Source organism: Pseudorca crassidens, chromosome 9 (assembly GCF_039906515.1).
Source record: "Pseudorca crassidens isolate mPseCra1 chromosome 9, mPseCra1.hap1, whole genome shotgun sequence".
Taxonomy (NCBI): Eukaryota; Metazoa; Chordata; class Mammalia; order Artiodactyla; family Delphinidae; genus Pseudorca; species Pseudorca crassidens.
The window spans coordinates 91,473,584-91,545,672 of NC_090304.1; the positions used below are offsets into that span (position 1 = coordinate 91,473,584).

General features: G+C 43.4%; 2 protein-coding genes and 1 non-coding gene across 4 annotated transcripts in view; all 3 read left to right on the plus strand.

The window, feature by feature from the left end:
- The first annotated feature begins 3,185 nt into the window (after window positions 1-3,185).
- HTR3B (5-hydroxytryptamine receptor 3B) lies at window positions 3,186-41,382 on the plus strand. Its single transcript, XM_067751700.1, has 10 exons — window positions 3,186-3,223; window positions 6,324-6,388; window positions 11,628-11,788; window positions 28,059-28,103; window positions 28,424-28,533; window positions 29,496-29,665; window positions 30,179-30,336; window positions 39,630-39,840; window positions 39,974-40,156; window positions 41,147-41,382. Exons 1-10 carry the CDS (start codon window positions 3,186-3,188, stop codon window positions 41,380-41,382), a joined length of 1,377 nt encoding a protein of 458 aa, XP_067607801.1.
- Window positions 40,543-40,646, plus strand: LOC137231399 (U6 spliceosomal RNA). Its single transcript, XR_010946521.1, has one exon. It is a non-coding gene; the product is annotated as a U6 spliceosomal RNA (small nuclear RNA).
- Window positions 41,383-67,595: 26,213 nt separating the features above from the next.
- Window positions 67,596-72,089, plus strand: part of HTR3A (5-hydroxytryptamine receptor 3A) — a 13,358-nt gene continuing 8,864 nt past the window's right edge. Inside the window, exons 1-3 of one of the 2 annotated variants that reach the window (XM_067747672.1) lie at window positions 67,596-67,673; window positions 70,005-70,148; window positions 71,149-71,193. In XM_067747672.1, coding sequence (XP_067603773.1) covers window positions 67,599-67,673; window positions 70,005-70,148; window positions 71,149-71,193 — 264 coding nt within the window. In that variant the 5' untranslated portion in view covers window positions 67,596-67,598. Of the gene's footprint in view, window positions 67,674-69,981; window positions 70,149-71,148; window positions 71,194-72,089 lie in introns of both variants that reach the window. The other variant, XM_067747671.1, reaches the window with a different exon arrangement.

The window sequence follows — 72,089 nt, forward strand, 5'->3', positions numbered from 1 at the left end:
TTCATCTCACCGTCCAGCCTTTTCACATGCTATTCCTTCCGCTCTCCTAGTTCTCTCCTCACCTACCTATCTTTACCCAGCACAAATGTCACTTGTGAAAAGCCTCTCCTTACCTCACCCCAAATCTGGGCTCCATTTTTTTTTTTTACTTCTATTTTCCCCCACTTCATTCATCTTTTGGCATTTATCTCATTGTATTCTAGGTGTTTCTTACCTATTACCTCCACCCCAATTTCCTTGAACTCCCTTATCTTTATATCCCCAGTGTCTACCACAATTCTCCACAGAGTGAATGAATGAATGAATAAAGCAAGCTCTAAAAGATCAAAGCCCTTGCCCATCTTGAGTCCACGGCAGAGATAGAAATATCCAGAAATTTAGACCAAACCAGAATCTTTCTTACTGGTTTCTGTGATTGACCGTATCCTGGCCTCTCCACAGAAGACTCCTAAATGAACCTAAATGGAAAAGTCCTGGGCTCTGCGGTGAGCCACAGGTCACGAGAGATTCCCCAGTGCTGGCACAGCAAGACTTGAAGGCTCATGATCTGTGCAGAAGGCCTGACCAGCATGGCATCGTGAGTCAGACTCTTTGCTTTACACTGCAGTCTAAGCAGCTTCCTGGAACTGCTGTCATTGAAGGAATACACAGAAGCAACAAGCCCCCAGGTGTACATTCCTCTGGCTTCTGGGGGGACATCTCACTCCTGGGGATCACAAGACCCCCGAATTTTAGGTACCCTCTGAGAGACTCAAAGAGAGGCATGAACTTCCTGCATTTGTGTCCCATGTTTATCCTTTTCACGGCTTGCTGGCCTGTTCTGGAGCAAACTAAATAAAAGCAATCTTGATCTGAACCCAAGCCATTATTCTCACCATCCTTTGTGAGATGGGTAGTGAAGGGTTAGCATATTATATGTGGTTGTGAAAAAGCTAGGCCCTTCCTGGTGCCATCTTTCCTGCATAAACCAAAATTCTTTTCTGCCTATTTGTTAATTCCTTCCTTCCTCTCCTCTTTCCATCCTTCTCAAACATTTAATGAGTACTCGCTAGGTACCAAGCTCCATGCTGGAGATAGAAGGATGAATAAGATACAGTGCTCTGCCTTCAAGGAATCCACAGAATTCTGGAAGAGATAGGAAAGTAAACAAATAGTCATAATACACTCAAGTGCCCAATGGAGGTGTCTATGAAGCCCTGTAAGTTCAAGGGAGTGGGCCCTGGGGTGCTAGTGGGTGTTTGGTAACCAGCTGGTCGGAGGAGACCTGATTTTTAGTGTTTGCTCGTTCCCGTGTGGCAGATACTTCCGTCATGGCTGATTTCAAGCTACTAACCTGAACACAGAGTTGGGAAGGGATGTACACAGTTGCCCCCCCCCCTTTTTTTTTTGGCTGTGCAGGGCTACCTTCGGGATCTTAGTTCCCTGATCAGGAATCGAACCTGTGCCCCCTGCAGTGGAAGCACAGAGTCCTAACCACTGTACCACCAGGGAAGTCCCCACAGTTGGCCTTTCTGATGTAGTAAGAGCCAGCTCCAGCATACCACCATGATTTCTGCCTTGTGAGATCCTGAGCAGAGAATTTATCCCTGCTGTGCCTGGGCTTCTGACCTACAGAACTTTGAGCTCACCAATGAGTTTGTTTTAAGCTGCTAAGTGTGTGGTAATTTGTTATGCAACCATAGAAAACTAAACAGAGTCTATTATACCCTTTTTACAGTTGTGAAAACTGAGGCTTAGAAACAGTAAGCAATTTGACCAAGCCCATGAGCAGCTAGCAAGTGATGGAGCTGGGAGGCAAAATGAGGTGTGTCTGACTCCAAAGCCTAGAACCTTAGCTCCTATGTTCTCATGGAAAACAATGTCACATAACCACGAAAGGCCGGGGTCACGGCGGACCATATTTTTTTTGTTTATTTTTAGGGACCAGAAAATGTGCATTATTACTAAAAAATGAAATCCTGTGCCAGAAAAAAAAGCAAATGTTCAATGTAGCTTTGGACTTGAAGTTGTACCCAAGTGGTTACCTTGATATTTATTTCAGAAGGCACTGCTATGGAATAAAAGAAATTTCATATGGGACTCTACTCATTAAATAAAATAAATTTCATATGGGACTCTACTCATTAAATATTTGAGTTTGGCTAGCGTGTCCATTTCTGCTTTTCTCCTCCAGCCTGACCAGATGTGCTCAGAAAATTTGGTTCTCCCTGAATATGTACATCTGTCAAAATTCCTGTCAATTTTAGCACTACTGCCAAGGGAGTGAACAAAGAGAGTTAGCGATTAACTTCAAAGAACTTTGTTGGAGAGGAATAAAGATATTTAAGGCCTATTTTGTCAACTAATTGCATTTGCATATTTATGGGATTTACTGATATAGCAGTAATTAAAAACTATTTAGTAGTCTTAAAGGACACATAACTCAGTTGCTGTTTGCATAATAAACACTTCCTTATTATGTTTGCATAATAAACACTCTCCCCCTGCTTCTTCCAAAAAACTGGTCCAAGAGGTGTCATATCTTACTCGGAAATAATGGAAAAACAAAGTGCAAGGGCTCATGGGAATGTGGAGAAGGGACTTCTGAAATAAATATATATCTAGGTACTCTCTTAATGTTAGGCCTGGCCTGAACTGCTCTCAGAGAATGGCAGATTCAAACTTCAGATTAATAAGTCTTTTTTTTCCCAGGTGATATTTAAGAAGCCTGAATGCTTATCCCCTGACAATTCCATTTTCTTTACTTTAATACCCTGACCTGTTTCAAGGGTCTGAACAGGGTTCACCCTGTTCTTCCTAAAGAAATATCTAAGGGGGATGAAATCTTTGACTAATGGATTGCAAAAAATAATGTGAGTAAACAGTATTGAATTTAAGGAGTTGAGAAGAGATGGTTTTCATGGAAAATTAAAAGTTGAGCAAGGGACAGACACCGAATGTAAAGGCACTGAGTATATAAACTAAACCTAGACAGGACAGTAAGTTTGGGAAAAGAAAGCTCTGAGCCATCTGGTCGTGCAGAGCAGGGCAATCAAGGGAAGATCAGGAAATATCTGTATATAAACTACTTTGAAGACAAGTCACTCACACAAACCTTTCTTGTCTTTGCAAAATTCATCAGCCAATAAAGAGCTGTAATGGGCAGGATCACCAGACTGTTGTTAAATTAGCTAATGAAGGTCGTAATGTACCTGTATTACACGTCATTAGCAGTGGCCTTCCAGTAACAGATGGGTATATGAGAAAGTGAGCCAGAAGGGAGGGCAAGCGTGTCCCAGGACGTTTGACCTAGAGTCATGGCTTACTAACATGTGTGGCAAGAAGATAATGTTGATTACCATCTCAATTAAAGCTTTGCATAAAGGCAAGCTTCTGTGCTCCCTGCCCATAAAAAAAAAATGGTCTGCTGCCTACAGCTTGCCTTTCTCCTGTCCTAATTCATCTCATAGGTAGAAGCCAACAATTCAAAGCATTGATGGGAAGTGATGGGATTTTGATGGCCAGATCAGTCCTTCATGATCTTACCTCTTGATGAAGCCCCAATTATTTTTCTACCCTATCTCAAGGATATTTCTCAAACTTTCCATAACTTTGTATCCAATTTCCTCTACCAGGTTATATTTCTTTTTTTACTTTTTCTTCTGGAAAAGTAAAAGTATTTTCAAATGCCCAGCAAAACTGGAAGCACAGGAAGTAGAAAGAACTCTCCACCCCCACCAGCCATGTGAGAGTTTGTTGCCAACATGATGACCCTTCACCTGTGATTACTTAGAGCATTACTCTTACAAACAAGGACATTATTTTACATAATCTCAATACAATCAAAATTAGGAATTCAACATTGCTATATCACTGCCATCTAATCCACAGACCGCATTTGAGTTTCACCAGTTCTCTCCAAAATATTCTTATGACAAAAGGATCCACTGCAGAATCACACATTGCACTGAGTTGTCATGCCTCTTTAATCTCCTTTTGTTTGATACAGTTTCTCAGTCTTTCTTTAACTTTCATATCCTTGACACTTTTGAAGATTACATGCCTGCTGTTTTGTAGAATGTCCCACAATACGGGGTTTCCTACTGGATAGATTCAAGTTATGAATTTTTGGCAGGATGATAACAGAAGGGCTGTTGCATCTTCTCAAATCTCGTGGTGCACAACTCCCATAACTGGTGATGCTAATTTTCATCATTTGATAAAGGTGTTGTCTGCCAGACTTCTCTACTGAAATATTTTTATAATTAATTAATTAATTAATTTTGGGCTGCGTTGGGTCTTCTCTAGTTGCAGCGAGCAGGGGCTACTCTTTGTTGCGGTGCGCGGGCTTCTCATTGTGGTGGCTTCTCTTGTTGCGAAGCATGGGCTCTAGGCGCGCGGGCTTTAGTAATTGTGGCGTGCGGGCTCAGTAGTTGTGGCACATGAGCTTAGTTGCTCTGCGGCATGTGGGATCTTCCTGGACCAGGGTTTGAACCTGTGTCCTCTGCCTTGACAGGCGGATTCTTAACCACTGCACCACCAGGGAAGTCCTGAAAGATTTTTTTAAATCTTTGTATTTAGTAAGTATTTTGTGTTAATGTCCTGTTCCTCATCAAACTTTTGCCAACTAGTTTTTATCACCCATTGATGTTTCTTTTGTGAATTAATTATCACTATAAAGATTCCATTATTTCTTCTACATTTATTAGTTGGCAATTGTAATTTAAGGGAAAAGTTTTCTCTCCTTCCCATCCATCTCTTTATTTAAATCAGGATGGACTCATGGATTGTTATTCTACTTCATGAGTTATAAATCTTTGCCATCATTATTGATTTTGATGCTTGAATCGTCACAGATTTGGCCAGTGGGAGCCCCTTCAAGCTGACTCTGTCCTTTTATCCTGTCCCCATGATTCTTTTAGCACTTCTTTACTTTGTGATACAAGGAGGCATTCTAGGCTCTTTTTCTACTTTCCTGCCCTGGCCCTGGCATCACGCATTTCTCCATTTCTTCCTTGTAGGTATGTATGCTATTTAGAGACCAAGATCTGGGTGTTAGGTGTACTCATTTTTGTTGGGCTGTTCCTGCTCTCAGGCGCTCTAGTGGACAGAGCTAGGAACATATGCATGTATGAACACATGTACACACATGCTTACATTTGTATGTATTTCTATATTTAGCTACATGTATCGAAAACCAAGAGTTCACTCTGATACTTCCAAAACCAACTCAACACTACAGGGTTCATCCTAGTTTTCTCCCTTTCCTTATTCGTAACTGCTTTCACCAACATCTATATTTTACTGGTAGATGAAAATTAAAAAGAGAGCTTCATGGATTCTAAACAAAGGGACCAAATGATTAGGAGCACAGGGATCAGGTATATGCTTCCCCTCCCTCAGTTTGTTGTGTGAAAACTTATCTCAAACCTGTTCCTCTACATTCCATCTATAGTAAAAAGCGGGCATATGTTGGAAATGGTATGAAATTTAATTTTTGTCTCTAGAGCATCTAGGGGTCTACCAATGCAAGATAGAGTTATGTGGAATGATGCATCTTTTTCCTTAATAATGAAAAGTGAATGGGGCTCAATCAAAAAGTGAAAAAAAAAAACCCAGTTTTTATTGAGTGATGTTAAACTTTAGTAGTTTTCATCTTCAGTAAGCCTAGACGCATTCTCTCTTATGTAGTTACTTTCTGAATTGTGGGCAGTGAGAATTTAAGAAGCATTTCTATTTATCAAAAATCGATGTTTCTTTTAATGAAAGGGGCTTAGGAGAAACAAAAGACACTCTTCCCACTGTACTGTTAGCAGTTGCTCTTCATTTGACAATACCAGGTTTCCATTAGCTTAGTGTAATTCAAGAGTCCAATAATCATAGTCAAATGCTGAAGATGTTACTGCATAAGTCTGATTTAGATCAGCTATTTGGATCTCAATTATTAATGAAATTAGTGTCCTAAATGTCAGCAAGAGGACTGCCTTAGGTAAAGGCTGTAAAGGAAATCACATTAGTGTGGAATTTCCCCTGCTTAGGGGCTCCTCTTAGATTACATTATTCACTTAGCTATCTCCTGTCAGGGAAATTGAAATGTTGGCCAAGATCTGATCCTGGGGCAGAACCAAATGGAGAAGTTAAGAAGTATTGCAATGGTATCAATTCCAAAACATTTGTGTGGTGCTGGTACTGCCTTTGGTCCCATTTAGTGTTTACAAAATAGCACCAGCAAGGACAGCATAAACTGGCAAACAGAGAAGAACGGAATGGAAAGGAGGTCTTTTAGGAAAGATTGAGCGGCGTTCCATCCAATAGGCAAGTTTGTGTTTCTCATCTTCTGGAAGTGCCTGGGGAACACTGGCAAGTTCAATGGCTCCTCTGTGGCCCTTGGTCCTGGTGGCCGCCTCAGGTGAGTCCTTTAATGATATTACTAGGCTTTGAATATTAACGCCTAGAAGCTAGAGACGTGGTTTTCTACGTTGTGCTGTATAACTCGTCACAAGTGTTTGTTTTTATTTACGATCTGTAAAATGTCAGTCCTGTGAAGCTACACAGAGACCAACAATTTGTTACGACTTTGCTCCTAAAATTATAGATGTATATACACATAGGGTCACACAGTGGGGCTTTACACATGGCTGAAAATATGCTCTGAAATGTTATAATTGTCTGATAAATTTCTGCTTCCTTAGAAATCAAGCTTTCTTTACAACAATTGACATTGAGAGTTTGGGGTATTCTCTTTCAGATTTACTTTTATGTCTGAATAGTATATTTTTATTATCCAAAGTAGTCTTGGCTTTTAGTAGCCCAGAGAGAGAGTTCCTTGGATCCATCATAGCTACAGAAACCTGGATGTCATTTTGGTATTAGGGGCTTTACATCCAGCCGTACAAAGTCTGTGTAGGTGATGAGTGTTTCTCTAAAGACGAGCTCTATAAACTTGCATGTTTTGAGTGTACAATTCCCCTTAAAAATATTTTAGAAACTAATATATATATATATATGTTTTCTTTCCCTAAATTTCTGAAACTAAAATTCCATAGTGCCAGTATTAACTCTACTGAATTGAGCCATTTGAATAGGATACGATTGGTTCTTAGAAAATATACACAAATCAAAAATTTATGTTTATGCTGGTGTTTCCCAACACCCCACTTTCTTGAGGGTTCTCCTAGAGCTCGTATCTGAATTTCCATGTTTTAAAATATAACTGAAAGTGGAATGAGTCAATTACGGAGATGAGGAAGGAATTTGGTAGCCAAGCAGCTGGCAATGATTTTTTTATTGGGTAGAGAAGAAAAATAGCCACTTATCATTGAAGAATAAAAATGCTGGGTGTTGAAATTAAAGGATAAAAGCATATCTTAATTATAAAAATGAAAACAAGGAATTTCATTAAATGTCAAATGGGTTTCTTAGCAGAAAATAATTGTGAACATTAAACTAAGTAAGATAAAATAGAAAAATGAAGGTTTGAAAACAGAAGAAATTCTTCTTCATGATTTCTCTTTCTAATGTTTTGCCTTATGCTTGATTTTTGCTCTAACTGTGGCAGAGAAAGCGTTTTAATAGTGTCTCGTAATCAGTGCTTGACCATAAATCATACTGAGAACATTTGTTGCAGAAAAATTCATCCTTTGGAATTTTTACTGGTTTAATATCAAGATGATTTGTAAACATTAAAGCCCTGAACCAACCGCCAATTCACCGCTGCACCCGGGAGACAGTGTGCTAGGGTAGGAGGCCTGGATTAGAACCATCTAGGTCCTGCCACTCTACTCACCAGCCACGTGACCCCGGGCAAGTCAATTAACCTCTTAGAGACTCTGTTTCCCTGTAAGTTAACTATTTATTTTGTATATTCATGAAGACCGAATAAGATAGCATTATATAATTGTAAGCTGCAATGCAAATGTAACATATCACTGACCTGAAAACACACAAATGGCAGTCCAGCGGCTAAGACTCCATGCTCCCAATGCAGGGGACCCAGGTTCGATCCCTGGTCAGGCAACAAATCCCCCAGGCAGCAACTAAGGGTTCACATGATGAAACTCAAAGATCCCGAGGGCCGCAACTAAGCTCCGGCACAGCCAAATAAATAAATATTTTAAAAAACCCCACAAACACAGAAAATAACAATGCGCTGTTTCTGTCCAAAAATGTACAACATGCAGCTCTTCCTTTTGAAGGGTTACTCACCTAGTATTCTCAGGGAGCCAGTTCAGGGTAGTGCCAGAGTAAGAGCTTGACCTTTGCATCCAGATCAGTCTTGTTTAAATTCCGGCCTCCTCACTTACAAGCTGTGTGATCTTCAGTGGTACTAACCTTCCTAGGCCTAGAGTCCCTCACCTGTAAGTGACCCTTCACGGGACTGTAGAGTACCTATTCTTGTAGAAGTTAAATGAGATAATTCATGTAAAGGGCTCTTAGCCCAGTGCCTGGCACACAGCTAATTATTTAATCAGTATTAGGTATTCAGTAGTACCATGCCCTCAAACCTCTGTTTCCTTGTAACATCTCAGATATATGTATTGTTACCAACCAGGTTTCTTGGTCTTCCTTAATCAATAGAAATTGATAAGAGGCCAGACAAAAGTTCAGGCAAGGCTCTATTGGGACTCCTACTATATAGCAGGGAGGAGTAAAAACAAGTAACAGGTTCCCTTGCTCGCTCCCTGAGGTGGGAGGAGCTGGTTCCTTAAATGGCGTGAGGGTAGGGGTGTGTCCAGGGGTCCAGCCAGAGGGGAGGCTTAGGTGGTCTGCCCACCCCCTTGGTGGTGCTGTGTGCAGGGGCATGTGCAGTACCCTGCTTTTGCTCCCTGCTCTTCAGAAGTGGAAGTTGGGTTTTTTTGGTCTTTTTGTATCTTGTTGTCCATAATTTGCCCTAACTGCACATGCACGCAGTTATTTTTAGTCCCTTTTAGTTTCTTTGTATTTTGCTTATTAAGGGGACATTTGTCCAGGTGTAAGCAGTGCAGCAAAGGGTCCTAGGTCCCAGGTCCCAGTCTGTCTCAGTATCATTCTCTTATAATCCTAAAGGTGGTATACTCACTAAAGCAAAAGAGCTCTTTTCATCAAAGTGCCCAGAACATTCTAAGATAGGCGTGTGTGTAACTCATTGAAATAAGGAAAACAAAGGAATAATTCTATTGTATTCTTATCTTTTTTAAATCTCTCTTCACCAAAAGTGCTTCACAGCTCAGTTCCTAACACATTCTACTTTCCAGAAATTTACAAGTGAATTATTTGAAGCTGATTATTATCATTCAAGGAGGCAGAGCTAGTGAGGAATCTTTCCTGGGTCTGTTGATAGTTTCCATCAGTGTCTGTTGAAACATCACTGAACTGTGAGTCATTTAGTGCTTGTGTGAATGTCACATTAGCTTTCAAGGGGCATAATTTACTGTTAATTAATGGTCACTTAAATCCTTAATCTCTCTCCTCTAATTGATCTTTCTCCTCAGGCAAATTTGCACTCATAGTAGAAATGTAATTTATTATTTCTTCCCATTTTAAACAAAGAACTCTTTCCCTCTGTAGTTTATTTAAGCATACTTCCCTTTGCTTCTGATTTTTCTCCAATCATTGCCTGCTTCTCTTTTGTTCTTATTTCCAGCTTCCAGAACATTCTCTTTTTACCCAAAGACTATGACACATTCTAGAAAGTATGTGTTTATCCATAGGGGACCTATGGATTGTTTCCTAGAAAAGGTATCAGAGGGAAATTTGACTCTCCATGAACAGAGGGTATAGGGAGCACACATTCACTTCTCAGAATTATGTCTTAACTCTGTCTCAAGTGGTTTCCTGTATTGAAACAGGCACATTTCAGTGGTTCCCCAGCTGGGACTTGAATTGGGAGCTTCCAAGGGAGGTAAGAGTGAACTTGCCCAAAGCGAAGTTCTCAGGAAAAGCACCAGATCAGCTTTGCTTTGGGCTCCAGAAATCCCTACCCCCAGCGTCCGCCAGCAAGAAACAGTCTCAGGTAGAGAGATTCACAGCACACTTTTTGACAATCACAGTTCACAAAAACTAAAGATGATGCCTGATGCAAGTCACCCACCTTAGTCCCGCATGCCAGAATCGCTGTTGCCACTTCTGGCGTCTTGTCGGGTGAATAGTTAGGGAGTTAAAACGCTAATTAGATTCCCAGTTCAGATGATAATGAAAGTGAATATTCCACTGCCCACAATGAGTCTGGAATTGCACCTCCAGCACCGTTGTTAGCATTTTGGTCACACTGACATTGATAAACATAGAAATTGCTGCCTGCGGCGGCAAGTGACACAGCATCATTCATAAAGAGATGGGTATAAACAGGATTGTCGCACGGGGAGAGGATATCTCATTTACAGTTTCCTGCTGGATCCCGCGTACCTTCAGCAGCTCATCAAAATAACCATCAAAACCGCTGAGAGCCGAGGTGAATTCACACGCAGGACACTACAGATAGATTTCACTCAGGCGCTGTTGGCGGGAGGTGTGCAATTTGCTTCAGTCCAATGACTTAGCGAAGCTTTGAATCCCCCAGGGGCCGGCAAAGCTGGTGAACAAAATATCTTTTTGCGATTCTGAGAAAGCCTTCACAGATTTGTCACTTCCAATTGCTGGTGCTCATTTCTCCTGCTTGCTTTCCCCTGGCTTTCCCGGCCTCAACACCAATCACGGCTCCTCTACAAATCAAGGTTCCTGGGTCATAGGAAATGGCTGTTCCCTGGAGCCACAGAGAATTTTCCCAAAATGAAGATCTCATTTTCTGACAAGTGCATTTTAAGGCAGAGTGAGAGAACAGATTTTTGAGGAGTAAAATATGAATTGGAATCTCACTAATCCCATTACTCAGAAATCCACACAAATCTTTGTGTTCAACTGGTTTGTCCATGTTTCTGCTTTGGGCTTTCTATGTGATTTTGAATTACGAACAGAAAATCAAAAGAAAAATCCAAAGAGGAAGTTAAATGTTGGCTAAGTGCATAGGAAGTTTTCTCCTATGTACTGGGAGGGGGTGATACGGAAAAAAGAAAGGATGTTGTCTCCAATATGCAAGATTGTTGTAAAAATGGAACTGTAAGTGAAAGTATGCATCCTCAGAAATGGGGTTGATTTATTTATCTTTACAATGAGATTTCTCCATTGGGCACTTAGACCGTCAGCTTACTTTGCTTTTTTTTTTTTTTTTTTTTGCTTTTTAATTGAAGTATAGTTCATTTACAATGTTTCAGGTGTACAGCAAAGTGATTCAGTTATAGACACACACACACACACACATATTTTTTTTCAGATTCTTTTTCATTGTAGGTTATTATAAGATATTGAATATAGTTCTCTGTTCTATGCAGTAGGTCCTTGTTGTTTATTTTATATACAGTAGTGTGTATCTGTTAATCCCAAATTCCTAATTTATCCCTTCCCCCTCTTTCCAGTTTGGTAACCATAAGTTTATTTTCTATGTCATCAGCTTACTTTAAACAAGTGTCTGCCAATAAGCCCGCTAGTTGGCTGTGAACTTAAGCAGTTCGGATGAGCTGAAAACTATATGCTGCTAGGAGCCACTGAGTCCTGAGCAGTCTGAAGTGTCCTAAAGATGCTAAGTTCCTTTTATTTTCATAAACGGTGAAAACGATGATAGTTTTCTTTTTCAGGAATCCTGGCCATAGATACCCCTCATCCCAGGAGCTCTGCTCTGCATCATCTCACCAAGCAGCTATTACAAAAATATCGCAAGGAAGTGAGGCCAGTTCACAACTGGACCCAGGCCACCACAGTATACCTGGATGTGTTTGTCCGCGCTGTGTTGGATGTGGTAAGGACCATCTTACCATCTCTTAGTCCCATCATTCTTTTGTAAAACTACCTGCTGTTTATGCAGGGGTCTAGGAGAAGTTTTATTCTTGAGACTCTCGTTGAGCTGATAGAGAAGTTGTGCTAGACTCAGCAGTGAGCCTGGGGTAAATATTTATTAGGCAAATCATGCTTTCTAGCCCCCGACTTGCATTGTGAGGGCAGATATAGAAATAGGAATTTCTATATCTAGAAAATATTCCTAGAAATAGGAATTTCACAGAAATAAGATGTTTTAAGAATTGTGGTCATAGGTCACAGAACATATTTTATGAGCATTGCTGAAACCAAAATTGGTAATAGGTATTATTTTCTATGGTTCACATTTCTTAGTGATAGTAGCAGGTTTATGAAACAACTTCTACAACTTACTGCCTGAAATTTTAAAAGGGGAAAAAAATGCCTTGCTATCCTGAGTTTTTAAGGGAATTTATACCTAAGGTATTTGCTAAGGGTAGTGGGAAGATTTGTTTATTAAAGCATATCTTTCCTACTGTGTCTGAAAAATGGGTTGTTGTGGGTATTAAATGAGAAAGTGCATGTAAAGCAGTTAGCAGAGGTCTTAGGAAGCCCTCAGTGATGGCCCGTATAATTATCTCTGCTTCTTCTTTCTCCTTTTTCTTAATTACAAAGTCTTCAGTATCAATAGATCCCAAATTTCTTTTGATTTCTTTTAAAAGCAGACTTTACTGAGCTTGTTTGTTAAAGTAGTTTAATAACTGTTTTTCAATTTACTTCTCAAAATTTTTTTTCCAATTGAGGTATAATATACAGATATTGAAATGCACAGTATGAGTTTTGATAATTGCATGCACCCACATAATCCGTATCCCTATCAATATATCAAACATTTCCATCACCCCAGAAAGATCCCCCATTTCCTTCCCAGTCAATCATCATCCCCTCCATCCACAAGGACAACCACTGTTCTGATTTCTTTCATCATAGATTATTTTTGCCAGTTCTAGAACTTCTTAAGAATGAAAATTTACTGTATGTACCCTACTGTGCCTGGATTTTTCACTCAGCATGTTTTTGAGCTCCATTCATGTTGTTGTGCATATCAGTAGTTTTTCTTTTTTATTGATGAGTAGTATTTGGTTATGGCTATACCATGATTTGTTTATCCATTCTCCTGTTGATAGGCATATGGGTTGTTTCCAGTTTTAGTGTATTATGAATAAAGCTGCTGTGAACATTTCTGTACAAGTATTTTGGTGTACATATGTTTTTATTTCTCTTCAGTAAAACCTAGAAGTGGAATAACTGCCAATTCTCATAAGATATATGTACATTTAATGAGAAACTGCCAGACTGATTTACAAAGTGGTTGTACGCTGTATACTCCCGCCCATCAGCTATGAAAGTTCCCATTTCCCCACATCTTCACCAACATTAGGTGTTATCAGTCTTTTTAATTTTAGCCATTCTGGTAAGTGTGTAGGGATATTTCATTGTAGTTTTTCTTGATACTTCCCATGGCTAATAATTAGGGGCTCTTTTTTTATGTGTTTATTGGCCACTTATATATCTTTCTTTGTGAAGTACCCGTTTAAGTCTTTTCCTATTTTTTATTGTGTTGGTTGTACTTTTATTATAGATTAATAGGGATTGCTTATATATTCTGGACACAAGTCCTTTGTCATCTATGTATTGCAAATGTTTATTCTCAGTCTGTGGCTTGCCTACTCATTTTCCTAATGGGTCTTATGATGGACAGAAATTTTTAAATTTAATGAAGTCCATTTTTTACCAGTTCTTTATTTATGGTTAGTGCTTTCTGGGTACTGTCTAAAAGAAATCTTTGCTACTACAAGTTTACCCAAATATTTTCCTATATTTTCTTTCAGAAGATTTATAGTTTTTAGCTCCTTAGATTTAGTTCTGTGATCTTGAGAACTAATTTTTGTAATGGTGTGAGGCATAGTTCAAAGTTTTTTGCTGTTGTTTTGAGTTTTGTTTTTGCATTTAGAAAGGATTTGTTCCATCACCATTTTTTGAAAAGTCTTCCCTTTCCCCATTGAATTGCTGTGATGTCTTGGCTGAAAATTAAGTTAACTTATAAGTGTCAGACTATCTGATATCTTGAAATCAGATAGTGTAAGTCCTTGAACTTTGTTCTTCATTTTTAAGATAGTTTGGCTTTTTAGAACCTTTGTACTTCTACATAAATTTTATATTCAGTTTGTCACACTTCATTAAAAAAAAAAAAACCTGCTGGGAATTTGCTTGGAATGGTGTAGGACCCACAGAGAAATTTAGGGGAGAGTTGACATTTACCAATACTGAGTTTTCCAGTCTTTGAATATGGTATGTCTCTCCATTTCTTTGGGTCTTCAGCAGTGTTTTATAATTTTAAATGTAGAAGTTCTATACATATTTCCATTAAAGTTATCCCAAAGTATTTTTGATGTAGCTATAAATATTACTTAAAATTTTAAATGTTCTAGTTATTTGTTGTCATTATAAAGAAATAGGATTCATTTTGTATGTTGACTTTGTGTCCTGTGACCTTGCAAAATTCACTTACTAATTCTAGTAGTTTTTCAGATTAGTATTTTCTACATACACAATCATTTCATCTGCAAATAGTTTTACTTCTTTCTTTTTTAATCTGTGCACCCTTTATTCTTGTCTTATTGCATTGCCTAAGACCTCTACTACAGTGTTAATGGAAGTGATGAGAGCAGACATTTTTATTTGTTTCCATTCTTACAGAAAAATCTTTCACCATTAAGTGTGACGTTAGCTATAGATTTTTCATAGATGATCTTTATCAGGTTGAAAAAGTCCTCTCCTATTTTCTGTGCTGAGAGATATTTTAAAAATCATGAATGACACTAAATTACATCAAATTTTTTCTCAATCAATTTGAATGATCATATGATTTTTCTGTTTTATGCAGTTAATATGGTAAATTATTTTTGATTGATTTTCAAATGTTTATTCCTAGAATAAACCCCACTTGATCTAGATATATTATCCTTTTTATATATTTCTGGATTTGAATTCCTACTTATTGTAGATTGCATCTATGTTAATGAGGAGTATTGGGCTATAGTTTTATTTTTTGTAATGTATTTGTCTGGTTTTGGCGTCAGGGTTATGCTGGCTTTATAAAACTAGTTGAAAAGTGTTCCCTCCTCAATTTCCTGAAGGAATTGTGTAACATGGATAATTTTCTTCCCTAATGTTTGATAAAATTCACCAGTAAAACTGCCTGGGACTGGAGTTTTCTTTGTGGGAAGGTATTTAAATATAAATTCAATTTCATTAACATATATAGGAATATTCAAATTTTCTATTTCTTCTTGTGTCCGTTTTGGTAATTTGTATTTTTCAAGGAATTTGTCTGTTTCATCAAAGTTACAAATTTATTTGTTCATAATATTCTCTTTTAATTCTTTTAATGTCCAAAGGATCTCCAGTGATACTGCCTTTTTCATTCCTCATGTTGGTAATTTGTGTTTTCTCTTATTTTCCCTTGACCAATATTGCCAAATGTTTATCAATTTAATTTATTTCTTTAAAGAACCAAATATTGGTTTTGAATTTTCCTTATTGTTTTCTATTTTACTGATATCTACTCTTATCTTTATTTCCTTTCTTCTACTTACTGTGTACTTAATTTGTTCTTCTTTATCTTGTTTCTTAAAGTGGAAAGTTATATCATTTATTTTAAACCTTTTTTTTTTTTTATAATTTTAGCATTTAAAGTTATAATTTTCCCCCAAGCACTAATTTAACTGTATCCTATGAAATTTTGATGCATTTTAAAATTTGAGGTAACAATTATATAGACTGAAACTCATCATTTTTTTAAGATTCATTTATTATTTACTTTATTTATTTTTGGCTGCATCAGGTCTTAGTTGTGGCATGCGGGATCTTCATGGAGGCATGCAGGACCTTTTGTTGCAGTGTGTGGGCTTCTCTCTAGTTGTGGCATGTGGGTTTTCTCTTCTCTAGTAGTGGTGCGTGGGCTCCAGGGCTCCTGGGCTCTGTAGTTGTGGTGCACAGTCTTAGTTATCCCGCGGCATGTGGGATTTTAGTTCCCTGACCAGGGACCAAACCTGCATCCCCTGCATTGTAAGGGGAATTCTTTACCCCTGTACCACCAGGGAAGTCCCTGAAATTCATCTGTTTTAAGCCAGTCCCTTCCCCCAGCCCCAGTCTCTGGCAACCACAGATTTTCTTTTTTCTCCCTATAGTTTTGCCTTTCTAGAATGTCATATAAATGGAATCATATTGTATTTTATTCTTTGTTTTTGGCTTCTTTCACTTAGAATAATGCCTTTGAGAGCTATCAGTGTTGTGTTGCTGCATATGTCAGTAGTAGTATTCTATTGTACAAATGTACTGCAATTTGTTTACTTATTTACCAGTTGTTGGACATGTGATGTGGGTTGTTTCCAAATTGGAACAATTATGAATAAAGTCACTATAAACATTTGCATACGTTTTCAATTCTGTTGGATAAATACTTAGGTGAGGGATTGCTGTGTTGTATAAGTCTATGTTTAACTTTATAAGAAACTGCCAAACTGTTTTCCAAAGTGGCTGTGTTGTTTTGCATTCCACCTGCAATGTCTGAGAGTTTCAGTTCCTCCCCATGATTGCCAGCACTTGATATTGTCAATCTCTTTAAATTTTAACCATTCTAGTAGATTTGTCACCACAAAGTAGATTTGTGATATCTCGATGTGGTTTTAAACTTTCATTTCACTAAAAACTAGTGATGTTGAACATCTTTCCATGAGCTTACTTGTCAATTGTATATCTTTTAAAATAGAGTATTCACTCAAATCTTTTACTTTTTAAAAAATAGCATTGTTTATTACTTTATTATTGAGTTGCAGAAGTTCTTTATATAGTTTTGGTCTATTTTTGGATTCTATTCTGTCCAACTAATCAATATATTTCTCCTTACACCAATACACTGTGTCAATTACTGTGCATTACAGAAGTCTTGAAATCAGATAGTGTGAGTCTTCCAACCTTACTCTTCTGTTTTAAAATTGTTTTGACTCTTCTAGGCACTTTGCATTTCCATATAAACTTAAGAAAATTCATCAACTTCTATTTTAAAAACTACCAGATTTTTATTGAGATTGCATTAAATCTATAGATCAATTTAAGGAGAATCAACATCTTAACGATAAGCTTTCAATCCATGACAACAGTGTATCTCTCCATTTGTTTAGTTCTTCAATTTCTTTGCATAATGTTTAGTGCTTTTCAGTGTTCTACACATAGCTGGTTAAATTTATCCCTAAGTATTTCACATTTTTGATGCTATTATAAAAGGTTTTTTTTTTTTTTTTTTTTGCGGTACACGGGCCTCTCACTGTTGTGGCCTCTCCCATTGCGGAGCACAGGCTCCGGATGCGCAGCTTCAGCGGCCATGGCTCACGGGCGCAGCCGCTCCGTGACATGTGGGATCTTCCCGGACCGGGTCACAAACCCGTGTCCCCTGCATCGGCAGGTGGACTCTCAACAACTGCGCCACCAGGGAAGCCCTATAAATGATATTTTTTAATAAGAAAGAGAATTAAAATTTTAATAATATAAATGTATTTTAATTTGGGGTCTCTGTTACTTGCTAGCATACAAAAATATAACTGATTTGTATATATTGGCCTTGATCCTGTGACCCTGCCATCTAATTAATTTTTGAGTCTTTTTTGTAGATTCTTTCAAATTTTCTCTGTAGAAGATCATGTTGTCTGTGAATAATGAAAGCTGTATGTCTTTCTTTCCAATCTTTATAGCTTTTCTTTCCTTTTATTGCCTACTGCCCTGACTCGAACCTCTAGTGCAATGTTGAATAGAAGGGTGCACTGTTTTATAAATGTAAATTCAATAAATGTGTTTATAGTATTGTTAAAATCTCCTATAACAATTTTTTTGTCCAGTTGTTCCATTAATTTTGTAGAGAGGGGTATAACAATCTCCAATTATAATTGTGGTTTGTCTATTTATCTGCCCTGTTATTAGATGCATACACATTTAAGATCATATGTCTTCTTAACAAACAGAACCTTTTACCATTATAAAATACCCTTCTTTATCTCTGGTAATATTCTTTTTCTTGAAGTTTTTTTCTTGCTTACTTTTTGCATGGTATGTATTTTGCCATCCTTTTATTTTAAATTTCTGTGGTACTCAAAGTCATTTCTTAGAGCATGTAGTTTGGTCTTTCATTTTGTTAAACTTTTTATTTTGAAATAACTATAAATTTACAGGAAGTTGCTAATAAATTTATAGGGAGGTTCTGTGCACCCTTCACTCAATGCCCCCCAATGTTAACATCTTGCATAAATACAGTACAGTATCAATACTAGAAAATGGACTTTGGTGCTTATTCAGCTTTCTCCAGTTTTACATATACTCATTTGCATGTGTGTGTATGTTTCTCTATAATTTTATCATATGTGTAGCTTTGTGTAACCACCACTACCACCACATCAAGCTACACAATCATCATCACAGGGCTCCCTTGTACTGTTCCTTTATAGCCGCAATCCTTTCTCCCCTCTAACCCTTAACCCCTGGCAACCAATAAATCCCTTCTCTATCTTTATAATTGTGTCATCTCAAGAATATTATATAAATGGAATCATGTAGTATCTTACCTTTGAGGTTGGCTTCTTTCATTCAGTGTAATTCCCTTCAGGTTCATCCAAGTTGTTGTGTGTATCAATAATTCACTCTTTTTTGTTGCTGAGTAGTGTTCCAGGGTATTGCTATTTTAACCTGTCAACCTATGCATTTTAATGGAAGTGTTTTGTCCATTTACCAATACCATCTTGCTATTTGTTTTCTAGCTGTCGCATCTGTTTTCTGTTTTCTGATCCTCTTATCCTGCCTTATTTTGGATAAATTAAATATTCTTTAATATTTGATTTTAGTTCCTCTGAAATCAAATTAGCTTTTTTGCAATCCCTCTGTGTATTATTTTTAGATGTTATTTTAGGGATTTCCATATCCATCATTAACTTAATACAATGTACTTAGAATTAATGTTATTACACTTCATATAAAATGTACAAATCTCACAACAGTAAAATTCTATTTACCTGTTCCCCTTACATTTACATATATAATATGCCCTACAATATAGTATTATTATTTTAATGTACTTTTAAAAAATAATTCAATAATTTCTCTTTATTTTAATGGACGTGTTTCTCTATGTTAATATCTTAGTGCTGCACTATGAATCATAGACTCTGATTTTTTGACTGAGACTCAGGTATTGAAATTGATGAAAAATACTTCAAAACTGAAAGTATAAATTTTCTGTTATAACATGGTTTAAATTATTTTTTATCTAATGAAGTTATTTTAGCATAATTTTCCTCGAGCTTAGATAAACCCCTACTCATTATTTCTTCGTAAGCAGGTACATTTATTTATTTATTTTTAACATCTTTATTGGAGTATAATTGCTTTACAATGGTGTGTTAGTTTCTGCTGTATAACAAAGTGAATCAGCTATACATATACATACATCCCCATATCTCCTCCCTCTTGCTTCTCCCTCCCACCCTCCCTATTGTACCCCTCTAGGTGGACACAAAGCACGGAGCTGATCTCCCTGTGCTATGCGGCCATAAGTAGGTACATTTAAATGCAACACAAAAAATCCTCCTTTTAGCACACAATTTCACTTTTCTCAGCTTTATTTTACCACTTACACTAGTAAAAGTACTCTATCTAAGATCCTAGAAAATACTGTTTAATTAAATGCCAGAAAATGCCCACCCTTACTATCCAAAAGACCTAGTCTTACACAAAGCCCCAACAGAAAACTCCTTTAAATCTCTTTTCTATTTGGATGTTGAACTAGAATTTGGGAGACAATTTTCTGGGGCTGCATCTTCACTTACTTAAGAGATATTAGTCCTTGCTATTTAGTTGTCAGTGGGTTATTATGTCTATATTGTTTATCGGACATTGTCCAATGGGAAAAACATGATTTGAATAAAGACACGATATGAACCATGTTATATGAAACTCCAGGGAAGAGATAGAATCAGCCTTGAGTTAAGAGCTGAAGACAGGTTTCTAGGTCTCTCCTCATCCTTCTACTTTCTGACTTCATATTGGTGAAGGTGAAGTAGAATTGCTCAGGCTTTCATTTAGAGGCTTATTTGGAGATAAAGAAAAGGAGTAAAGTCTTTATTTTACTAATTCCCTTGGAACAGCTGAATCAAATTGAAAGTTTTAATCTAACTCTTTCTTCCTACCCCAATAAAAGAAAATAAAATTATATCCCTTATGGTGGGTAAGGAGAACGCCATTATTTTTTCAAAGATATGCTTTTCTCCACTGTTGTGAAATATACTAATTTTTTACAAGAATATGTTAGGCATATTTTATTGGATATGGAAAACTTGCCTTCAGAAATATGGAAAAATCTTATATTCCATCCCTCTAGTTTTATCCCTATCTACTGTCTTAACTTTATCTTCTACATGTACTCAATGCTACAATGAACCTGAACTTCTTGTTTCCTGCCTATATGCTGTTAATTCTGCTATTTCCTCCAATGAATGTGTTTTCCTCTTCATTTGCCATCTATCAAATATTATAGTCCTCAAATCTCAGCTCCTAAGAGAAATTTTCCTCAATTCTCCAAACTGACAGCAATGTTGCCCTCTTTTGAATCCAACGAAGTATGTGTATTTCTTAATGCCCATAGTTAACTGTTAAAATGTCACATACACTAATAGCTACTTGAGGGAAGGATTTTCTAACTCATGGTCCTGTTTCCCACAATATGCAGCATAGTATATCTTACTTCAAAGCTACTGGGTAGATATATGTCTAACCAATTAATTAAGATATGTGAGTACAATTCTAGGGTTGTCTTTATGAATGACTTAGTCTAAAATAATTTGCAAATGTCTCTATTACATTCAGGTGGGCTGCTCCTAAAGTTCATTCCAGAGGCAGGGCTGGTTTGAAGGACTTGATAAAAATCACTCACAAATTCTGCTCAGACAAGGACACTCCCAATGTGAATAGATAACTTGTTGGATGCATCTACCAGCAGCCGAACTGCTGGCAACTTTTGTTTGGAGTGAAGAGCTTTCAGCCCAGCTTTCATCAGTGCACCCCCCTTCCGTTATGTTTTGCCTCCTGTTTTGTTTACATGAAAGACTACAGTCTTGTCTTAGAATTTCTGGGTATTATGTGTACCTTAGGGAAATCTGATTATAGAGATAATCTACTAACAGGGAAGAGTTCCCATTTGTTTCTATTGAGTTTTGTCAATTCTGAATCCAAGATTCCTTTGTATTCCAGTCCATTGACTAGAGACTCCCAGCCAGACGTTAAGGCATCTGTTTCTATAGTCTTTGGAACTGGGAAAGATAAATAAGAATGTGCAGGAATTATCTGTATATTTGCTAACCACCAATTTAGATCTAAATAGACTCCCTCTGTTAGGAAGGCTAATGAATTCCAATTCTCTGAAATATCCTTTGCTTTTAACAAACAAGATGGAAGGCATCTAAAGAAAAAAATAAAAGAAAGAGATGCACAGAGGGAAAAGCTGTGAATAATGCCACCAGAGAACCAATTATGTTCACCAGCTGGCATTGAGAAACTTGTTTCCCTTGACAAAAAAAAGACTTCAGTTTTAGCCTCAAACTTCTTTTTGACATTGTGTTCTTTAGGGCTGAATGACAAATCTTCCCAGACACCCCCATAAGATATTAGGAAAAAAATTCTTAACACTATTGTCACGTGTAACATGACAAAGGGCTTGGCAGGAAGAGAAAAACAAGCGAAGGCGTCAACATGGCAGTTAATAAGAACCAACTAGATAAAATGACAGTGAAAATGAAACATTAATACGTAGAGACCTTCCTCCCCAGCCACATGACTGAGTCAACGAGTTATATTCACAACTTGTCATGACAGTGATAAAGAAACTGGTTGGGATATTTCATAGATGTAAAAGTATATTTGTAATGAAAGAGTAGCTAAAAGCTATATTTCTCAGTAATAGAAACAACGTTTTGGACTTTTTCCATTGTTAAGGGGGGACCCTCTTTGATTGCAGCTAAGCCTAGAACTGTGCCTTTTGTGTGTTAGTGGGTGAGATATGATCTATTTCAGGCTCTCTCAGCCAGTAAAACTTGGAAGAAAGTGGTGTCACCCAATCTTGGGCTCTCAGTAGAGGTCTTTTTTTAACTGCCCTGAGCCCCTCAGAGCCTATCTTGGCTGGGAGTCCTCTCTGTACCTCCTCCAAGCTGTTTCTTAGGGAAATACTTGTGAATTCAGTGTTTACATTTTGTACAGTCAGTCCTCCATATCCGTTTTGTATTTGCAGATTGAACCAACTGTGCCTCCAAAATATATTAAAAAAAAATTCCAGAGACTTCCCTGGTGGCGCAGTGGTTAAGAATCCGCCTGCCAATGCAGGGGACAAGGGTTCGATCCCTGGTCCTGGAAGATCCCACATGCTGTGGAGCAACTAAGCCCGTGTGCCACAACTACTGAGCCCATGTGCCACAGTTACTGAAGCCCACGTGCCTAGAGCCCACGGTCCACAACAAGAGAAGCCACTGCAATGAGAAGCCTGCACACCACAACAAAGAGTAACCCCTGCTCTCTGCAACTAGAGAAAGCCCGCACACAGCAACAAAGACCCAAGGCAGCCAAAAATAAATAAATAAAATAAATAAATTTATTTTTAAAAATTCCAGAAAGTTCCAAAAAGCAAAACTTGAATTTGCCATGCATCAGCAACTATTTACGTAGCATTTCATTGTATTGGGTATTATGAGTAATCTAGAGATGATTTAAAGTATACTGGAGGATGTGTGTAGGTAATATGCAAATACTTCTCCATTTTATACATAAGGGTCTTGAGCATCTATAGATTTTGGTATCTGAGGGGTTTCTGGAGCCAATGCCGCATGGATACTGAGGGACAACTGTATACCATTTTAAAACCTGCCTTTCTCATGTATCTATTTGAAGTTCATAAAAATCTGCAGAGCAAGTTCACTCCGACTAACCTTTGCTGAACCACTGAAGTAGAGTCCCTCTGTATCTGTGCACAATCCCTTTTTTCTCAAGGTATCTAGAAATGTTTATTCAATAGCAACTTACTTTTTTGATTGCAAAAAAGGGGAACTTTAAAAAGTTTATTGTTTCTCTTTCAAATGATGCCATCCTGTGTACACCCGTATAGTCTGAGCACTACACAATTCCAGGTGCACCCCCCGCAAGAAGTAAATGTCAATGGCTCCTCCCTACCCGCCACCCAGCCTGGATTGAAGAGAGTGGTAGTCTTGACCCTATGCACAAAGATTATATATATATATATATATTTTTTTTTTTTCGATACGTGGGCCTCTCACTGTTGTGGCTTCTCCCGTTAAGGAGCACAGGCTCCGGACGCGCAGGCTCAGCGGCCATGGCTCACGGGCCCAGCTGCTCCGCGGCATGTGGGATCTTCCCGGACCGGGGCACGAACCTGTGTCCCCTGCATCGGCAGGCGGACTCTCAACCACTGCGCCACCAGGGAAGCCCCAAGATTATATATTTTTGATGTGATTGGATAACTGACTGGATAATTAATTTAATATACTTTGTTCTGGGGAGGAAAATGGAGCTGTTGTTTGCTTTCATGCCATAACTGCCCAACTCTATTATTTTACTGAAATTGGTATTACACTTAATATTACAGAAATACAAATGTTATTTAAATGACTCCTCAGCTTTGAACCAAAATCAGTAAGGAAGTGTTTTACACATTTTATTTCACATGTTTTTATCTTGGATTTTCCATGCCTCTTATTCTCTTTGAAGGATACAGTTGGAAAGGAATGGTTTCATCAGTAGTTTGTACCAGCCTTCTTACCTATACATTCCCTGAAACATCTTCAAAAATGGTTTCCTGGGACTTCCCTGGTGGTCTGATGGTTAAGCCTCCACGCTTCCACTACTGGGGGCACGGGTTCAATCCCCAGTCAGGGAAATAAAATCCCTCATGCTGCATGGTGTGGCCAAAAAATAATGATTTTCTTTTTCTTTATTAATACATTTTTTAAATGGTAGTTCTATTGAGATATAACATAACCACAAAAGTCATCCATTTAAACTATATAATTCAGTGGTTGCAGTATATTCACAGAGCTGTGCAACCATCACCACTATCTAATTTCAAAGCATTTCATCACTTCCAAAGATTTCATACCATTAGCAGCTGCATCCTGCACCCCACCCTCACCGGCCCTAGGCAAACACTAATCTACTTTTTTAAAAAATTTTCTTTTGATGTGGACCAGTTTTTAAAAAGTCTTCATTGAATTTGTCACAATATTGCTTCTGTTCTATGTTTTGGGTTTTTTTTATTTTTGGCTGCAAGGCATGTGGGATCTAGCTCCCCAACCAGGGATCAGACCTTCACTCCCTGCATTGGAAGGTGAAGTCTTAACCACTGGACTGCCAGGGAAGTCCCACTAATCTACTTTTTATCTCTATAGATTTGCCTATTCCAGACATTTCATATAAATGGTATCATACAATAAATGGCCTCTTGTGATTGAATTCTTTCATTTAGCATAATGTCTTCAAGTTTCATCCATGTTGTAGCATGTATGAACGTGCTAGTTTTTAGTGCTGAAAAATATTCTATTGAATGGATATGTACCACATTTTGTTTATCCATTCATCAGTTGATGGATATTGGGTTATTTCTACTTTTTGGCTTCTATGAACAGTCCTGTACAAGTTTGCTTTTTTTCCTGTACACACTGTGTGTGTGTGTGTACTTCTGTTTTCAAGAGTCTTGGTTATTCACTTCGGAGTGCAGTTGCTAGGTCCTATGGTAACTCTATGTTTAACATTCTGAGGAACTACCATACTGTTTTACACAGTGGCTGCACCATTTTATAATCCCACTAGCAATGTAGGGGGGCTCTAATTTTTCTACATTTTCCCAACACTTATTTTTTGTCTTTTTAATTTTATCCGTCCTAGTGGGGTGAAGTGGTATCTCATTGTGGTTTTGATTTGCATTTCCCTAATAACTAATGATGTCGAGCATCTTTTCAAGTGTTAATTGGCCACATTTATATATCTCCCTTGGAGAAATATCTGTTCAAGTCCTTTGCTTATTTTAAAATTATTAATTTTGCTTGTAGTAAACTACACGTAATATAAAATTTCCATCTTAACCTTTTTTTTTTTTTTTTTTTGCGGTACACGGGCCTCTCACTGTTGTGGCCTCTCCCGCTGCGGAGCACAGGCTCCGGACGCGCAGGCTCAGCGGCCATGGCCCACGGGCCCAGCCGCTCCGCGGCATGTGGGATCCTCCCGGACCGGGGCACAAACCTGTGTCCCCTGCATCGGCAGGCGGACCCCCAACCACTGCGCCACCAGGGAAGCCCATCTTAACCTTTTTTAAGTGTACAGTTCAATGGCATTAAGTACATGCTCATTGTTGTACAAACATCACCACTGTCCATCTCCAGAACTCTTCATCTTCCAAAACTGAAACCCTGCACCCATTAAACACCATTTCCCCATTTCCCATTCCCCAGCCCCTGGCAACCATCATTCTACTTTCTGTCTCTATGAATTTGACTAGTCTAGGTACTTAGACTATATATAGCCTAATATGATATTTGTCTATATATTTGTCTATATATAGACAAATATCATAAAATATTTGCCTTTTTTTTTCTTTTTTTTTTTTTTTTTTTTTTTTGCGGTACGTGGGCCTCTCACTGTTGTGGCCTCTCCCGTTGCGGAGCACAGGCTCCGGACGCGCAGGCTCAGCAGCCATGGCTCACGGGCACAGCCGCTCCGCAGCATGTGGGATCTTCCCAGACCAGGGCATGAACCCGTGTCCCCTGCATCGGCAGGCAGACCTCCAACCACTGCGCCACCAGGGAAGCCCTATTTGTCCTTTTGTGACTGGCTTATTTGTGACTTTGCATAGTGTCTTCAAGGTTCATCCATGTTGTAGCATGTGTCAGAATTTCCTTCCTTTTAAAGACTGAATAATATTACATTGCATATATATACTACATTTTGTTCATCCATTCATCCACTGAGGGGCACTTGGGTTGCTTCCACCCCTTGGCTATTGTGAATAATGAACATAGATGTACAAATATCTGTCCAAGTCCCTGCTTTCAATTCTTTTGGGTAAATGCCGAGGAGAGGAATTGTTGGACCATGTAGTAATTCTATTTTTAAGTTTTTAGGAACTGCCATACTGTTTTCCATAGCAGCTGCACCATTTTACATTCCCAACAATAGTGCACAAGAATTCCAATTATCCTCACCAACACTTATTTTCTGCTTTAAAAAAAAAATAGTAGCCATCCTAATGAGAGTGAAATGGTATTTCATTGTGGTTTTGGTTTATATTTCCCTAATGATTAGAGATTATATCAGCCAGCTCCAACTGCCGTAACAAATACCATAGGCTGGGTGGCTTAAACAACAGAAATTTATTTCTCACAGTTCTGGAGGCTGGGCAGTTCAAGATCAAAGTTCCAGCCAATTTGGTTCCTAGTAAGAGCTCTCCTCCTGGCTTGCAGATGGCTGCCTTCTCACTGTGTCCTCACAGGGAGGAGAAAGAAAGATCATTCTCTCTTCCTCTCTTTCTAAGGTCACCAATCCTATTGGATGAGAGCCCCACCCTTTTGACCTCATTTAACCTTAATTATCTCCTAAAAGTCCTACCTCCAAATACAGTCATATATGAATTTTGGAAGAACACAGTTTGGTCCATAGTTGTGATGTTGAGCATATTTTCATGTATTTATTGGCCATTTGTATATCTACTTTGGACAAAGGTGTATTCAAGTCTTTTGCCCACTCTTAAATAAGGATATTGGTTTTGTTTTGAGTTGTAGAAGTTCTTTAATATTCAGGATAATAACCCTTTATCAGATGTAGGATCCACAAATGTTTTCTTCCATTCTATGAGTTGCCTTCTCACTCTGTTGACTGTGTCCTTTTTTTTTTTTTTTGCGGTACACGGGCCTCTCACTGTTGTGGCCTCTCCCATTGCGGAGCACAGGCTCCGGACGCGCAGGCTCAGCGACCATGGCTCACGGGCCCAGCCGCTCTGCGGCATGTGGGATCTTCCCGGACCGGGGCACGAACCTGCGTCCCCTGCATCGGCAGGCGGACTCTCAATCACTGTGCCACCAGGGAAGCCTTGACTGTGTCCTTTGATGCTCATTTTTAAATTGGTTTATTTATCTTTTTATTGTTGAGTTGTAAGAGTTCTTTATATATTCTGGATACAAGCCCCTTACTAGGTATATGATTTGCAAATATTTTCACCCATACTGTGGTTTGTCACTTGACTTCCTGATGATGTCCTTTCAAACACAAAAGTTTTAAATTTTGATGAAGTCCCATTTACTTTTTCTTTTGCTGCTTGTGTTTGTGGTGTTATATCTAAGAAATTATTGCCTAATTCAAAGTCATGAAGTTTACTCCTATGTTTTGTTCTAAGAGTTTTATAGTTTTAGCTCTTACATTTTGGTTTATGATCCATTTTGAGTTAATGCTTGTATATGGTATGAGATGTTCCTTTTCTTTTAATCCCTAAGAATATAATCATTTTAGCATGTTTTTACTAGATTCAATATGAAAAAAAATTAGTAAAGTGGATTTTTTTGTTTGGGGAGATCTTTTTTTTAAATCACTGACGTGGGAAGCCACATCTATTTATATCACCAAAAATATACCTCACTTGGATTAAGCTCATTCAGTCTGTTTTATAAGCAGAGAAATCCAAGCATAAAGTAACAACAGGAATGGCTGCCAATGGCAGTTGAGATAACATTCATTGAAAGATTATGAATAACATCTTGATTACAAATAAAAGGGTGGTCTCATCTTTTTAGTCCAAAATTGGCTACGACTACATATCATCTTTTAGTCTGATTAATGGCAGGGTAACAATTAGAGTAGGAAAGAGATTCACAAATCATTTAAGATGTCAAGTGCAGTTAGTGTGTCATTTTATCATAGATAATATAGTAAAGCTCATAGCGACAGGTGTATGTAATAAATAAGAACTGAGAATACTCAGGTATTGAAGAGTCAAGGTAATGTTTCTAAAATCAGCATTATTTTGTTGGATTTGATTTTCTTCCTCTGAATAGTCATACTGTTGAATTGGGCTTTGATTTTCTGACACTCTAAGATTTGGTGTGGATGTTCTTTTTGCTTTGCAGGATGCACAGAATCAAAAATTAAAGACAAGTGTATGGTACCGTGAGGTAAATGATTATGTTTTCTTCCGTGCATGCTGGACTCCTGAACTCAATCTGTTGCAAGATGTAATTATTCGAAGAAATAGATACTATCTTGTGTTTCTAGTTCTTTATGTCTGCAGCAGACTTGATTTATTAGAATCTGAGTAAGATACATGGCCGTGGTTTCTGGTTGGGGCAACCCTTTTTAGGAGCTGAATGGAAAGTCCTCTTCCCTGACAGATAGAACCAATGGGCTGATCAATTGAGTTATTCATCCGAATCCCTCTTCAGTTCTTTGATGAGATTGGTATTGCCCCTTTGTGATGTTTCCTTTTTGGATACAGGTTTGGGATGATGAGTTTTTATCCTGGAACTCCAGCATGTTTGATGAGATTAGTGAGATCTCCCTACCCCTAAGTGCCATCTGGGCTCCTGATATCACCATAAATGAGTTGTAAGTGTGCTGGGGTGTGTTTCTGTGGGGTTTAGACTGCTTAGAATATTCAGGCTGGTTGCTGCTTCCTTTAAGTCATTGTTACTAATTTTTGTTTCTCAACTTGAAGAAGAGCATACTGTTGGGAATATTCAGGTTAGAAGTACCATGGGTTGACATCATTTAAGATACAGATTTGATTGCTAATGCTTGATGTTACTCATGGATTATGTCTGTGTGTGTGTGTGTGTTTGTTTTATACATTTACTTATTTATTTATATATTTTATTTTTGGCTGCATTGGGTCTTTGTTGTTGCACGTGGGCTTTCTCTAGTTGAGGGGAGCGGGGGCTACTCTTCGTTGCGGTGCGTGAGCTTCTCTCATTGCAGTGGCTTCTCTTGTTGCAGAGCACGGCCTCTAGGCATGCGGGCTTCCGTAGTTGTGGCACGCAGGCTCAGTAGTTGTGGTGCATGGGCTTAGTTGCTCCGCGGCATGTGGGATCTTCCCAGACCAGGGCTCGAACCCATGTGCCCTGCGTTGGCAGGCGGATTCTTAACCACTGCACCACCAGGGAAGTCCTATGCCTGTGGTTTTTTTTTTTTTTTTTTTACATCTTTATTGGAGTATAATTGCTTTATAATGGTTGTTAGTTTCTGCTTTATAACAAAGTGAATCAGCTATACATATACATATGTTCCCATATCTCTTCCCTCTTGCGTCTCCCTCCCTCCCACCCTCCCTATCCCACCCCTCCAGGCAGTCACAAAGCACCGAGCTGATCTCCAGTGAGCTGACTTACAAGGCTGTCATTGCTGAACCCACCTTTGCCAGGGTGGCTATCTCATGTAAAGTGCGATTCTGTCTTTGCACTTCTAGGCTAGTCTTGGGTGTTACGGTCACTATCATCTCATAATCAGTTCTGCTTATGTATTGGAATGACTAAAGCCCTTTCTGTAACAAAGATCTTTTGTGTTTCATATAGTGTGGACATTGAAAGATCACCTGATCTTCCCTATGTTTACGTGAACTCATCTGGGACCATTAAGCACTCTAAGTCCATCCAACTGGTCTCTGCATGCAGTTTAGAGACATACGCTTTTCCATTCGATATTCAGAATTGCAGCCTAACCTTCAATAGCATTCTGCACACAGGTAAGCCATGAGAGGTGTAGCCTGCTAGTGGGCAAACACACTTGTGCTGGGTTGGCACACATAGGTGAAATTATTACATTCTGCTGTCCCTCAGGTCTATTTTATTCTTGCACATAATTGACTTTTTATAAATCTAAATCTCTTCTTGTAGTTATTTGGCTCCTGCTGTAATTCAGACTAAGTACAGTATTGTGCCCAGAGATATTGCCCTTTGCTGCTGTTGGTTTGAAAATACAATATTAGGCCTCTACTGCCATTGAGAACGTTATAGAAGTCTCATTCTATAGACAATGGAGTACAAACCCTCAGTTCATAGCTGCTTTTTTTCATGACCTGAAAGTTTTTATCCCCCATCCCTACCCCTAATTCAAAATAGTATATTGAACCCCATCTCCATAAGACTGTCCATGTGGGGACAGGAGTAAAAAGGAAGGATTTGAATTGCGAGTTGGAAAAGTGGGTTAATATTGGTGCCTCTCTCCATGGGAAGTCAAGTGTTTCTGTTGTTTTCAGTGGAAGATGTAGACCTGGCCTTCCTGAGAAGCAGAGAAGACATTACACATGACCAAAAAGAATTTTTGAATGACGGTGAGTGGGAACTTCTTTCTGTGTCCTCAACATACAACATCCTGCAGAGCAGCGCTGGAGATTTTGCACAGATTCAGTTTCATGTAAGTCCTCCCCATTCCTGTCCCTGTTGCCCACTTCTTTGCAGTCTTTCACCTTCTCTATTGGGCTGAGGAGTCTCTCTCCTGCGTCTTCTCATTCATTACCACCTAAGTACAGGAGATTCCAATGGTTCCAACAACCACTTGCATTTTGGCATTTCAGAGACGAGAGATTCAGCCGTAGATCCTGGACTCCTGCTGTAGCTATTCCATATGTGAATATAAAGAGAATGGTTTTCAGACAGAGACCTGAACCAGCCCCTACAGCAGGAATCTTCAAGGCTTTCAATACATGTAACATCCTCACTTTTAATTGCTACTGAGAGAGAGAGAAAAACAACCCCACAACAACAGCAACAAAAAATTGGGAGAAGAGTGTCTCTTCAACATTAATGTCCTGTTTGCAATTGAGTAAATTATTAATTAATCCCAGACTCAAGTGCATAAAATTATCATGTTATTAACTTGAGTATCTTGAGGGATTAGCTAACAAGTCACCTGCAGGATCCGCAGAGACCACTGGTGGTTTCCAGGTCAGAGAGAACAACTACTCTAGAGCGACGTGATAAGAACCCGAACTTCTCAGACGTGTCACCGGGAATGCCCTTGGCTGCACTGTTCCTGGGGAAATTTGTCCAGCAGACACCTGGGAGGCAGTTGGGAGCAGGACAGTGAAGCCTGATACTTTGCAGCAAGTTTCTGCAGCCGGCAGACTTGTCATTAATATTCAGCCCTGCTTTTCTGCACAAAGTCAGCTGGTGGTGGGAGCTGGGGGCAGTGGGAGGGTCTTTCATGCCAGGTAATCTGATTGAAAAGTAGAGACTACAGACAGGTCAGGATTGCACAGATGAATTCACACAGATGAAGTCTCCTGGAAACAAACCTTTTGAATAAGAAGGAAAAGTCAGACTAGACTAAGGTGCTACGGTTACAATGGATAATCATATGCTAAGGGGAGCGGTGGGGATGAAATAAGCGATTATTGAGGGCACAGAAGTCCTCCATTGGTTAAAAGGTGTGGTATGCAGCTTTCTAGCAAAGCTCTTGTTAAATCAAGGCCTCTTAGACACAGCTGTGATTTGAACATGACTAATGTATAACTCCAGGCACCAGCTACTCCCGAGTCATACCTTCTTTGCGGTAGGGCTTGGGTTCTTGCCTATTCTGCTTGGTTTTTATCAAAGCTTGCATCGTGGCTTGTTTATCCACTTTTTTACCAAGAGAAAGGGAGGGGAAAAAGAAAGCTTTTTTAATTTCAATGAGTTTCTTGGCTAAGAGTAAACACCTCATTAATTTTAAAGATATCAGCCCACAAACATTATTAATGCAGCCCGAATAATGGAGATCATTAAAGGGAAATGTGAGGGAATAGCACATGCAAGGTGGAACACAGTCACCTATCAAGCACTCTGGAGAACGCTGCACACACCATTACCTACACTGCACGGAGGAGACAAACAAAGATGGGAGACGGGGCAGGTAAACAGGAGTGTGTGTTCCCGCGCACACAAACGCACTCTCTCCATAGAGCAGCCATTATTTGTAGTTACATGTCACCATTTACCCTAGATATTAATTGTCTTCTCAACAGTGGCAAGAGGTTTTCTTTTTTTACTTTATTTATTTATTTGTTTGTTTATTTTTGGCTGTGTTGGGTCTTCGTTGCTGTGCGCAGGCTCTTCTATAGTTGCATCGAGTGAGGGCTACTCTTTGCTGCTGCACGTGGACTTCTCGTTGAGGTGGCTTCTCTTGTTGTGGAGCACGGGCTCTAGGTGTGCGGGCTTCAGTAGTTGTGGCACGTTGGCTCAGTAGCTGTGGCTCGTGCACGGGCTTAGTTGCTCCGCAGCATGTGGGATCTTCCCGGACCAGGGCTCAAACCCGTGTCCCCTGCATTGGCAGGCGGATTCTTAACCACTGCGCCACCAGGGAAGTCCTGGCAAGAGGTTTTCTATGTCCTAGCTCCATGTTAAATATGATGAACAGAGGTGTAAAAGATTGTTAAAGGGAGGAGACGATCTCCTCCCTGGATCTCGGGGACCAAGGTCCCATTCGTTTGTTGTCTTCACTGCCACCCTTCTTTTCCATTCAGTGTTTACATTGAGTGGGGCTGGAGGGGACATCGGTGCGAGATTTCATGCTCTTGGAACTTCTCCCTGGGGACCTTTGCCCTGGGGGTTAAGGTTGGTTATCTAGCAGGCTGCCTTCCACCCTGGCCCTCTGGAACAGAGTAGGGAAAGAATCCTTGGAAGAGCCACAGATCGTGTTTGGTAAGGCAGGGAGTCAGACTCAGGGGCATTCCTGCAACTTTGGAAGACAAAGTAGATTGAATGACTCTCCAGTTCAGTTCTTTGTCCCCCTTGACCTCGTTCAGCCTCCCTGACTCCCTATTCCCCCTATGTGCACCGTGTCGGCCCATGTTCTCCTACTCGGTGCCAGACATCCTACTCTGAATTTAGCAATCAAGTCACCCTGGTGTCCTTCAACGACCTTTAGCCAATAATGTGAAATTCAGAGCCCAGTTCCATGCCAACAATGGGCCTGCCAGGGTCCTGACAGCAAAGGGCCAACTCCCTCTTAATCTAATCACCTCCTATGTCCAAGTCCAGGCTACCCAGCAGCGGGTAGGGAACAGGTGGGGCAGGCAGGAGGAACAAAGATCTATTCTAAGTACGTCATCAACCTGGGCCTGATGTACATGCTGCCATTGATACTGAACCAAATGCTCCGGGTGCCCCATTAGTTCTGGCTAATGTGCAATCCTGTCTGCAGCTCTAGGACATGTATTGTTGATCAGAGGGCACCAGTGACACTTTGGAGTCAGGCTGCATTCCACAGGGGGCCCAGAGCACAGGCACCTCTGCCTACGAGGATGTCTGTGTGCAGCCTGGCACCCGATCCAGCAGCCATAGGAGGGGAGGTTTCCTCCAACACATTGCCAGAGGTGCTGGTTCCCAGAAAGAGCAGGGTGAACATTTGATTTCTATATGGTAGTGTTTTGTTTCTTTTTTGTTTGTTAGAGAATGAGGGTAGGGCTTCCCTGGTGGCGCAGTGGTTGAGAGTCCGCCTGCCGATGCAGGGGATGCGGGTTCGTGCCCCGGTCCGGGAAGATCCCACATGCCGCGGAGCGGCTGCGCCTGTGAGCCATGGCCGCTGAGCCTGCGCGTCCAGAGCCTGTTGCTCCGCAGCGGGAGAGGCCACAACAGTGAGAGGCCCGCGTACCGCAAAAAAAAAAAAAAAAAAAAGAATGAGGGTAGAAGTGAGAGGCGGTAGAAATAAAATTTGAGAACTCACGTTGGATGGAAAAGGGCAGACCGTTGTGGGAACTAAAGTGAGCTGGACCACAGATGTCCTCTCACTGACTAAATTTCATGTGGCCAGAATTGGGAGGCCCACAGGGGACTCCTAGAAAAATGCAGAGGGGCATCTGGGAAAGAAAGGCGCCTTGTTTACCCTCACTTTCAGATGTAATTTTCCTTTCTAGAGTAGGGTAGATTAATTTCATTGAGATATCCTTTGAATGCAGCTCAGAAACTTGATAGAGGATCCTTCTAAGCTCTATTAGGTCACTCCAGAGACAGAGATAAAGAGAGGAGACACACACACACACACACACACACACACACACACAGATATATAGATAGATGATAGATAGAGAGATAGAGAGAGAGAATTTAGACCCCTAGAAACCCTTCCAGGGTCACTCAAGTAACCCTGGAATCACGGACTTTCTGCTAATCCAACCCGACCCATGGTCTAGATCCAAGAAACTCTCACTCTTGTGCAAGGATCTTACTTAAATGGCCGCAACTTTCCCATTCTTTCTGAATTGGGAATGTTAGGAGGGGCTTGGGAGAGGAGGAGAATGGGCTTCTGTATGAAGCGTGAGTCTGGGCGTCAAAATTCCAACTATGTCATAAAGATGGTCATGCAAAATTGAGTACTGGTGAGGTCTACCATCAAGGAGGCAATTAGAGGCTAACCTTGGGGCCTATTCCATCTCCAAGGAGCTCTCTACATACACATTCTGAATTAGATTGATCTCTTTCATTAACATCAATAGGCTGCAAATACCTTTGTGTACTTATTATTACCTGGCTTTAATGGATAATAAAATTGTGGCATAATATTGCTAACACCTGAAGGGTGTCTAATGGAGAATACGGACTGAAACCAAAGTGCTTTTTCTTCCCCTTCTGTGGAATTTAAAGGCACCAGCTCCTTTAGTCCATTCGAAATGATGGGCTCTAGGTAGGGGCAGTTCTGCAGAGAGTGGTGTCTCACTGAGCTGGTGACATACCGTCCCCTGGCATACAGGGGTCACTGCCTGACATGACCTGCAGAGAGGTAGCCCTCAGAACACTGACCTTAAGATGAGAGCCCCCCTTTGGGTTCACTCCACTCTCCCACCCTACTGGAGCTAAAAGAAGCATTATTAACAGACTCTAATACGGCTCAATGAACACCTTTTGTGTTTTTATCGTGCACCAAGCTCAGTGCTGAGCACTGAGGACACAAGCATGAATAAAACAAGTCTCTTGGTTCCTATCACAGGCCTCAAAATCTGCCCAGGAAGACATGGTAACAGTAACCACAAAACCAAGCACTAACTCCAAACCAGGCACTGTTTTAAGAGGTCGTACTGTAACCCTCACATGTCTATGACATGCAGCCTCTAAGGATCGACATTTTTACAGGTGTTTGAATTGGGGTGCAGAGAAGTTAAGTATCTTAACCAAGGTTATAGGGTGACTGGTGGAGCCTGGACTTGACTCCAGAAACTCTGTGCCTAATCCTATATGATGGTGACACACAACTAAAGATAAGCAGTAATATTCCAGTCCAGTCTGTGGCATCCTGCCACTGTGTGTTACCGGCCAAGTCGCCTGTATTAGTTTCTTAGAGCTGCTATAACAAAGTACCACTTTAAAACAATAGAAATTTCTTCTCTCACAGTTCTGGAGGTCAGAAATCTGACATCAAGGTGTTGGCAGGGTTGGTTCCTTCTGGGCACTCTGAGGGAGAGACTGCTCCATGCCTCTCCCTTAGCTTTTGGTGGTTGCTAGCAACCTTTGGCTTTCCTTGGCTTGTAGACATATCACTCCAATGCCTGCCTCCATCCTTTGTATCCATTCAAAGGCATTATCCTTTGAATGGATACAAAGGATATCCATTTTTTCTTCTTCTTACAAGGACATCAGTCATATTGGGTTAAGGGCCCACCCTATTCCATATGACCTCACCTTAACTAATTTCATCTGCAATGATCCCATTTCCAAAAAAGGTCATATCCTGAGCTTCTGGAAGGACACAAATTTGGGGGGGCATTATTCAACCCAGTACCATCTGCCACCCTCTGACTCCCCCAAATTCATGTCTGTCCCATGTGCAAAATATAGACGCCCTATCCCAACATCCCCAAATGTCTTAACCCATTCCAGTACTGATTCTAAGACCAGAATATCACCTAAACTTTAACTCAGAAAGTCCCAAATCTTGTCATCAAATCAAGAATAGACCCTGGGTATGGTCCATTCTGGGGCAAACTTCGATCTGCAGACTTGTGAAATATCTAACCATCAGAATCTGGTTCCTGATCCCATAAGACGTGGGTTGGGGGTTTGGGGGGCAAGAGTAGAGACTTGTCCGGTCACCAGTTCTAACTCTATCATTTAGGATAGTGCCTGATACTCTGTTCATGCTCAATTCATGTTTCTTGAGTAGGGGGACAGAAGGCTTTGAGGATCAAAGGAGATCATGAAAACAAAACATTTCTGAAAACTGTGGGATAAAATTAGAGTTTCTTTAGGCTGTACTGGGCTTGTAGAGAAAATTAGTCTAGTCCATAGGTAACATTGCCCCCAGATCAACTTAAAGAAAAAGGTGGTTCCTTTGTGCTTGAAGAAAACCAAAACTGTAGGAACTATTTGATCTGTCTTAGGAACTGGAACATCCTTGCTAAAAGGCAGAAAAATGGCTAAGGTAGTTCTGGAGGGTCTGCCTAGTTTCACGATTTTACAAGCCAAACATAGACATAGAGCTTTCTGCTTTATGTCACAGCCCAAGCTAATTGTCCACCCTTGTACCTACCTGTTTACTTTCAGCTATTGTTGATAGCCAGTGAGGAGTGTCGTCACAACAGGACAGGCTACATACTTTTTGGGGCCTCCTGCAAAGTGAAAATGCAGGGTCCCTTGCTTAAAAATTATTAAGAATCTCAAAATGGCACAAAGCCAAGCATGGGCCCATCTCAGTGCCGGGCTCCTCGTGACTGCACGAAGCTGGCGTGCCTCTCAGCCTCTCAGCTCTTGACACACCTCTCCCCTGGCACCTTGGGGAACATGAGGTTTGGCGAAACTGCACTTTCCTAGGAACCAGGGACCCTAAGGAGCCACACTGCCCATCTTTGGTTCTGTCCCAGATTTCCATTCACTTTCTGCATCAGCCTCTGGGTGGAGAAGAGTCATCTCAGCATGCGCTAGTTACACGGGAACTTTATTTAAAGAGTACAACAGCTAATCTCAATTGTACCCAAGATGCTTGGCAAGGCAAAAGTAAACTGCTTTTTTAAAAAGGGAAAAATCAAGGCAAGGAGAGGTTCGATACCATCCAGAATCACTTGAACCAGCACATCAAACTGAGAAGCTTAGGAACTCTGCTGTTCCTTTGACTCTAAGTCTGGGCTCTTTCTGCTTAAACAACATGCCTACTGGTACTTTTCTTTAGGGTGGTATTCTTATTCCTTTCATCTCCTTTATGTAACATCCACCATGAAGTCTCTGGGGGTCTTCCCACTTCTACCCTCCAGAGACAGCAGGCTTGGTCGCCCCCATCTCCCCATATGGCTAGATCACCAACAGCCCAGGTGGGGCTCATAAGACAAGAGCCCCTGTGGACTCTGGCCCCTTGACTCCCTTCCCCCTGCGCGTCCAAACACGGCTACGTCTGTCACAGCACAACGAAGGGAGTAGAAAGGTGCAGGTTGATGGCAGGTCATGGTTTTCCTTGTTGACTGCACTTGGGTAAAAATGTATTTTAACCAAATGATTGCAAAGCAGTGAGTGTCACTCTGGTTTAGATATTTGCAGCCAGTTATGTCTCATGTGAAAGACAATAGCCCGACTACAATACGCCGAATGGCTCTGGTCTGCAGAGCTCCACTGAGTCAGGACACGCTTCCAGACCCAAAGGCTGGGGAGGCCCTGCTCTCACCAGCAAGGTGACATCTGGTCTCACCCAGCCAGGCTCTTCGCCCACCACCTTCTGCTCTTTCCCTGGTCTCTGCCCTGGCTCCCGTCTATGTGATCCTCATCCGGAGAGGGAGGCAGAGGTGAGAGAGAAGACCCTGAACTCAGTTCAGAGGTCTGATCAGACCAAGAGTAGGCTGTATGGGAAAGAGCACGGCGCTTGGAACCAGAAGATGTGGGAGCACATCCCAGCTCTGCCACTTACTCAGCTTACCTAGGGGGCTGAGCTTTATTTTTAAAGATCTATAAAGTGGGGATGCTCTATTACGTCCCAACAAACTGACAGTGAAGAGCAAATAACTCACATCCCATGTGAAAGAGTATCTAGCACACTATCTGACACGTAGAAATCGTTCAGCTGTTTGATGAATCAGAGCAATGGGAGATTTCAGACATTATTTTTTTCCAAATCTAACAGCAACGTGGCTCAGAACATTCATTTGTTCAGTAAACATTTATCGAACACCCACTGTAAGATAGGTATTATTTCTGGCCCCATGAAGGATTAAAAAATGCCATTTTCACCCTCAAACGGTCATTGCAAAGCAGTAAGTGTCTGATGGGGGAAACAGCCCTGTCATATCATAGTTTCTCTCCAGGAAGGATGAGAATAGATTTTGTGTTAATTACAGGCATCTCCTATTCCCATCCCAGAGAAGCTAGGTATAACAAAATGGCAACAGCAATCATTGTAATTTTATGAGTCTTAAATTCCCAGCTAAAAAACCTGCTCAGCCGCTCTCTGCCCAGCCGTGCTGCAGGCCCTGCTGGGTATCTGCAGTTGCCCCCACCTCACATCTACTTTTGCTCCTGGAGGCTGGTCTACGGCCTGTAGAGTTGGGACTCCTGGTCATGTTTGGCCAGTAGCGGGCAGGGGAGGCAGTGGCAGGAGATTGGAAGGAGGGGGGAGAGTGAGTGGGGCATTTATCTCTCCATTTCTCCCCACCCCACAGTGTCTCCGCCAGCTGGCTGTGCTCCTGCAAGGAAGCCACAAGTCCAACCAGCTTTCTGTCCCCTCAAGTTCCAACCACATTCCTGGTCTTTGGTCCCTTCAGGCCTAAGGGTAGGAACAGCTGACGCAGTCCCCCGAATCCCTGGGGCACTGTCCTCTTCCTTGTGGTTTCTCTATGTCCTGCCCACACCTTGTCAAGCCCTCCTCAACTTCTTAGTTTAACTGTGTTATTTGTTCCTAACAAGACTCTGACAGATACACAGGTACTAAGGTGTTTGCATCCCAGGTAAGAAGAGAGACTAAACCAAAACCAATACAATATATTGCAAACTAAATGGTTTAAAAAGAAAGATTCTGGTGTAAGACCTGGTTTTAAAACAGTTTCTCACTCACCAGTTATGTGAATTTGACAAGCAATTTAATCTCTAGGAACCTCAGTTTCCCGGTTTGTAAAATGGATATAATAATACCCAGCCCTGTGAGAGAGTGGTAGTGTATATATGGACATATATACACTACCAAATGTAAAATAGATAGCTTGTGAGAAGCAGTCGCATAGCACAGGGAGATCAGCTCGGTGCTATGTGACCAGCTAGAAGGGTGGGATAGGGAGGGTGGGAGGGAGGGAGACGCAAGAGGGAGGGGATATGGGGATATATGTATATGTATAACTGATTCACTTTGTTATAAAGCAGAAACTAACACACCATTGTAAAGCAATTATACTCCAATAAAATCGTTAAAAAAAATAATAAGAATATCCAGCCCTCAGAGCAGCCCTCAGAGCTGTTGTGAGGATTAAATAAGACAAATCATATGAAACACTTATTCCAGTGCCTGGCATAGAGCAAGTGCTAAATAAATGGTAGCTTCTTCTTATAATGATTAGTAATATTAATATTAGTTCTATGTAAAAGCTTAAAGGATTTTTTTCTATTTTCTAAACCACAAGATAATCTCCTATTCTAAACTACATAGACTTTTCATATTATGCAGAAATGTTGGGACGGCAGAAAGTGTTCTTGGCTAAGTGTTCTTTGGCCAAACATTTGTCCATTGGCTTAGACCCTCTTGGCAACAGATTCCTCATCCCTGTCCAGGTGGTGATTCGCAGGCACCCACTGGTCTATGTTGTGAGCCTGCTGATTCCCAGCATCTTCCTAATGCTCGTGGACCTGGGGAGCTTCTTTCTCCCACCCACCTGCCACGCCAGGATTGTGTTCAAGAGCAGCGTGCTGGTGGGCTACACCGTCTTCAGGCTTAACATGTCTGATGAGGTGCCGAAGAGTGCAGTGACCACGCCTCTAATTGGTAAGCAGCTCCGGGGTCTCTAGGTACCTGTCTTGCATTACTTCTGTCCAAGAGCTGATGTTGCCTTTCAGATGAGGAAGGAAGAGGCCCAGGGACCCCTGCTAACTCCACCTCCATTGGCTCCTTCCCTCAGGGGTCTTCTTCACGGTCTGCATGGTCTTCTTGGTCCTCAGCTTATGCAAGTCCATCCTGTTGGTCAAATTCCTCCATGATGAGCAGTGCAGCCAGCAGGAGTGGACCTTCTTGTGCTTTCGAGGGGACACCGATGCGGAAGGGTCTAGAATGGATCCCTGGGCCCAGCTCACTGGGGTAACAGGTTTGTGAGAATTCTTGAGGTCCCTGCCTGGTTCTGCTTTATCACCCTCAGCCTTAGTTCCCATGGGTGGAGTACCAGGCCATCTTGAGTCAGCTGTATGAGAAAATGGAAACACCTGCTTCTTAACCTCTGCCCTGCATATTATAAGACCTCCCTGGAGACTGAAGACCGTCTCCTGCTGGCTTGCCAGGAAGCCACATGTCAGCCTAGAGATCAGGGCCTCAGTCCCCTTAGCTTGTTTTATTTTCCAGTTTGGAGCCATTGACTCCAGAATAGCAGAGTGCGTGCATGTGCACGCGCGCGCGCACACACACACACACACACAAATAGTTTGTATACATGTGGGATCTGATCGCTTAATGTGCAAAAGTATACAAATCATCCCAGTGTTCCCTTTGGCAACACATATACTAACACTGGAATGATACAGAGGTTAGCATGGCCCCTGTGCAAGGATGACATGCAAAGTCATGAAGCAGTCCATATTTTCACTGTATCCTTGAAAGTTGCCGAGAGAGTACATTCCAAAAGTTCTCATCACAAGAACAAAAATTTGTAACTGTGTGGTGATGGATGTTACCTAGGCTTATTGTGGTGATCATTTCACAGTGTATACAAACATTGAATCATTATGTTGTACGCTTGAAACTAATATAATATACCTCAATTAAAAAAAAAAAAAAGAACCATTCCAGCCCCTGAAGCTCTAAGTCAATGTGGGCTGGCTGCTAGCTCAGAAAAATCTCCCGGATAGATGTAGCCTCGACACCCTACTTACACAAACACCCTACTTGCTGTGTTCTCCAGGGGTTCCTTCAGCGCAGTCTTGCCTCCCCTCAACAGGTAGGGAGAGGGTCCCCAATCCTAACTAACCCACTTCCCAGTTTTGCCCACCACCTTTCTTGAAGGTTGAGGCCATAGGCTTCAATGGGAAAGCTGGGGGAGCCTTGGTAGCCCCTGACTCACCTAGAGTGTCTTCCTCTCATGTAGAGTCCCCCACCTGTCAGGAGCACCAGGCCCAGCCATGGACCCTGAGGGAAGTCTGGTCCCAGCTTCAACGTATCAGCAGCTACTTCCAGACCCAGGACCAGGCGGACCGACAGGAGGCTGGGTGGCTGGCCCTCCTGGAGCGCTTTGACCGATTGCTCTTCCAAAGCTATCTTGTTGTGCTGGGGTTCTACACCATCACCCTGTGCTCCCTCTGGGTGCTGTGGAGTGGCTTATGAAGACCCAAGTTTGCTGGTCTCCATCAATGTGTTTGCATGGCACTTGGGGAAGGCTGAAAAGTTTTTGTGGGGATATTGGAAGGGGACAAATGATGGGGTAAAATGTTCTCCAGCCCCCGTTGCCTCTTTTCATGCAGCCCAGGGATGCACATCATCGAATTAGCTATTGAATGACCCAGGAGTAATGCATTCATGATGAAAATGCATAAACAGTACGAGGTATCCAGTGAAAAGTAATCCTGGCCTCTTACCCAGTTCACTCCCCAGAAGCAACCACCGTTAGCAACCTCTTTCAGAAAATTTCTAGCACATGCAAGCATACATGTGTGTTTAAGTGGTTTTTTAAAAGGTGTAAGAGTACTCCATCTCCCAGTCCTGTCTTGGTCACTTATTCAGTCGGTCATTCAACAAAACTTCTATTGAGTGTTGATTAGGTCCTAGGCCTTGTGTTAGGCACATCAGAGAGTACAAAATAAGTCAGTTTCAGATCATTCTTCACTTGACTTGATCCCTAAGGAACATTGCTCCAACCAGAACACAAAGTTCCCACCTTATCTATATCCTGGAGCTCTTGTTCCCTTCATCCCAGGTGAGTCTATCTTCCCCTGTGCCTTCTCAGCAGTGCATTCCTATTGGAGGGGATCCAGATCTAGCACAACATTTCATCAACACGCACCATGTGTAAGGCACTGAGCTGGGGGATAGGCTTAATGCATGGCCCTTGGGTTCAAGGAGTTTATTATAATCTGCTATCCTTGTATTAGTCTGCTCTGGCTGCCATAACAAAATACCACAGACTGGGTGGCTTAAACAGAGATTGATTCTCTCATAGTTCTGCAGGCTGGAAGTCCAAGATCAAGGTGTTGGTAAGGTTGGTTTCTTCTGAGGCCTCTCTCCCTGGCTTGTAGATAGCTGCCTTCTTCCTGTGGTTCTCTTCTGGACACATATGTGTCCAAATTTCCTCTTCTTCTAAGGACACTAGTCACACTGGACCAGGGCCCACCTTATGAACTCATGTAACCCTAACTACTTCTTTAAAGGCCCTGTTTCTAAATACAATCCCACTGTGACATATTGGGGGTTAGGACTTCAACATATGAATTCTGGGGGGACACAATTCAGCCCATAACACTCACATGATTGTGGAGGCTTGGCAAATCCATAATCTGTAGGGTATTCTGGCAGGCTAGAGACCCAGGAAGGAATTGCAGTTTGTGTTCATAGGCGGTCTGCTGGCTGGATTTTCTCTTCTGGAGAGGTTGGTCTTTTTCTGTTAGGGCCTTCAAATGATTGGATGAATCCCACCCACGTTCTGGAGGACAATCTGTTTGACTCAAAGTCTACTGGTTTAAAGACTTTAAACATTTAAGAGATACCTTCACAGAAACACCAAGAATAATGTTTGAACAAATATCTGTGGCCCAGCCAAGTTGACACAGAAAATTAGCCATCAGAGTCCCAATGGCCCCTTAGCTCCCCATCTGTGCCCACAGCCATCTGTCCAGATAGAAGAGCCCTGATCACCTTGCACTTGGATAACTAATCAACTTCTGGTTCATTCTCCTCAGTAGCCAATTCTGTACTGATTATCCTATCTTATGGCAGTTCCTGTGGCCTCATAACCTGAATCCTAAAATTAGAATTCACGCCTTCCACAAAGTTTCCCTCCTCTTATATTTAACTTTCTTCATTTCTCATTGCTTTCTATTACAGAACCTTCAATCTAGCCAACCCAGCCTGCCTACCATCCTGCTCAGGAAGGGGTTCATTTCCATCTAAGCCTCTATTTCTAGTTGGCACAGTCTTCTTCTGTTTCACCTATCTGTAGGTCCCTGTCTAAGACCTGGCTCAAAAAACAGCCTTCCTCCCCCACCCTTACCACCTGATTACCCTATGACTCTGTCCCCTCTCCTCTAACTTCAGACTTACATTATCTCCTATCCTTCTCCCCTTGAATGTTTCATGGCTCTGTGTGTGTGTGTATCACTTGTCAAATAGATCGCACACTCCTAAAACAGAAATCTTGTTTTCTATTTCTAGGTCATCCTCATCTCTGCCCAGGTCCATACAGAGTTTTTTTCATGGTGATTCTGCCATAACTATTGCAGAGAAACTCATTCTAGCTCGTGGCTGATGGTAAACACATTTCTACCATCTACCAGTGTGTTTCCCCAAGTCTGAGGGACTGAATCTGCCCAGGGTCAGACACCCAGTCCCTCAGCATCCCTCACTCAGGGCAAGCACCAGAATTTGGTGGGTAGAAGAACACTGTGGGCTGAGGGTAAGGCATTACTCCTAACACTGCTTACAGAGGACTGCTGTTTGCTAGGAACTTTTTCCAGCACTAAAATTGCCTTTAAAAAAATCTGCCCCCCATCCCCCCAAAGGAAAAGAATTTAAATTCAAACAGCCTTTACCGCATCCTCCCTCTCATTACCTCCCAGTTAATGCTCAACGCCAATTGTCCATGAAATTCCGCTGCTGCTGTTAATGAAATGAGGAGTGTAAGAAGTTTGTGAACAGGAAGTGTCCATGCAAACGCCCACCTGTTTCCCTCCTCGCTTCCTACTTCCTGCTCCTGGTCTCCTCTGCCTCGACCTGCTCAGTTAGCCTCTAAATTGATCCCAAATATTTCTTCACTGTCTCGGTTATTAGAAAAGGAAAAGATCTGCGGTGAGGTCCCCACTACAGAGGCTCCTTCCTTTCCACCACCTGACTTTGCTCCTGGCTCCATCACTACCTAGCCAGGGGACCTTGAGACTGACCTCTCAGAGCTTCAGCTTACTATTTGACATCGGGGCTGCTTATACTTATTCTACCCATATCACAGAATTTTGAGGCTCAGAATGAAGCAATGTATTTAAGAGTACTTGGAAAAGTAAATCATATATTGCAAAATAAAAACACCTGCCTGCTATCAACAGACGGATTCCATTCTTTAGTCTTTGCTGTGAGGTCCTCTTCCAGCTACCTCTATCAGAATCCATTTATGGATTGGATGCCCCAGAAGGGCCTTTATTCCAGAATCCAAAGGCCAAGGGCTGAAGCCACCATATGCCTCCTTGTCAGGGACTTGGGCTGCGGGTCGGGCAAGGGGTGGGGGTGAGTGCTGCCCAAGGGACTTCCTATTTCACTTCCCATGCAGCTCACCTTGGCTTTCTCCCTAGGGAATCTCTCCCAGCCTCTCTATGTCAGCAGGCCTTCAGGAGTGAAGCCTGGCTACTGAGCCAGGCCCCAGTGTGTGGACCTCCTCTGTCCAAGTGCCAAGTGGCCCTGATGTCAACATGGCAGCCAGAGACTCATTCTAAGCCCTGGGTCAGGGCCTGAAGCAAAGCTATCATTAGCGAATGGCACTTAGAGCCCTCCTCCTGGAATAGTGTCCCTCTGCAGTGGGACGAAGATAGGGCACCAGCAGCCCTTACTTACAGAGCAGCATTGGCTCAGCCTCTCCAAGTGTTTATACCTTTCATGATTCCCATTTCATAGAGGAAGACAACTGAGGAACAGAGCAAAAATGGGATTTTCCCAGCTGTGAATGCTCCTACCATCTGCTGTTTCCCAGAATCTCAGGTAGTTTCAGCACTCACCAAGAAACCTCAGCTCCAGTTCTGGGGACTTCACTAACATCTAGAATAAAGAGTTAGTTACGCACAACCCCTGGCTAGACAGGCAGCCCTCTATTTGTCATTATATCCAGAAAAACTTCCAAGGGCTGCTGCCACAATCTCCCACAGTCTCTGCATCCTGTTGGATGGCCAATAATTCGATGGTAGAGGTCTCACTTTCCTCCCAAGACATCCCCACCTACTTCTCCAGTTGTACTAGAGGAGAGGAGCTGTGTGGTTAAGGATACTGAGCCCCTCGTCTCTTACATCTCCATGACTCAGCCAGTCTCCCGGGGTCCAGCTTGAAGCCTCTATGGGCCAGACCCATAAAGGAACCAAAGAGCCGCCCTGCAGGCAGCCAGCCTGAAGCTGCCCGAAGGCATTAGCTCTCCCCTCGGTAAAGCCCGGAGGCTTCCTGGGCCCTCTCACTCCTCAGGGATCTAATTATTTATCTAAAGACAAGGTTAGTAGGAAGGGGTGGAACTTAAATTTTTACCCTACCCTGTGGCTCTGAGGTTCCAGAAAACTTCAGGTCTTGGGTTTTGCTTTTTTTTTCTTTCTTTCTTTTTTTTTTTTAAATCAAAGTATAGTTGATTTACAATGTTGTACCAATCTCCGCTGTACAGAAAAGTGACTCAGTTATACATATATAGACTTTCTTTTTTTTAATATTCTTTTCCATTATGATTTATCCCAGGAGATTGGATATAGTTCCCTGTGCTCTACGGTAGGACCTTGTTGTTTATCCACTGTTGTTTTGGGTTGGTTGCATCTGCCAACCCAAAACTCCCAGTGCATCCCTCTCCCTCCCCCCCTCCCCTCCCCCTTGGCAATCACAAGTCTGATCTCTATGTCTGTGAGTCTGTTTCTAGGTCTTGGGTTTTAAGACCAGTTCCCAGATGGTGGGTGGTCACCCCAGGGCAGGGACAACAGTCCCTGTGTCCCCTCCAGGAAGGCTGTGCTTCCCTCCCTGCAACCCCATCTGTGCCCCAGGGCCCATCTCAGGTGTTGCCCTGTCCAGTTCCCCAGCTCACACTCCATCTCAGCAACCAGAAGCTCTTAGTCCTGAGTTATTCACCTGGGAGACAGTAAGAGATTCGCAATTAGCTGAGCACCAGCATGGAGGCTTTGGGGAGCTGCCACGCCCCCAGCACACTCCAGAATTGAAATGACCCATGCCAGTGATTAGATTAGGGGCTGAAGCCGCCCAGCGTTTCACTCCAGCCCCTCCCTGTCCTGTCAGGGGGGTGATGTAGTGAAGTTTGTGCTTCATTTGGCAGAGGCCATAAAGTGGGAATTGCAGCCAGGCTTTCTGCTGGGCAGTAGGTGGGCTCGATAGCAGGCAGTAGAGCCGGGGTGGGGAGCCCTTTGCTCGCCCTTTACCTCACCTTCTACCTCGCCCCAAGCCTAGTGCCAGGCTCCAAAGATCTGGGGCCCAAGAGGGCCTAGCAGGATTATCAGCCCTAACTGGTGTCACTAGGGACAGACCTGCATGGGGATGGCCAGCCCCCTGCCCAGTCGTCTTGCTCATCCTCTTTAGAAAGCTCCAGGCCGAGAGCAAGGGAGTTGAGCAGCTGTTGGTAGTGCTTTCCCTCCCCACCTCCCTGGTCAATCTTTGCTTCTCGGCTCTTCCCCATATGAACCTCCCTCTGTCTCTGTCCCATCTGCCTCCTCCTGGGTGCTGACACCACAGGCTTTGAGGTCAGAGATGTTCATTTGTTCCATGATTATTCAGAGCTGACATAGCTTTGGTCTCAGTGCAGACAGAGGCTGCCTGGAGTGCTGTCTTAAGACAGGTTTTTTGGACGGAGGCAGGCTCTGCGGGAAAGAATGCTGTGATCAATTACTGATGTCTGCCACAGGCAAGAGAAGGGTAAGAGGACAAGCAGAGCTAGTGTTCATTGAGGGTTTTGCCATGTGCCAAGCACTGTGCTGAGTGCTTAGGAGGTATCAGTCTAGAGAGCAGGGGGTTTATTGTGTTTACTGCTGTATTTCCAGTGCCTACAGCAGTGCCTGGCACACTGTAAACACTCAATCAATATGTCAATATGTGTTGCGTGAATCACACTGGGTTCAAATTCCAGCTCTGTCACTTATTAGCTATGTGATTTGGGGCAAGTCATTTAAACTCTGTGCCTCGGTTTCCTCATCTATACAATGTGATTAATATTAAATCTAGCTTATAGAATTATTATGAGAACTAAATGAGTCACTACATATAGAAAAGTGTCTGACACTTGCAAAGTCTTTGATTGAGTGATAGTCTTTGTCTTTAGTATCAATATCCCCATTTCACAAGTAATCATATCACTGATATTTGTGCCAGACACTTTTCTAAGTGCCCTCCGTCTATAATCTCATTGGACAGATAATATAAAAATGAATAAACAGAGACCTCAATGAATCTCGAGTTGAGAGGTCAGAAGGAGGAGTTCTCACACCCTGGATGATAGCAGAGCCCTACAGGAAGAAGAAAATCTTTCTCTTCTAGGCTGGCAGGAGCTCAGCCAATGAAAAGCCACTATGCTTTGAACTCTCAATTCCTCCAATGGACTCTACGTTTACTATAGCCCTCCCAGCTTCCTTTCGCCCTCTATAAAAGAGTTCTCCTCTCTCTGTTGCACAACACTTACACATGGCTCATCATGCTTGCAGACCCCAAATTACAATTCTTTGCTGATCCTGAATAAACCCATGTACTGCTGAAGAAATAACTGTCTATTTGTTTAAGGTCAATGATAGATAGATAGATAGATACTACTATGGTTATTATGAGGATTATATATATTATGAGATGCATATATAATGATATATCATAGTTTCTACAGTGTCCCTTGGTATCTGAGGGGCACTGGTTCCAGGACCCCACCCCCTTGGATACCAAAATCTGTAAATGCTCACGTGTCTTACAGTCAGTTCTCTGTATCTGCAGGTTCCACATCCATAGATACAGAAGGCTGACTGTATAATCCTCATAATAACCCTAGTATTATCATTGCCATTTCAGTTAAAGAAACTGAAGCACAGAGAGGTTAAGTAAGTTGCCCAAGATCATTAAGCTAGCCAGTGACAAAGCTAGCATTCAAATCGTAAGAGTCTGGGTCCAGATTCTTGGGCTCTCTGCTAAAGTCAGGCACACTCTGGCTCCAGAGCTTACACCCTTGACCATTACTTTTTAAAAGAAGCTTAAATTTGTCAACCTTATATATAAATAGAGGAGGGACCAGTGTTAGAAGATGGAAGTTTGAATTCCAACTCCACCGCTCCTTGGGTTCATGACCTTGGCAAGTTATCTCAGAATGTCAACTTTTTTCTCATCTGTAAATTCTGAGAAAGAGCTCTTTTGCTGAGGTGCTGTGAAGATTGAAATAGGATTTATGAAATTCGGGGTTCAGTGTCTTGCATTGGAGGCAATAAGAATGATATATGCTACTACCATTATTATTATTATCATTACTCTTTCCACAGGGCTGTTATGAGAGCAGAGATCATATACATAATGATGCTATGAAAATTCTAAAGATTTCCTAGTCAGAGCATTGTCCCTGCATCAGCAGCAGAGCAACAGTACCGGGAACTGGTTAGAAATACAGAATCTTGGGCTCTAAATTGGAATCTGAATTCTAGCCACATCCCAGATGATTCACTTGCTTATAACAGTTAGAGAAGCGTGGATCTAAAGAATGATGAAGGGAAAGGGGGACGGTCTGAGTTTTGGGAAGGGGACACACAGGAGTCCCGGGAGCTGGGGCTTCTCGGGCAGTACAGCATCACGTGGAGCCTGCCTCTGCTACCAGGGCAGCCGGGCCCCCCAGGCACCTGCCAATCACTTCACTCCACTCAGTAATCTGCCCTCCCCACAACCAGAGCAGCCAAGCACTCAGTGCAGCTGGGTGGCTGAATTACAGGCTGTGGGCAGATGCTGGAGATGACTCTGTGTATGCCGTCCAAAGAGAGAGGGCAGTGAAGGGAAGAGAAGGCCCCTCCCACTGCCCTCCTTCCCCTGACAGCAGACACCCTCTTTTTTGGAGAACCAAGCTGCCGATACCAACCATCAGGTGGCCCCTTTCCCCCAGAGCCCACTCACCGTGGAGCAAACAGTGCAGCAAACTCCTGAGCCCTCCTGCCGGCCAGGTCATGGCCAGAGTATCTCCACGGACCTCCATTGTGTGAATCCTTCCCCTCGCAGGCGGGGCTTCCTCTAACGGATTGGCCTCTGACCGATGGAGCAGGTTTGCTCGCCCAAATCCTCGCCACTCCCCAGAGCTTGGCGCCTCCGAACACCGGGCGAAGGTAGACCTGCGACCAGAGCTGCAGTCGCCCTAACCGTATCTGGCATGTAATCACAGGCCCGCACAGAGTGGGGCACTGGGAGTCCTGGATGTAGGAACATGTGCTCCAGTTTCCCCAGAAGGCAGCCGGCCAAGCTACGGTGGGGCAAGCGCTTTGCTGCCATCTTGCATCAAAGCGCTGGGCCCCGGGGGTGGGGACGGGAAGAACCCCAGGTGACAAGGTGCGCCGTGCTGCCGTCACCGCTCATTGCCTGCCTTCCAGAGGTGCCAGGGTGCAAGTGGAGACGACGCTCTGTCTCCCCACCCAGGTCTCCCTGCCACTATGTCTCAGCCCCAGTTGCGGGGAGGGATGAAAGCTCTCTCCAACTCCCAGACCTTCCCTGGCTGGTGATAGTTCAAACACCCATTAGGTTTTATGGGGCACTGATTCCAAGTGATGGCTCTGGGCTGCACTCCAAGACCTTAGGTCTCCCTGCACCCTGCTAACCCTTCTGGGCATTTGACCTCTTTCTCCCTCACCCTCTGCCCTCTTGCCTTTCAGCCTCCATGACACTCTGCCTACTCCCTGAACTTGACCCTTGAGGGTAACTGAGCAGAGCTCAGGCTTGTCACTGTGGCTTTGTAAATCTGGGGTCCCCTGCGCTGCCTCTTTGAGCAGCAGGGTGTGTGCGTGTGTGTGTGTGTGTGTGTGTGTGTGTGTGTGAGTTTGAGGGAGTCACTCAAATTTGGAAGGGAATTAGACTGTCTCGTTCAAAGCTTTCATTTTGTAGATGAGGCTGGGAGAAAATAACAAGAAACCATAGATAGTGATAAAGATGATGGCAATGATACTGATCATTGACAGCTACCACCTGTGGGATACTCACTAAATGGGAGAACTTCCCATATTGCACATAAGTGAGTCCTCCTGATAATCTTACAGGGTCGAGTAACTTTACAGATCCAGAAACAGAGGCCCAGAGAGGCTAAATAACTTGCCTAACATCACATAGTGAGTAAGAGAAAGAGTAGAATTTGAGCCCAGGATTATCTGACTTAACACCTATTAGCTTTAGTATCTAGATGTCAGTATCTAGGTGCATCTAGTATCTCTAGAGTTTAGGGAGGTGGTGATGATAACCGGGGCCCTCCCTGTCGCAGGGAGCTGTGGCAGAGTTAAATCAGCTCCTGAGGGGGTGGGAGCTGCAAACATGAGGGGTCATTATTCTCCAGTGCAGAGCCCAGAGGAGAGCTGGGGTCTTCTGTTTCCCAATGCAGTGCGCCTCCCCGAGGTTAACCCTGCTGGGAGAGAGGCTCTGCCCTCGTGCTGTCATGTTAGAAGATGCACACACGGTCCTGGGCTAGAATCCTGAAGACCCCCTGTGCTCCCCTGCCCAGGTTGAAGAGAAGCTGGTGGGAAGGGTAAGGGAAGGGGTCAGATATGGGACTGGGCTACCGCAGGTCAAGTCAGGATGGGCCAGGTCCAGATTTAAGGAGGAGGCTAAGAAGGCTGGCACTGTAGTGTGACAAGCCATGCTGCTCTGAGGAAGTGATGGAGCTAGTTGGGGCTGGAGTAGAGGGTGCAGGGCTTAGGGGTGCCCAGGGCTGGGAGCCTTCTCTTTCAAAGAAAATAAAGAAGATGATGGGGAGAGAATCATCCAGGGCTAAATTCAAATCCTGGCTCCATCATTTAATGACTCTGTGACCCTAGAAAAGTTAAATAATTCTCTGAGCCTCAGTTTACCCATCTGTAAAATATGGATACTTCTGCAAAAAATGCCATTGGTAATTTGCTAGAGAAATGCAAATCAAAACCACAATGAGGTATCACTTCACACTGGTCAGAATGGCCATCACCAAAAAAATCTACAAACAATAAATTCTGGAAAGGGTGTGGAGAAAAGGGAACCCTGTTGCATTGTTGGTGGGAATGTAAATTGATACAACCACTATGGAGAACAGTATGGAGGTTCCTTAAAAAACTAAAGATAGAACTAGCATATGACCCAGCAATCCCACTACTGGGCATATACCCTGAGAAAACCGTAATTCAAAAAGAGTCATGTACCAAAATGTTCATTGCAGCTCTATTTACAATAGTCCGGAGATGGAAACAAGCTAAGTGTCCATCATCGGATGAATGGATAAAGAAGATGTGGCACATATATACAATGGAATATTACTCAGCCATAAAAAGAAATGAAATTGAGTTATTTGTAGTGAGGTGGATGGACCTAGAGTCTGTCATACAGAGTGAAGTAAGTCAGAAAGAGAAAAACAAATACCATATGCTAACGCATATATGTGGAATTTTAAAAAGCAGTACCGATGAACTTGGTGGCAGGGCAGGAATAAAGACACAGACATAGAGAACGGACTTGAGGGCACAGCGGGGGAAGGGGAAGATGGGATGAAGTGAGATAGTAGCACTGACATATATACACTACCAAATGTAAAATGGATGGCTAGTGGGAAGCTGCTGCATAGCACAGGCAGATCAGCTCGGTGCTTTGTGACCACCTAGAGGGGTGGGATGGGGAGGGTGGGAGGGAGGCTCAAGAGGGAGGGGATATGGGGATATATGTATATGTATAGCTGATTCACTTTGTTGTACAGCAGAAACTAGCACAACATTGTAAAGCATTTACACTCCAATAAAGATGTGAAAATATAAAATAAAATACGGATAATGATGTCCAACACATAGGATGAAGAAAATTCGGTCCCCTTTTCCCTCCTGTACCATACCAACAGTCACTTCTAACTAAGGGGACTCTGGGCAATTAACTGAATTTCTTTTATAATAATAACAGTAACAACAACAACAGTGACTACAGCTTCCATTTACTGAGAATTTACTATGTGACAGGCACAGCACTAAGAATTTTATTCATATTATCTTGTTAAATCCTCCCCCAAACTCTGTGGCAGATGCCATGCATCCATCCTGTCAAGCTCTAGAGAGGCTGACTGACTCATCCAAGGCCACGTAGCTAGAAAGTGGCAGAGCTGACTTCTAAACCAGGCAGTCAGGAGAAGCTAGTGGTGGCCACATGACCCCCAGCTCTCTGTGGCTTACAGCAGCAGGCTGTGTTCCCGCCTTGGATCAGCCCCGGCTCTGATCCATGTCCTTCCTCTGAGACCCACGTGGATGGAGCAGCCTCCGTCTGGGACATCGTTGGTCACCGTGGTAGAGAGAAGGAGATCTCACAAGGGTCTTGCCTGGCCTGGAAGACAAATATATCTTTTCTGCTCACAACTCACTGTCCTATTGTCCTCAGTCATGCAACCTGCCCAACCACTGCAAGACCAGGAAGTGAGATTCTTACAAGTGGCAGAAAAGGGGACATCTGGAACATATGGAGCATAGCTCTGAGGGTCACCATATCTGGCTTCTAACCACCACATTCCACGGTATCCTGAGCCTCAGATTCCTCATCTGTAAGGAGGGAATGATAATTCTACCTTTCAGGATTGTCATGCTGACTTGTTTATAGAAAGCCCAAGTCTGGGAACCCTGCATCATGGCGATCTGTGTTTATGGGAGAATTCAGGAATACTCTGGGGCTGATCAGTTCAACCTTCGTTTGGTGGAATGACAAATAGAGCTATAGAATTTGGAAGGTTCCCAGGAAACAAGAGGATGTGCTTTGGAAAGTGCTGCTGCTCTCAGTGTGCCTGCAATCACCTGCAGCGGAGCCAGAGGGGAAGGATAGTTTCCAGGATGACAATCAGAAGCAACAGCAACCACACAAATGTGATTATGTCAGCAGATGTGCAAAGTGCTCTACACTTTTGGAGGATTCTTCATTTAGGACTAATTAAATATTTAGAAGCAGGAAGATGCAGAGGGTCTTCTCAGGGAAGCTATTCCAGGCCAGCAAGACCTTTGGTAAAGCGTTTGGAAAAAGCTGCAGAGGAGGAGAAAGAGGGTGGCTCAACTTGGAACAACACAAGGTTGTCAGGGCTGCCATCACCTGGGACACTGCAGGGTCCTCCTGCCCCAGTGTGAGTCTGAGGTTCTGTGTGGTGTGAGAAAACACACGTGGGGTTTGTGCTGGTGGTTGTGAAGGGGAGCTGCCAGTGGTTTCCTATGGTTGCTGTAACAAATTACCACAAACTTAGTGGCTTAAGACAACACCCTTCCCTTCCCCCCGTGTCCACAGGTCCATTCTCTACGTCTACGTCTCTATTCCTGCCTTGCAAATAGGTTCATCTGAACCATTTTTCTAGATTCCACATATATGCATTAATATACAATATTTGTTTTTCTCTTTCTGGCTTACTTCACTCTGTATGACAGACTCTAGGTCCATCCACATCTCTACAAATGACCCAATTTCGTTCCTTTTTATGGCTGAGTAGTGTTCCATTGTATATATGTGCCACAACTTCTTTATCCATTCATCAGTCAATGGGCATTTAGACTGCTTCCATGACCTGGCTATTGTAAATAAAGCTGTAATGGAACATTGAGGTACATGTGTCCTTTTGAATTATGGTTTTCTCAGGGTCAGATTGGGAGATTAGCTTTGACATAAATACACCATGTGTAAAATAGATAGCTAGTGGGAACCTGCTGTATAGCCCAGGGAGCTCAGCTCAGTGCTCTGTGATGATCTAGTTGGGTGGGATTGTAGGGGGTGGGAGAGAAGTCCCAGAGGGAGGGGATGTAGGTATACATATAGCTGACTCACTTCATTGTGCAGCAGAAACTAACACAACATCGTAAAGCAGCTATACTCCAATTAAAAAAAAAAAAAGACAACAAAGACATGTTCTCTTACAGCTGTGGAGGTCAGAAATCCAAAATCAGTTTCACAGGGTTAAAGTCAAGGTGTTTGGGCAGGACTGGTTCCTTCTGGAGGCCTTGAGGAGAGAATCCATTTCCTTACCTTTTTCAGCTTCTAGTGGCCGCCTGCATTCCTTGGTTTGCATCCCCTTCCTCCTCCTCCAAGGCTCACCACTCCAGTTTCTGCTTCTGTCATCGCACGGCCTTCTCCTTTTCTGTCATAGGATCTCCTTCTGCTTCTCTCTTATAAGGACACTTATAATTACATTTAGGGCAGATTGGGATAATCTCTCCCTCTCAAGATCTTTAACATAATCACACCTGCAAACTTCCTTTTGCCATATCCAGGATCCAGGGATTAGGATCTGCGTATCTTTGGGGTCATTATTCAGCTTACCACGTGGGGCGTCTGAGATGGGTTGGAAAGCAAAGGGGGCAACCATGAACCCAGTCATACTGTAAAGATCTCCTGCTGCGGCCTGGCATAGAGGGCACCCACTAGGCCATGGCCATGGGTGGGATCTCTGTGGCAACCACAGGAGAGCCTGTGTACACACCTCTTCCTTCAACTGGGTAGCCAGTGCCCAATACACAGTGCTACAGAACAGCAAAGACATGTCATGGAATCAATCAGTCTATCTATTAATAACTGTGTATTCAGCCCCTACTGTGCCCTGTTGGCAGCTGGTTCAGACCCGGGGCCCTGCTGCGTTCTCTGAGCAGGAGATTCATTCAACAAATATTTACTGAGCCCCTATTAGGTGTCAGGCACTGTTTTAGGTATTTGGGATACATCAGTAGACAAAGCCCCCAAAGACTCCTGCCCTCACGGAGCTAACATTCTATCAGTGGAGACAGAGGATAAAGAATCAACAGGAGTCAATCCTGTAGAATATTAGGAGGTGATGGGGCTATGGGAAAAAGTAGGGCAGAGTAAGAGGGATCAGGTGTGCTGGGGTGGGACTGGGCAGGTGAGGGTATTAAATGGAGTAGTCTGGGTGGGTTTCACTGAGCAGGTGAGATTAAGGCAAAGACTTGAAGGAGGCGTGGGGGGATTAGCCGAGTGGGCATCTGGGGGGAGAGAGCCCTGGACAGAGAAAACTAGAGCAAAGGCTCTAAGGCAGAGTGGACAGGATGATGGGAAGGGTCACAGGAAGAGGAGCAGAGCAGATGAGGACCGAGGGAACAGGGGCCAGATGGGCTACGAGGCCAAACCTGAAAATACAAGACAAAGCAAAGCAAGGTCTCTAAACATTCTGGTAGGGGACTCTGGAAAATCCTCTGAACTGGAGCTAGTTCTGGTGTGAAGAGCTGATGGGCTTGCGGACATCACTAAGCCTCACTGAGATGCACTTTACTTGAGAAGCTTGCACCGGATTCTTTGACTCATCCATTCATTCAATGGACTTGGTCAAGCACCCATGAGGCCCCAGGCGCACAGCACAGCACTGCAGACTCTAAGGCGGGTCATGCATGGCCTCAGCCCTCCCTGTCCAGGGTCCTTCCTGCTCTACACTCTGTGCTGGAAGAATTTAAGGGCATGGCCTATAGAAGAGAAGGCACGATGATGGAATGACTTTGATACTGAAAAGGAATCTGCCTTCCTCTGAGTAGTCCCAAAGGAAGGTCTGGATGGGTGGAAGGTTTTGTGTAACCGATCTGGGGAAAAAGAAAGACTTCCGCAAAAATACAATGGGCTGTCATGAAAAGTCTCCTCATTGGATGTCTGCAAGCAAAGGCTGGAAGATCGTTTGCTGGAGATGTCATAGAGATTTGGGTGCTGGATGGAGGCTGGACTAGATGGTTTTTAAGACCCGAGGGAGTTTTCTCTAATATCTGCCACTCTGGAGGACGTTGATACAAAGGCAGATTGAGTCTGTTGGGATGTGGTGAGGGCCTTGCTTTGAGCTGAGAGGCAGACTGCTCTCCTATAAGGAGAGCTCCTGTGAGGGCTTGCTGCCTCCCCCTTGTCAGGAGTGAGGCTGGAGTTTCTCTCATGCCTGTCCTCTCCCCATTGTCCCATCTCTCTATCTACTCACACAGGACTATAGGCTCTGGGTCCCAGAGTATTTTCTTACTCCAGGTAATGGTATCTCAGGGGGCCCAAATGTTCCCCATTCCAAGAAATGCGTTATTACACAAGCCACCCAGTGGTCAGCTGAGTCCCATGTGTACAAGAGAGCAACAGACCAGAGTCATGGCAACAGTTGGACCATGACAGTGTGCTCAGTACATCCCCAGAACCAAAGTAGGCAGCCAAGGATCCCAGCTCCAGGGCTGGCAGCATCCTCTTACCTCAGTTGACAGGCCCCCCAAGGAGGTCAGGAGAGCTCCAGAGCACAGGAGGATTTTGATAGAATAGCCCCATTTTTCTTCCCTTCTGCTAATGCCAGTAATTCACTCACCCAACAAATAGTTATTGAGCATCTACTATGTAACAAGCACTCTTCTAGGTTCTGGGAATTCAACAATCAACACAGCAGATTAAAAAAGTCCCTGCCTGTAAAGGATAGTCTCTTCAATAAATGGTGTTGGGAAAACTGGATATTCACATGCAAAAGAATGAAATTGGACTCCTATGTTACATCACTCACAAAAATTAACTTAAAGTGGATTAAAGACTTAAATATAAGACTTGAAAGCAGAAAATTCCTAAAAGAAAACACGGGAAAAAACTCCTTGATGATGGTCTTGGCAATGATTTTTTTGGATATGACACAAAAAGCACAATTAACAAAAGAAAAAATAAACAAGTGGGACTACATCAAACTAAAAATCTTCTGCACAGCAAAGGAAACAACAAAATGAAAAGGCAACCTATGAAATGGGAGAAAATATATGCAAACCATATTATCTGATAAGGGATTAATACCTAAAATATATAAGAAACTCATACAACTTAGTAGCAAAAACAACAAATAACCTGATGAAAAATGGACAAAGGACTTGACATTTTTCTAAAGAAAATGGCCAATAGGTACATAAAAAAGTGCTCAACATGAATAACCATCAGGGAAATGCAAATCAAACTACAATGAGATACAACTTCACATCACACCTGTTAAGATGGCTGTTATCAAGACAGGAAATAAGTGTTGGTGAGGATGTAGAGAGAAGGGAACCTTTGTACATTGTTGGAGGGAAAGTAAATTGGTACAGCCACTATGGAAAACATTACAGAGGTTCTTTAAAAAATTAAAACAGAATTACCATAAGATCTAGCAATCCCACTTCTAGGTTACATATCCAAAGGAAATGAAATCAGACTCTCAGAAAGAAATCTGCTCTCTCATGTCTAATAGCCAAGATTTGGATAAGACCTAAGTGTAAAGAATATGTGGTATATAAACACAATGGAATATTCATTCTTCATCTGTAAAAGAGGAAATTCTTCCATTTGTGACAACATGGATGAGCTTGGAGGGCATTATGCTCAGTGAAATAAGCCATACAGAGAAAGATAAATACTGTATGGTATCACTTGTAGGTAAAATCTTAAAAAAAAAAAAGTTGAACTCATAGAATTAGAGAGTAGAATGGATGGTGGCTATTAATTCTATTGCTTCCCTTTTATTTGTAATAAGAAGGATACTACACAGCTTTTGAGTATATACTAGCTCCTGGGCATTGTGCTACATGCTTTACATCATCACCTCATTTAATTCTCACAATGACCTTCAGGGAGAAGTATGGTACACTCAATTTAGACACGAGAAAGATGAGGTTGGACACCTTAGGTATCTTGACCAGGATCATACAACTAGTAAGCTGAGCAACTGAGATTTGAGCTCAAGTCTGACTCCAGGTTCTGTGGTTTTTCATAACACAGACTGGTTATGAATTATGGTTTTCATAATTGTGTAGTGGGGAAGGGGGAGCAGGTATCAGAATATCTGGGTGGAGGGGCATGTGTAATTTCAACCAGGTGATGCTGATACTGTCTTTCCCATTCCACATTAGTAGTTACTGAACGATTACTCTCAAAAAAAGTCCTGTGCATTTGATAGACAGGTAAATGCAGTAGTCAGGGCAATTACTCCTTATCCTCATTTGATAGGTGATAAAACCGAGGCATAGACAGTTTAGCTGACTTACCCAAGGTCACTCGGATAGATTATGATGGAGCCATGACTAACCGGCTTATATTCCATTCTTCCCATAGCTTCTTTTTAAAAACTCATTTTTTGAATAGGTAATATATTTACATGGTACAAAATGTAAAGGCTTAATAGGTAGATACAGAAAAACTACCTCCACATCCTGCCTACCCTCTTTTTAGATCCACATTCCACAACACCCTAGAGGCAATGGTCATTACAGTACATTGTGTTTCCTTCCTCTTTGCTTCTTACCTCAGTGGAAAAGGTAGATGACAGCATCCGTTTTTCATGAGTGTAGCCCTAGTTGGCTTAGGGTTCCTAGCAGACTTGGCCACCTATTAGCTGAGTGACCTTGGACAAATTACTAAAAGTCTCGATGTGGTAGTTCTTCATTTATAAAATGACGATAATGTCACCTACCTCAGAGTGCTCTAGTGTATTTCAAAGGGAATGAGAACATGCATGAAAGTGCATTGTAATCCATGCAGTGCAGTACAAAGTTTGGTAAATGTTATTATTCTTTGCCTCTGTTTCTTCTCTCTGGAAGAGTCTAGAAAAGCGCACTGTGTTCTCACCGCCTCTCAGAGATGATGGAGAGGATGGATGGAGATGTGACTCATTTATACAGGATGGAAGGAAACGATTCAAAGTGTACCAAGTGCAATTAAAGTGAGATATTAGAAGAAACTTGGTTTTGGAATCCCAGAGGGGCTTGTGAGGTCTCTTTCTTTGAAAATTTCTCGAAGAAGGACCTTCAAGATGGCAGAGAAGTAAGACGTGAGATCACCTTCCTCCCCACAAAGACATCAAAAATACATCTACATGTGGAACACCTCCTACAGAACACCTATTGAACGCTGGCAGAAAACCTTAGACTTCCCAAAAGGCAAGAAACTCCCCCACATACCTGGCCGTGTGGCTGACAGGGTCTTGGTGTTCCGGCCGGCTGTCAGGCCTGAGCCTCTGAGGTCCGAGAGCTGAGTTCAGGACATTGGACAACCAGAGACCTCCCGGCCCCACGTAATATCAATTGGTGAGAGCTCTCCCAGAGATCTCTGTCTCAATGCTAAGACCCAGCTCCACTGAATGACCAGCAAGCTCCAGTGCAGGGCACCCCATGCCAAAAAACTAGCAAGACAGGAACACAATCCCACCCAATAGCAGAGAGGCTGCCTAAAATTATAATAAGATCACAGACACCCCAAAACACACCACCAGACGTTATCCTGCTCACCAGAACGACAAGATCCAGCCTAATTTACCAGAACACAGGCACCAGTCTCCTCCACCAGGAATCCTACACAACCAACTGAACAAATATTCCCCACTGGGGGCAGACACCAAAAACAACAGGAACTACGAACCTGCAGCCTGTGAATCGGAGACCCCAAACACAGTAAGTTAAGCAAAATGAGAAGACAGAGATATACATAGCAGATGAAGGAGCAAGGTAAAAACCCACCAGATCAAGCAGATGAAGAGGAAATAGGCAGTCTACCTGAAAAAGAATTCAGAGTAATGATAGTAAAGATGATCCAAAATCTTGGAAATAGAATGGAGAAAATACAAGAGACATTTAATAAGGACCTAGAAGAACTAAAGAGCAAACAATGATGAACAACACAATAAATTAAATTAAAAATTCTCTAGAAGGAATCAATAGCAGAATAACTGAAGCAAAGGATGGATAAGTGACCTGGAAAATAAAATAGTGGAAATAACTACCGCAGAGCAGAATAAAGAAAAAAGAATGAAAAGAATTGAGGACAGTCTCAGAGGCCTCTGGGACAGCATTAAACACACCAACATTCAACTTATAGGAGTCTCAGAAGAAGAGAAAAAGAAAGGGACTGAGAAAATATTTGAAGAGATTACAGTTGAAAACTTCTGTAATATGGGAAAGGAAATAATCAATCAAGTCCAGAAAGCACAGAGAGTCCCAGGCAGGATAAATCCAAGGAGAAACATGTCAAGACACATAGTAATCGAACTATCAAAAATTAAATACAAAGAAAAAATATTGAAGGCAGCAAGAGAAAAGCAACAAATGACATACAAGGGAATCCCCATAACGTTATCAACTGATCTTTGAGCAGAAAGTCTGCAAGCCAGAAGGGAGTGGTAGGACATATTTAAAATGATGAAAGAGAAAAACCTAAAACCAAGATTACTCTACCCAGCAAGGATCTCATTCAGATTTGATGGAGAAATTAAAACTTTTACAGACAAGCATAAGTTAAGAGAATTCAGCACCACCAAACCAGCTTTACAACAAATGCTAAAGGAACTTCTCTAAGCAAAAAACACAAGACAAGGAAAAGACCTACAATAACAAACGAAAACAATTAAGAAAATGGTAATAAGAACATACATATCAATAATTACCTTAAATGTAAATGGATTAAATGCTCCAACCAAAAGACATAGACTGGCTGAATAGATACAAAAACAAGTCCCGTATATATGCTGTCTACAAGCGACCCACTTCAGACCTAGGGACACATATAGATTGAAAGTGAGGGGATGGAAAAAGATATTCCATGTAAATGGAAATCAAAAGAAAGCTGGAGTAGCAATTCTCATATCAGACAAAATAGACTTTAAAATAAAGATTATTACAAGAGACAAAGAAGGATACTACATAATGATCAAGGGATCAATCCAAGAAGAAGATATAACAATTGTAAATACTTATGCGCCCAACATAGGAGCACCTCAATACATAAGGCAAATGCTAACAGCCATAAAAGGGGAAATCGACAGTAACACAATAACAGCAAGGGACTTTAACACCCTACTTTCACCAATGGACAGATCAACCAAAATGAAAATAAATAAGGAAACACAAGCTTTAAATGACACATTAAACAAAATGGATTTAATTGATATTTATAGGACATTCCATCCAAAAACAACAGAATACACTTTATTCTCAAGTACTCATGGAATATTCTCTGGGATAGATCATATCTTGGGTCACAAATCAAGCCTTGGTAAATTTAAGAAAATTGAAATTGTATCAAGTGTCTTTTCTAACCACAACGCTATGAGACTAGATATCAATTACAGGAAAAAAACTACAAACACATGGAGGCTAAACAATATGATAATAAATAACCAAGAAATCACTGAAGAAATCATAGAGGAAATCAGAAAATACCTAGAAACAAATGACAATGAAAACACGATGACCAAAACCTATGAGATGCAGCAAAACAGTTCTAAGAGGGAAGTTTATAGTAACATTATCCTACCTCATAAAACAAGAAACATCTCAAATAAACAACCTAACCTTACACCTAAAGCAATCAGAGAAAGAAGAACAAAAAAATTCCAAAGTTAACAGAGGAAAGAAATCATAAAGATCAGATCAGAAATAAATGAAAAAGAAATGAAGGAAACGATAACAAAGATCAATAAAACTAAAACCTGGTTCTTTGAGAAGATAAACAAAATTGATAAACCATTAGCCAGATTCATCAAGAAAAAAAGGAAGAAGACTCAAGACTAATAGACTAATAGACTATTAGTAATAGTCTAATAGTAATAATAAGAGTCTATTATAGACTAAGACTTAAGACTAATAGACTTAAAAGCTTTTGCACAGCAAAGGAAGCCATAAACAAGATGAAAAGAATGGGAGAAACCCTCAGAATGGGAGAAAATATTTGCAAATGAAGCAACTGACAAAGGATTAATCTCCAAAATATACAAGCAGCTCATGCAGCTCACTAACAAAAAAACAAAAACCCAATCCAAAAATGGGCAGAAGACCTAAATAGACATTTCTCCAAAGAAGATATACAGATTGCCAACAAACACATAAAAGGATGCTGAACGTCACTAATCACTAGAGAAATGCAAATCAAAACTACAATGAGGTATCACCTCACACCAGGCAGAATGGCCATCATCAAAAAATCTACAAACAATAAATGCTGGAGAGGGTGTGGAGAAAAGGGAACCCTGTTGCATTGTTGGTGGGAATGTAAACTGATACAGCCACTATGGAGAACCGTATGGAGGTTCCTTAAAAAACTAAAAGTAGAACTATCATATGACCCAGCAATCCCACTACTGGGCATATATCCTGAGTAAACCATAATTCAGAAAGAGTCATGTACCACAACGTTCATTGCAGCATTATTTACAATAGCCAGGACATGGAAGCAACCTAAGTTTCCATAGACAGATGAATGGATAAAGAAGATGTGGCACATATATATAATGGAATATTACTCAGCCATTAAAAGAAATGAAATTGAGTTATTTGTAGCGAGGTGGATGGACCTAGAATCTGTTATACAGAGTGAAGTAAGTCAGAAAGAGAAAAACAAATACCGTATGCTAACACATATAATGGAATCTAAAAAAAAAAAAAAAAAAAGGTTCTGAAGAAGGTAGGGGCGGGACAGGAATAAAGACGCAGTCATAGAGAATGGACTTAAGGACCCAGGGAGGGGGAAGGGTAAGCTGGGACTAAGTGAGAGAGTGGCATGGACATATATACACTACCAAATGTAAAACAGATAGCTAGTGGGAAGCAGCCGCATAGCAAAGGGAGATCAGCTCGGTGCTTTGTGACCACCTAGAGGGGTGGGATAGGGAGGGTGGGAGGGAGACGCCAGAGGGAGGGGATATGGGGATATAAGTGTAAGTATAGCTGATTCACTCTGTTATACAGCAGAAACTAACACAACAATGTAAAGCAATTATACTCAATAAAGATGTTAAAAAAAAAGATCATTTCTCAGAAAGTACTAATAACAATATATTAAGACTCTAATCTTCCCGGAAAAAAGAGGATGGATAAAAAGGCCACTCCAGTTCCTTCCTTGATAGGAATTAGAATTCAAGTAAGAGAGAAATTTAAGCCAAAACATCTCCATCCCTAGGCCCAGCTCTGGAGTGTCCAGATGGACTAATGGCCATTCACTAGGAACAAGGTGTCTTCTCTAGTCCCTTCCTCCCTGGAATTTAGTAATTCTTTTGAGTGAGAGAAATTTAAGCCAAATGACCTTCTGTCCCCAGGTCTAGATCTTGGGTGACCAGATGGACTGACCCATAACCAGCCCCATTAAGGCCTGGCCTTTGTTACTAGCTTGCTAATTCTAGATGCACTTTCCAGGACCTTCTACCTTGGAGAAGTTTCTCTGTTTTGGGGGGGCACAGAAGAAGAGATTCCATCTCAAGGAGCTGAAGAAGCTAGAACTTGATGGAAATTTAGGGAAAAGGGAAGGGGAAAAGTTTCATCTTTAGGAAGGAGACATATTCAAGAGGCTGGAATACCCCCTTCTTGGATCTTTGCTAGGACTTGAGTGAGACCTCCATCCTTTGCCAGAAGGACCCTGCCTGTTCTGCTGTTTCTCACACCCATGACCCCACCACCACCACCATGGATTGTGTGAAGGATTACCAGCTCCCTTGTGAAAACAAGTCCCTGATCTCTGAAGTTTAGCAGCAGGAAGATGGCCAGGCAGGTGAGGCAGTGGGACCAAGCAGCCCATTGTGGTCCCTTGGGTTTCACTGTTCTCAGTGCTTCTCTCTCAGACCGTCGCTGCTGCCACCACACTGGCCTAATCAGTAGTAAATTCCCCTTCCTTCTCCTCCCCTTAGCGTGGAGGAAGAAGGTGGGGCATTCAGTATTGAGTACATATTAAGGGAAGAGATGAGGGAAGTAAGCAAAGGGATATATGAAGACTGAGACAGTCCACCTGTAGGGCACAGGGCACTCATTCTTCCTCGACCTAGTGTCCCAAAATAGCTTCATAGAGTCCCAAAAAGAACAGCATAACTTCACAGGCCCCTTGCCTGGGTGTCTTCATTCCTACTTCTTGCCTGCATGTGGAAGGTGGCAATATAAGCAGCCACCTCCTAGGAACAACCCTTGGTCATCTTGACCTTTGGGGGTCAATATTGAGAGAAAAAGCCCCAATGTATCACTTACTTCAGAATCTCCATCCTGTCTGGTTAGAGGGCTAGAAAAACAGCCTTTTCCTCAGGTGGCAAGACAAGAAATAACCCCATCCTTCTAATGAAGCCCCACCTCATGCCCCCAGACTCTACAGCGTAATATCAGACTCCAAAACTCTAGCATCACGTCCATACCATGAGGAGGGGCTACAGAGGTCACCAGTTCCACATTTACTGTGCAGCCCATACCTGACATTCACAGAGCTTTGCTGGGACCAGGATGGTGGAGTGCGGTGTTTCTGAATCCATTTTGTAGTGGGGAAAACAGTACACTTAACAGTCCATTAAGTTATCATATATTCTACTTGTGACACACCTCAATAAAAATATCTTTAATTAGCAGGCTTGTGAGCCTACCCTTTCAACAAAACCAATCAAGGCAAGAATGTGGACCCCCATGCATTCCCGGGATTGGAGCCAGGGTCCAATCAGCCTGGGTCTAAATCCAGAGATGCTCTGGGATTCAGTGCAATCAGGTGGTTAAAAGCCCAGGCTTCCGAGTCTATAAGACTTAATACCATGTTCTCCACTTATTGGCTATGTAAGGTTGCTTAACTTCTCTGTGCCTCAATTTCCTCACCGGCAATACGGGAATAGTATCTTCTTCATAGGAAGTAAGGATTAAATGTCATAAAGAGCTTAGCACAGTGCCTGGCACACAGTATGCTTGGTAAATAGCAGGCCATTCCAAGGACCGGTGCCTTATTAGAGAACAGGTCGTGATGAGACCTGATGGGACATCGAGGAAAGAAAAACCCAGAGAGAAGGGACCCTTCAATGTCTGAAGACACTGTTCCTCTTCTCTCCTTCCTATAAAGGCCACTGCTGCCTCTTTGGGCAGGGGAACTAGGAAAACTGATCCTCCTGGTTTCCACCCTCTCCATGAATAGACAACACCTAAGTTGTTCAGCCTCCAGGCCAGGATGTGTCAGGTCCCTGGAACTAGGTGGCAGAAAGGCTGCCCCCAAGCCACCCCCAGAGCAAAGAGAGGTGGGTCTCACAGGGGCTCCGTGAGCGAGAACCAAGCCTGGGTGTCCAACCAACGGGCTTCGTGAATCCCTCTCCTCAAGGGGTTGGGGGAGGATAAAGCTCTATCTCCCATTTAGCACCATAATGAGAAACCATATGCTTTCCCCAGCCCTTCTCTAGCCAGTGGGCCTCTAGTGGGGCCAGATGTTACTACAGGCTGCAGAATTTTTATAGGTTTATAGGTTTTAAAAGATCAGGTTCTTTGGTGGTAAACGTTTTACAGACCAGTAAAAATCTACTGGAGGAGATGGGAAGCACACAGCTGTAATGGGAAGGGCTGGAACCACGCGTCTGGAGGATCTCAGCTCCATCCATAAGTAGCTTTGGGAACTGAGGCAAGTCCTGGAGGCTCTCTGGGCTCTGTGTTTTAACCTGGAAAATGGGAGCAAGAAAAGTGGTTAAAGGACTGTGTCATGGGACAGCATCATGAATGTGTGGAAAGCTCCAGGCACACATGTGAACACAGTCCTCCTTCCCATGGTTCTGGGAGCATCTGGACACAGAGGAAGGCCTGCAGACCCTACAGCCTCCGAGCTTTTCATTACCCACACTGGATGGCTGCCATCTGTGCGTCTGCCTCCCTGGGAGGAGCCTGGCCGTCTGCAGGCAGAGCTCAGGAATCAAATTAGCCAGGCCTCTGTTTTTCCCTCATCCCCACTGGCCAAGGAGAGTTCATCAAGGCCTCACACTAATTCTTGTCTTATTTTAAAGGGGCAGAAGTGACTCCACAGTTTCATCGGAGGCAATTTACACCCCGCCACTGGCCACGGCTCCAGCTCACCTTGTCTGTTGTGCCATCACGTCCATTAATTTCTTCAAGGGAAACCTGATTGCTGCTCCATCAGAGAGACGCATGGGCAATACATCTCCATTGGAGGCCGTGGCCTGCCCGACTTGCTCTAATTCTGTTACCTAAGAAGCTAATTCTCTAATGCACACGCTGGGCAGAAGACATCCTCTTCCCTCCCTAACACAATCGGGCAGTCCCAGAGGGTCCCAGGAGCTCACTGCAGAAATGAAAGCTTGGGGTCCGTGGCACAGGGTCTCTAGGCTTCCTTACTGTCCCCGAGATGGTCCACCGCAGTATGGAGAGCCCATTGCCCAGAGTCCCATTCAGGGAGGGTCAGCCACATTCAGGCCACCTGGGGCTCACGGCTCAGCCCCTTCCTGCTGCCTCTGCTTCACCTTTCCCCTCCTCTTTCTTCTCTTCTTTTCCTCCTTCTTTTCCTCTATTTGTCCCCCTCCTTCCTTGCCTTTTACTTCTATTTTCCTCTTCCTTCTCAGTTTCCTACCAAGTTTTCTTTCTCTTCTTCCTTTTCTGCTTCTTTTTACTTTTTTTTTTTTTGCAGTACGCGGGCCTCTCACTGCTGTGGCCTCTCCCGTTGCGGAGCACAGGCTCCGGACGCACAGGCTCAGCGGCCATGGCTCACGGGCCCAGCCGCTCCGTGGCATGTGGGATCTTCCCGGACTGGGGCACGAACCCGTGTCCCCTGCATCGGCAGGCGGACTCTCAACCACTGCACCACCAGGGAAGCTTTCTTTTTACTTTTTTACTTCTCCCCCTTCTTCTCCAGACCCCCCCTTTCTATAGTTTACCTTCCGTTTCTTTTCAGCTTCCTCTTGTCCCTTTTTCTCCTCCAGCTTCGGTGCTGCCCCTTTTAGATCAAGTTCAGTGTCTGAGGCTCCTTCCTGGCTTGCTGTCTCTGGAGGGTTTGGCTCGGTGGAAGGAATGGGCCCCAGGCCACGTTGGCCTGGGCTTGGAGCAAAATACAGCGGGGCGGGGGGTGCCTCATGTTTACCCACAGGGAGCCCAAGGATACAGAATGGGACATTCTGTATCCTTGTGTGTGTGTGTGCGTGTGGCAGGGGAGCAGTTAAATGTGTATTTGCTCTTTAATGATAATGACCAGTCACCCGCTTAGCTAGGGGCACTGTGTCACCTGTGGAGTTAAAGCATGGTCCTCCTGCTTCTCGGACCCCACCCCACCCTGCCCCAGCCCGATGCTACCGACGGGCATAAATGAAGGCAGCAGCCTAAAGCACCTCCCAGTGGACAGGCTGCACCCTTGCTCCAGGAGCTCCTGAAGCCCCCTGACGCCAAGTTGCTCCTTGGGGAACTTGGCCAGGCCACCTGGCTGAATGGGTGGACTGAGCTCTGGCTGCATGACATCAACCTGGTGGGCTCCCCTCTCACTGGCTCCCTCTTCTTCCTTCCCCGCCCTGAAACCTGATCCAGCTGAAGGATTGATTGCAGGAAAACTTGGCGGCTTCCCAGCCCTGGTGGCCGGGGCAGTGCGAGGCTGCAGCCTCCGAAGGTGCAGTGAGCAGCCAGCTGGGAGAGGCAGGCTGGCTGAGACATGAGGCTGGCAGAGCGCAGGCAGGCTGGTCCTCAGCAGGGCTCACCCTGAAGGCCACTCGAGGCGTCCGACACCGCCAGAAGCTCGCCATGCTGCTGTGGGTGCCGCAGGCGCTGCTTGCCTTGCTTCTGCCCACGCTCCTGGCCCAGGGAGAAGGTAAGGAGGCCGTGGGGAAGCACGCAGGACCTGCTGGTAGCTACAGAGGTGGGAGAGGGGATGCTTGGCCCCTCCAGAAGTTGAGGGAAAGAGGGTTTTGGAGTGGGTGGGGCTACAAGCAAGTTAGGGATCTTACTGCATATGAGCAGGAGAGGATTTTAACACACTGGGATCCAGCTAGAAATTGGGGATGTTGAACGTTGGGTGAGAGCAGGGCTTGCAGAGAGGGGCCCTGAGCTGTGTGGGAAATGCTTAGACAGGCATGGGACAGGGGCTCCTCTCTTTTTGCCCTGCCCGCAAACTCATCGAAGGGCAGCTGCAAGGGAACTTTGAGCTCATTTGGTCCACCCTTTCTTGTTATAAATGGGAATGCTGTGGACCAGAGATGGGGAGTAATTCACTCAGGGTCACACAGCTCCTTAGCAGTAGAGTGGAGACCAGAATGAATGTCATCATGTTTCCCCAGCTTCACTGCTTTTGTTGCATGGGTTCTCTAAAGTTCCTTCCAGGGCTAACCTCTAATAGCACCAAACTTTTCTCTGCATTCCCCCACCCATCCCTTTCCGCCTCCTGGGGACACAGGGCGCTTTGGTCACAAAAGGATCCATTTCCTTTTGCTGCAGACAATATTTGTTCCCCATTTGGGAAGGTTTTCTCTCCATCCAGAGCAGGGTTGAAGCTGGGGCTGGGGCACAGTTAGGATGTGCTTAATTGGACAGATCTGAAGGGCTTCTGGGCACAATGATTTTCCTCCCATGAGCTGTCGTTTGGGGAAACTCAGCCCAGGATGAGTAGGCCTGGGCTGCAAGTTAGGACTGTGGTCTGGAGTTTCCTTAGCTGAAGAGAAGCTCTGTCCCTCCCAGCATTGGTCCTTTGCTCTGAGGCCTGCAGGACCCAGACTTGTTCTGTCCAAAGTGATCAGAGTCCCAGACAGTAGGATCTGAGCTGCCGTGTAGTGAAGACACACAGGGACCTGGGTTTGAATTTCATTTCCTTCCCTTGCAGGGCACAGCATTCGTCTTTCTGAGCCTTGGGGGGCCTCACCAAGGCTTCTGAGCCTTACCTTCTTTATCTATAAATGGGGTGTCATGATACTCACTCCAGTGGGCTCTCCTAAGACTGCAATGAACAATATGTTCATTGATATTTTTTCAAAGGGGACACTCAATAAATGTCCTCTTGTCTTCCTCTCTCTCTGCTCTTCTCTGCCTTTCTGAGGGAAGCTGAAAGTTTATCAGGGGCAGGTGGGTGAGGGGCGGGAAGGGGTTCTGCAGGACCAACTTGCTGTGGAGGTCCACACATGATAGATGAGATGGGAGAAGAAGCAGCCTTGTCGAGAGAAAGCCGGGCCTGCTGGCCCCTGGTCTGTGAAAGACCCTGGTCTCCCTCTGCCAGCCCCTCACGGCCTTGCAGCCTGTGCCCTGGTCCTCCAAGTTGTTCCCCTCCCCGACCCCGTCTTTCACCTTCATATTTCTGGCACCTTTCGGGAGGTGCTTCTACTGTTTCCCGGACGGACAACTGAGGTGCTCATGAAGTCCCCAGAGAGCGGGGCTAGGGCCCAGGGGTTGGGGTTTCACTGCTTTGTCTTTGCAGGCCTCCTGCTCTGGGGACCATTTGGTTTCTCCTCACTTCCTCCACACCTCAGCCCAGCCCTCTTCCTAACCCCATCACACCTGCCCATAAAGCTACCCTAGAAGGAGGCCTGGCAAACCCTCCCCAGGAATTTCTGTGAGTGTGGAGAGGGGGCAGGGATCTCCTCTGGGTAGATTTTGCAGGAGGGAGAAGGAATGTCCATAGTCACTGGATGCCCCCCCTTTTCTCCTTGCCAGTTGCGGGCTGGGGTCAAGGGGACAGTGTGCTTTGCAGACGCTGAGATGTGACCTTGGCTGGGACTGACCCTCGGCAGACCATTGGGCTTAGAAATTGTGCACTTGGGGACACGCTTTCCAGTATCACACCCGAGGGCCAGCTCCCCTCTATCTCCCAGAGCCCCTCATGCAGGGCCCCGTGGGCCCACCTCCTCTGGGCAGGCAGCTTCTCTCAACCCTTCTGAGCCCTTGGCCTACTTGAGACCGCACCTGTCTTGTGGCACCTGCGTTCACAGCCCAGCTCCCTTCTCATGTAAATGGGCGCCTAGGCTGCCCTTAGGAGACGGTATCTTTGGATTTGGGCATATGCTCTGGTGATGGGAATTTCAGCTGTGGGAGTATCTGGGAAGGGTGGGGACACTTTCCTTTTAATAGCTTTCAAACCAGGGCCAGAGAACTGGGGGAGACTCAGGCTCTGTTGTCTGATTTGAACTGTTCTCCCTCCCAGCCAAGCACAGGCGGGGCCCCCAGGCCCGGAACGCCTCCAGGCCAGCTCTGCTGCGGCTGTCAGATCACCTCCTGGCCAACTACAAGAAGGGTGTGCGGCCTGTGCGGGACTGGAGGACGCCGACCACGGTGTCCATTGATGTCATCGTCTACGCCATCCTCAGCGTGGTGAGCGCCTGTCCCCACTGCCCGGCTCAGAGGTGGGCCTTCTGGGTGGGAGGCCATGTGAGACCAAGTCACCCCCAGGCAACTCGGTGGGCATTCAAGCACCCACAGCACCTGTGCTCTGGCACCACGGCTCAGGACAGCTGCCCAAACCAGAAAACTGGGGTCACCTTCATGGCTGCCCCTCCTGTACCCTACAGCCAGAGGGTCACTCAGCGCATGCGGTTTTCACAGTCGTACCTACCCGTGTGAGCTGTGTGAGGGTTCAGACCGTCCTATTTGTCTCTACACCCTTGCTGTCTTACACACGTCCTTGGTACATGGCGGGTGTTACTAACTCGTCGTTGAGGAATTAATCCTAAATAAATCAATTAATCAATTACTGAAGTAGGATGGGGTGCACTGCCCAGCCGAGGAGGTCGGACATTGGGCAGAGATAAATGAGAGGATATTGCAAGACTCAGGGCACTGCACTGGGGTAGGATGGGTGGAATGGACTTCTCTGGCTGTCTCTACTAGAGTCAGTTAGCCGTTTCAGGAAGGGAAATTGGGAATTGGATCGAAGGGAGGGATAGTGATGGATTTTTCATCCTGTGTGGTTTTGTACAGCTTGACTCCATGCTAGAGTAGGAGATAGATACACATATAAATGTACGGATATACATCTATATGATGCTGTTATATGTCTTCTATCATTATCTTCTATTGTGTTATAAATGTATATGTAAAATACACACAACAGAATAGAAGATAATAGAAGACACACACACACACACACACACACACACACGATGTTAAAAAAGAAATCACTGGACTTCTCTCTAGGTGTGTCCTAGTAAAAAACCAACTCTTCCTGGCTCACCCCTTTTCCTCCACCTCATTTCCTTACTCTCACTTCCCAAGGGAACAGAGACACAGAGCAGCAGCTCCTGCTGGGGTTGGTGTGCGCAAGGGGCCTGCAGCCCACAGGGCCGCCTATGCTGAGTTCCCGTTCTTTCCACAGGATGAGAAGAATCAGGTGCTGACCACGTACATCTGGTACCGGCAGGTGAGCTGACCAGCCCCTGCCCCTCCCCCACCCCCATTTCCTCGGACTGGGGCTCCTACATCTCAAAGGAGTCAGGATCTCAGAGGCCTTGGGGAGGGGAGGGGAGGGGAGGGGAGGGGAGGGAAGAGGTGGGAGGCCTACTCACGAGATCCAGGATCTCCTGGGTCTGGACCCCTCTAACCTCAGGACTGGGAGAAGGCGGCTTAAAGATTGGTGGGGCTTCCCTGGTGGCGCAGTGGTTGAGAGTCCGCCTGCCGATGCAGGGGACACGGGTTCGTGCCCCGGTCTGGGAAGATCCCACATGCCGCGGAGCGGCTGGGCCCGTGAGCCATGGCCCCTGAGCCTGCGCATCCGGAGCTTGTGCTCCGCAAGGGGAGAGGCCACAACAGTGAGAGGCCCGCGTACCGCAAAAAAAAAAAAAAAAAAAAGATTGGTGGAGGACGAATCCTCCACACCCTGGTTTCTGAAGTTTTTCACAGCCTCGCAAACATGTGCTTTTCCCACCTCTGTTGCTCAAACACCTCAGTGACTGGTAGCTCAGAAGGCAGTCACTTTGCTTTGAAACAGCTCTAATTGCTAGAAAGTTCTTCCTTCTTTAAAGCCAAATTGGATGACAACCAAATTGGGCGATTGAAACAGGATGATTCCATCCAGTTAGTCTCCCCATCCCCGGCCATTTGCCCGCTCTTCCGGCTTCTGAAGGGCATCACTCAGGCACTGGTGTGTGGAAGGCTGCGAGGCCTTGGCGGCATTTCCGGCTTGGAGCTGCCGGGGGAGGGCAGGAGACAGTGCGGGCTGCCGTCCACAGGCTGGTCCTGCTCTGGCAGCCCCTGAGGCTGTGGGGAAGACATCAGAGCAGGAGGGGACACCAAAGTGACTGAAGAGAGGACAGCAGG

What these genes read in the sequence shown, in the direction of transcription:
- HTR3B (XM_067751700.1), top strand. Translation starts at nt 3,186, where the DNA reads ATGTACCTGTATTACACGTCATTAGCAGTGGCCTTCCA. An exon ending in GGTCCTGGTGGCCGCCTCAG is followed by an intron (nt 6,389 to 11,627) that starts GTGAGTCCTTTA and finishes TTTCTTTTTCAG; the next exon opens with GAATCCTGGCCATAGATACC. An exon ending in GATATCACCATAAATGAGTT is followed by an intron (nt 28,534 to 29,495) that starts GTAAGTGTGCTG and finishes TGTTTCATATAG; the next exon opens with TGTGGACATTGAAAGATCAC.